Source organism: Prionailurus viverrinus, chromosome B2 (genome assembly GCF_022837055.1).
Source record: "Prionailurus viverrinus isolate Anna chromosome B2, UM_Priviv_1.0, whole genome shotgun sequence".
Taxonomy (NCBI): domain Eukaryota; kingdom Metazoa; phylum Chordata; class Mammalia; order Carnivora; family Felidae; genus Prionailurus; species Prionailurus viverrinus.
In genome coordinates, this window is record NC_062565.1 from 122042276 (window position 1) to 122114364 (window position 72089).

Sequence of the window (72089 nt, forward strand, 5' to 3'; positions counted from 1 at the left end):
AGTGCCAACTTCCCCGTCTAGCCTCCAGGGCTTTCTACAATTCACTCCAAATTTCCCTACTCTTCGGCCATATCCCCATGCAAGCCTTTCTGTTCAGGGTGCCTTCTCTTTACCCTCCCGGTGCAATCTCTCATGTATTGTGTCTATCCTGTCACCAAAGTGATACTCCTGAAAACAAAGACCTCAACTGTACTGTTTTACTTAAAATGATGGCTAATAGGATGAAGTTTAAATTCCATAGTATGACATACATAGACTTTCACAAATTAGTCACTACATGTCTTTCCAGACACTTTCTCTGTCAGTCTCCATTTTCTTCCTCACTTCCCCCCCCCCCCCACACTCCAACCACATAGAAGGTTCTTACCCTTCCCAAACACAGTATGCTCTTTTACATCTTCATGTGTTGTCATATGTTGTGCTCTCTGCCTGGAATATATTTCTCATCTTTTTCCATCTGGTAAAACTCCACTCATCATTCAAAGCCCAGATCAAAGTTCATTTCCTTCATAAACGCTTTCTCCATTCCCCAGACAGAACTAATTTCTTCCTTTCTAGTTGCTTCCAGTGATCTCGTCCACGGATTAATACACTGTAAGGTAACAAAGGTAACAATATGTATCTATGTCTTCTACCAAGGTGGTTTTCTATAACAAACTATTATTGTTAACTATTATCATCATTATATTACTTTTTATGCCCTCAGCCCCTGGTACAGAGCACATTCTCAGTAAAAGTTTGAGGGTGATTTATCTAAAATACCTACTCTGTCTCAGTTCCACTCATTCTTCAGTGCTCATCTCAAATGCCACCTCTTCTAGGACTTGTCATTCCACTTCTGGTGAGAAAGAAGCTTTCCTCATTCAAATCCCAGTAACTTTAATTTGTGCAGTTAAGGCTCTCAATCATATCCTGCCCTGTCTTATCATTGCCCTACTCTCCTCTGTGTGCTCCGCCCCCCACACCCCCAAGCCTGTGAGCTTGCTCACTAAGGGCAGTGTTGCACCATCCTGAGGCTCTGTCCCCCTGACCCCAGTGGTAGAGGCACCACTTGCAGGGGGACAGAGTCACAGTACGACTTGTTAGTACATGTGTAGATACAGTCAGAACAGAACGGTTGTTTCTCTTTCGTGTCAGCTTCAGGATGAATATCCATTGGGGATTCTTAGCTTTAATGAAAATGTTTGAGAAGCCATATGTTTCTCAAGAATTTTAGGTGCCCGCAAAATTTTGTGATGAGCTCCAGAAGTTCTAGAAAAATCTTTTTATTTTAATATTTTCATTTAGGCAAAAAGTTAAAAAATAAGAGACAAAAACATTTTAATATACAAAAATTATTGGTGTTTATGATTATTTTTAATTTTTTTTAAATAAATAGGCTCCACACCCCATTAAGGGCTCAAACTCACAACCCCAAGATCAAGGGTCACATGCTCCACTCACTGGCTCACAGCCAGGTACCCCTATGATTATTTTTTACCAGGTCTCATCACAAGATTCCTTGGTCTAAATGGCATTGTTGATGTCAAGGGACCAATGTTCAGGTACTGATGTCAAGTTTAAAGGTAAATAGAAGCTACCAGTGAATGATTTCAAGGGGGTTAAAAAATTTTATGTCCTTTAAAAACCACCATTAGATCTAAATGCCTCAAGACTGGACGCATTTTATTAATATTTGGCCTTTGTAATCAGCAGTGATTAAGTCTATCTTACATCAAATTGCCATTTGATTTGGTTGATTCAGTGAAAACTATTCAAGCTTCAGAAACACTCAAATCTAGCAACTTCCCAAAACCAATTTTTTCTAAGTTTCTATGGTTCACATACCAGATGCCCAACATGTACCGTATCTGTGTACTTCCTACATTGTAGTCAACTTGATAATCCTTGGAATAAAATGGCAATAAATCAAATACCGACATCATTTGTCATAAATAAGAGGCAAATATTTTTTAAAAAGCAATAAAACATAACAATGTGATTACAAGCCTAGCTGGCATATAGGGAAATCTCAGTGTCTGAGGTGTGATTTCTTTGTTCAAAAAAGGAAGATTAACAAGAGTTAAAAAGTTGAAAAAAACCTGTTAGCACTCAGAAAAAGAACTGAAAAGAATTTGAGAAAAGCATAGCTTTCTCTCTCTGTAATTCATTTAATATTAACTTTTATTACCATGTTCCTCTGAAAAGCATGTCCATACCATGAAGGGCACCAGCTTGCATTTGGGAAATAAAAACATAACCCAAAATGGATTAAAATTAAACTGGTGGACAAAATTTTAAATTTTAAATCAGTATTCTTATTTCTGACCATGTGTTTTGCATCATGACCATGTGTCTTGCTAAAGACAATGATTCACCAATTTTGAATTATTTATAATATTTGACTAAGTAGGCAATATTCAGGAGCTAAACTATGAAGCCAATTTTATGAGAAAACAAGTCACACTTAAATAAGACTTTTTAAGAAAGAACAATGAAAAACACGTAGGTGGATTTAGAAGCTTTCCTGATTTCAATTTATACCTTGAGAGCCTTTCACTTATTATTGGGTACACTTACTATTGAGCCATTAATGGCTCACCAAGTAGAAGGCTTACTTCTGAAAGGTAAGTACAAAAAAGTTAAATAATTTTTTATCTCCTTTCTTGCCTACAGAACCTAAAAAAATTAAAGACTTACATGAAGACATCTCTTGGGAGTGTATGTTCATACATCAGCCTTCATTTTAATCACGAGATTTTTCAAGTTCAAAAATTCACCTCCAAAGAAAGTTTTTTGTTTAGGGGATAGTCAGGGTCACAGTCATTCAACTGTGCAATTCTGGGAACAGAGACATCCCTAGAGATTTTGCTCAGGATCCTGGTGAGCTGGAAGAAGGCAGCCCTAGGCACTCAGGCCCGTGTGGTCAGAACCTCACAGCTGTGGAAGCTGGAGTAGCAGACCATGGCATACTGATAGAGACAGAGCACAAGGTCAGCTCTTTACCACTGCTCACCTAAGTCACAGAATGACCCAGCCAATCAGGATTTCAGCTTCTAGTAAGGGAATTAAGAATACCAGAAGTCCTTGCTTTCTTCAACCAAAATACAATGTTCTTTTAATGGGCAACTTTGAACTGATTTACTCCGTGGGCTACAGGATAGTAGGTGACTTTTAAGTGCCTGACCCATTTTGGCACTTAGTACTCAGCTAAAGATTCATTAGGATGGCTCAAGGATTGAAAAACATCCATCAATGTGGGTTAAGTTTTTAGGGCATCGATGCAGCTGTAGGCAAAAGGATAAGACTAGCTGGTATCCTAACGATTGGATGTTGGCAAAGAGGGGAACCCATCAGTAGCCAGCAGACAACAGCAGGGCTAGCGAAATTTGAGTATTGGAGCAGGTGGGTGGAGGAAAACAATAGCAAGTCTATGTTCTCACAGGCAAGTGGGCAAGGGAGTAGGTCAGAGAAAACTGTGGGCGTGTAGCAAGGCTAAGCTACAGGGCTGAGATTCTGGGGCAGAAGTTGACTACGTGGAGAAGTGATCTGTGTGTGGCTAGGATAAGGAAGAGTGTAGGGGCGGGAAGGAGTAATGGGTACGTGGGGTATTGAAACATACTCTTGGGCATAAGAAGACAGGAGAGGTACAACAGGGAAGTTTAGTCACTAAAAAAGAAGAAGAAGAAAGGCAAAAATCCATTTATTAGACCTGAGACAGGGCTAGCACTTAGAGGAATTCAGAAAGTAAATGAAGTTATTCCCTAAATGATCTGACTTTCCAAGGCTGATGTTTTTTTCCTGCTTTTATATTTAGTCTTTCTTTTTTGTGTTGAAGACATTCCTGGAACATTTGATGTTCCTTGGCCACTAATGAACATTGAAGAACAAGGAATTAAAAAGCTCTATGTGTGCAAGCACATTGCTTATCGACTGATGAGACTCATTATAGAACAATCAGGATAGGATTCACGTATTTACAGTGAGACTCCCCCCAAACATCAGGATATGGCAATCTCTTCTCAGGTGACATTGAGTGTCTTCAAGGAGCAGTCCTCTGTGTTCTGCCTGAGAAGTAAATATCTGGAAGATAAACATAGAGCAGAAAGGGAGGAGGTTCCTATCACTCAACATTCAGATGCTTTCAGTCTCTCTATGATCAGCCCATGTCTTACCCATCATCTTGCTGCCATTGTCTGAAACCACCCACATTCAATGCTGCCTAAGCATTAACCTCATTCCCTAACGTTAATGGGGGTGTACCTTAATCACAGGGTATCCTTAGTACATAAAGAAATCTAAGGGTCCAGTCACTCAACAGCATGACTTCGAACCAATTTTTCTGTTTTAAATCCCCACCCTCTGCAGAACCTGGTGTGCCTACTCAGGTCTCTTAGGGATCCTGTGATGGAGTGCGCTCATGTTACATTAATACTTTACTTTGCAGGCCCTATAAGCTGTAGCTCCCTCTTCTCTTTTAAGTAAGTTACCACTTTGTCCTCTTTCGATCTTACAAAAAGGTGGAGATCTTTAATCTCCTAGTTTTTCTTCTGTTTCCTTTGTCTTTGAGGCTCGGCAGTTTTTTCTCTACTGGCATATTATGGTGTTTCTGAGGAGTCATCTTGAATGAAAATTCCTTCCAAGAACTCTTAACAGCATGAAAAAGTGAGGGGAAGATTTGGTACTTAGAATATCAAGGGTAGTCTTCATATTTACTATGGAATTAAATGAGTGGACACATAGATAAAGTTACTGTAAGAGGTCTTGACAGAAGGGAGGGAGGATGAGTCAATTATTCTGATTATTAATGGAGAACAGGAACAAGCACTCTAGAGCCTAGTTAGTGGCTGGCCTTAACTTAACCCTCCATTGGGTAAGAATCAGGCTGGGCTTGCTAGGCAGAACTGACCCAGAGTTTCCTCAGAAGATTAACTTTATCTGAATTACAAACCCATCTCACTCCTCATTGATACACTCCATTTCTTGCTTTTGGGATCATGTAATCACTCCTTTCCAAAGCAGTTTACCTGTTCTCTGCTAATTACCTATACTTATGGTGAACATTCCTCACAGGCACACAATAAGATGAACTTGATATCTGGTTGACTTCTTGATGAGTGATTCCCAGGTGTTGCTTGTGCCAGCCCTGGACTGGCTATATGTGAGTAACTTGGGAAGTCCATTAAAAATAACGGATCTGTAGATCCCACCCCAAGCCTGGAAGAACTTACTCAATAGGTGAAGCAATTGGGACTTCATGAAGGTAATTTTGAGTTACTACTATAGAATAGTCATTACATTTCTGTGCTTATCCTTATCTATATCTGTCTGTATGTGTTTGTATCTCTCTTGGGCACTTGTAGATAATGAGTATGATGGCATCCAAGGATGCAAAGATGAATAGACAGTCTTAGCCTTTGAAGAATTACTATATATCAGGTTATATAGACTTAACAGAAATAATTTTAATTAAAATCAATATGTAATTGTGAGGCTAATGTAGAAATTTGGAAGAGTCAGAAATAACTTAGAGTTTCAGGGAAAGTCTTGTGAGGAGGTAGTCACCAAGTTGGGCCTTAACGAATAGGTGATATTTGCATGGGCAGGCATGGAAAGCATTTAAGTAGGTTTTTCAGGCATTTTCCTGAAATAAAGTACTCAAAGTAAAAATTGTGTTATTCTACATTCATTTTAATTCTGATACAGTCTGTGCTGACGGGTAAAAATAAATATTCTGAGTTCAATATCTAAGTTTGTTGATAATAACACCCCAAACATTTACAGGTTGCCTGGGTGGCTCAGTCGGTTAAGCGTCCAACTTCAGCTCAGGTCATGATCTTATGGTTTGTGGGTTTGGGCCCCCTGACGGGCTCTTTGCTGTCAGCTCAGAGCCTACTTCGGATCCTGTTTCCCTCTCTCTGCCCCTCTGCCACTTGCTTTCTCATTCTCAAAAATAAGTAAACATTAAAAACACATTTTTAAAAGCCTTAATTATTATCACAGATCTACTATGTATCTATTGTGCATTGAAATCTGTTAACATACATCGGACACATTACAACAATAGCATAAAACTTCCCTATGTTGGACAGGCTGGGAGATTATAAGACATGGAAAGTTTGACTTTAAAAATACCCAGTATTTCTTAGTACATATGTTTGATAATGTTCCGTATTCTTTTTAAAATTTTTTAGTATTTATTTATTTTGGAGAGACAGAGAGATACAGAGCCTGAGTGGGGGAGGGACAGACAGAGAGGGAGACACAGAATCTGAAGCAGCCACCAGGCCCTGAGCTGTGTGCACAGAGCCTGACGCATGTCTCGAACTCACAAGCCATGAGATCATGATCCGAGCCAAAGTCAGACACTTAACCAACTGAGCCACCCAGATGCCCTATTGTTCCATATTCTTTACCTTGATTTATCTCCCTTCGGATTCATATTTAGCCTAAATCTTCTTAGATCGCTATTCGGATAAAGATGAAAACTTTTTTTCAGTTTCTATTTTAGTGCCATTGAGCAGCAAGGCCTCCTCGGGTAATAATGTAAACATTTTGTATTTGCCTGGCCCAGTTCCGTTTTTAGTTAAAAATAATTTTAAGACGTTCTCTTTTCTCTCAAATATTTTATTTCACCTCTTTCATCGCTTTTCCAGCTTAATGCCAGTACAGCGTTGCTATTTCTGGGTAATCTTCACTTTCTTTATTAGATTCAAGAACAATATGCCCTTTATATTAGCCTCAAGCTCTTCTTTCAGTTAAAGTACAAAATTAGGTTGGGGTTTTTCTGGAGTGTTTTCAAAGAAAAATGTTAATGATACCAGTATGATGCAATCTGCATATCATCATTATAACGATTAAAACTGTTAGCAAGCAGCTATTTGTGCTCCGCGGTGTAACGAAGAGATGGAAATTATCGCTCCTCTCTGGGGAATCTGATAGTGAGGAGGATGAACCTGTAAAGGACATAAATTGTGAGCAACAAATGCATAAAGAAACAGATAATATAGTCATTACGGAAGTTAGAATGTAGGCGTTACTGAAGAAAAAGTGCTACAAGATATACTTCATTTCAGAAACCATGTACATGGAGAGAAGGTGGGATCATTATGGGATATACGTGATTATCGTCTTCTTTTTTTTTTTTTTTCAACTTCACTTCAACTACAACATCTTCTCCCTCGCTTCTCTTTTCTTGCACACTTCTCTTTTCCCTTTCTCCAGTCTCTTCTCTACTCAGTGAGAGAACAGTTCCCCAGACTTTTCTGGTCCTAAAAAGGACATTTATTCTTCTCTCAAACTGGTCTTTTCCCAGTAACACTAAGGGAGGAAGAGCCTCTTCCCCTCCTAAGTGCTACCCTTGGTCAGTCCTGGTCTTAGCTGGCCAGGATCTCGGCCTTCGGAAAGCACCACTGATTTGCCATGGAAAGTATGAAAGGTTGGCATCATGGTGCAGTACAAAGAGAACTGGGAGTCAGAAGCAGGAGTCTGTCACAAGCTATTTGTATGGCCCAGATCTCTCACCATCTATTTGTGTAGCTTTGGACTGAGCTGGGCCTGAACACTCTCACCTGTAAAATGTGGAGGTTTGTGGCAGGCTAAATAATGCCCCTCCGATATATGCACATCCTAATCTCTGAAACAGATGACTGTTTCCTTATATGGAAAAAGGGACTTTGCAGATGTGAGTAAGATAGAGAGGTTATCTTGCATTATCTCCGGGCACCCGAGGTAATCCCAACTGTCTTTATAAAAAGGACCCAGCGGGAATCAGTCAGAGGAGAAGGCAAGGTGACAAAGTTTGCAGAGGTTGGGATGATGTCACTTGAAGATGGAGGAAGTGTCCAGAAACCGATGAATACAGGCATCTGCTAGAAGCTGGAAAAGGCAGGGAAACGGGCTTTCCCCTCACATCCCCAGAAGGAACAAGTCCTTGGCACCTTGACGTTAGCCCAGGGAAACCGATTTCGGACTTCCGACCTATAGAACTATAAGCGAATACCTTTGTGTTGTTTTAAGCCACTAAGTTTGTGGCAATTTGTTACAGCAGCAAGAAGGAACTAAAACCAAGTTGTACTAGGTGATTTCTGAGGCTGCTTCTAACCCTAACTGCCACTTCACCCCTATGACCCGGTGCTAAATGGTCCAGACTTTGCAGTCCTTGAGGGCCTTAATGGATCTGGTTCAAGCAACCTTTTTTGACAAGACTGTGAACCAGGTATTGCCTCTTCTGAAGAGCAAGTGCCATTGACGAGTCTGCAGTTTCATCTAAGGTTTTGTTCCAAAAAGAATTCGTAGCCAGAGACGAGCCTTCATCAACCTCCGTAATCTGACCCCGAATTTCCATTCCCCCTTCCTGTCCCACTCCACCCTACCCTCTAGCCCAATCAGTTTCCCCATCGCCTCCCAAACAGTTTCCCCATCGCCTCCCCCTTCCCCCCCCCCCACCGTGTCCCTATGTCTCCATCAGTGTCCACACAAAATGTTCTCTCCCCAAATCTGCCCAAAGCTCCAATCAAGTGTGAAATCTTCTCGAAATCTGTCCCCGACCACCCAGGTCACATGGAATCTTTTCTTCCTCTGTTATCCCCATGCCCAGCCTCTGTCCTACCTCTTTTCAGACTCTTAAAGCCATCTTCCATTTAGTGCTTACACCTCTGTCTCCTCCGTGAGAAGGCACATTGAGGGCAGTGGCTGTGGCTCATTCATTTTGGCATCAGGTGCCAGGGCCAATGCTCACACATATGTTTGATGTTTCTTGACTTAAAACCACAGAGGCCTAAAATCAAGGAACCAATTACCACTTCTTTTCACTAATGTATATCTCAGTACAAAATTCTTCCACGGGAAAAGTTGCAAAGGAACTTATATTTACAAGTATCCCTGTCCTCTCCCCTTATTTTCCACAGTGTTTTCCTTTAGTGTAAACTTCGTAGGATTACCCCTCTTCCAACATACCATAGACAAGTAGGAAAAAATGAAACAAATCTTTCTTGCACAATTTTTTCCGGTGAAAAGATCAAAAGTGAGCTCGCCAGGGAAAGAGTAGTGAGGATTGTCCAAACAGAGTATGTGGCACTTTTTATAATCCCTTCTGATTTACCCTCACCCCATAATTCTTTCTATTCCTTGAAATTTGGGATTAGGTGCATTTTAAGAACTTAAAAACTATTTAGAAGTGTCAGGAGTAATCATAGATAACACCTCTTTACCCCTGTGCCCAAACCAGATCCTAATTAAGTAAGGCTCCTCAGTGCCTGAACAGTAAAGGCAATCTATCCCGCCCGCTTAATACTAAACTGTATCCCACTATGGATTTGATGACGGAGAATCAAGAGGTAAAATTAGTTCACTCCAGAAATACATTCTGGCGGTAGAATGCCTGTCACTTTACTCATTTTCTTACTTAATCATAGTTGGTGCCTCTGCCAGACCTCTCATTTGGATAACTAAGGGAGCTTAACTCTTAAATCCTCAGTTCACCAAAAAAGGAGATAAACAGGCCGTACAAAGTGCCAATTACTGTGATTTTACAGACAGGTAAATAGACCCGAAGGTCAAATCCTCCTAGGATGTCTGTGAAGGAACCACAAAGAGAATGAAGCTAACAGAGGCCCGATCTCATTTGCCCAGTTTTACATATTCAGACGAAACCCCCTGACGTGTTTGAACAGAGGTGTATGAATTAACACATTCCGGATTCAATCGGCAGTGATCCTGGAGGGGATCCCGGATAACAGCTGCTTTGATTTAGCAGCACCACAAATAATTTTATGTTTACAAACAGCAAACGGGTATGAGTTCTTTAAGGAAGAAAAATGTGCAAATTCCCCTGATGGTGAAAGAATATCTATGGTGTGCTACTATCCACAAGTAAATAAACAAACCTCTCAGACTAAACCCAAGTCACCCACACACGCTAACATCTTCAGTCTTGGTCCCTGGGGACACAGAGGCTCGTCTACAGTGTTTTCCAGCTGATTCTCATCTTCAGGACACAGGTCAGGACAACTCAACCTCGAGGCTAAGATCTGGGATGAATGTTCATGCTGCTGCTCCCTGTTCCCATGAAAAGAATTAGAATGGCATTGCAATCGGAATATTTTTTGGAGAAGGCCTAAAGGAAGAGGGTTTTATTCCCCAAAAAGAACTGGTAGGTAAAGCAGGACAGAATAAAGAGTGCCTCGCTCAGGAAATCTGGCCAGTTCAGTGCATTCTGTGTAAAATAAATTATACCTGTTACCTGCCAAGAAAAAATAAGGTAGTAACTAGCTGTATATATAAATCTTCATTAAAGATATATGGATTCTGGATAAGTGAATTATTCTAATGTTCTTGAGTACCTTAAAAGGTAAATTTCAAGGGACTGATCTGCATATTTTGAGAACAGAAAGACCCAGAGCAGAGATAGGAAACTTCCAGACTCAAAATGGTTCTGGGCAGAATTCCATCTGGCCATCGACTGATTTTCTAAAATTAAGAGTTCTTGCTTCTATCCCTAATTATTTGGATGAATCAAATTTGGAGGAAAACAAACACATCACCTAAGACTTCCTAAAACCGGGTGTAGTCAGACATGTAATTTACAACAGGAAGTACATCGCTTAAAGTTTAGCAGAAAGCGCAAACTTCAGTCCGGCCAATGTAAGTTCAAAGTTTGATAATGTCAGCTGGTCTATGTGCCCTAGGGCAAGGAACTTAAACTGCCTGAGTCCCAGTCCCCTCGATCATAAAATGGGAATAATAGTGCTTCTTTGTAATGCTAAATAAGATGAAATAAATCATCAAGTCCACCATCTGTAGACACTGCAAAAGTCGCAGCTATTATTAAAAGTCATAGGGAAAAGCAGCGCAATTTATATAATGGATTTATAAGATATCCTTTAGAATATTTGAAAGTCCTTGTGCTTGGATTTTATTATACTGCCTCACGTACCCCTTGCGGCTGTCAAACCTCCTATCTAGTTGTCTCTAAATAAATATGTGTTAATTTGACTTACTTACATATTTTTTCAAAACAAACAAGCTATGCCAGCTTTCCCCTACAGCTTCCATTTCCCTTGATTTACTTATTAATTTCACTGATGGCTTTAAAAAAATATTTTTAATGTTTTATTTATTTTTGAGAGAGAGAAAGACAGAGACAGAGACAGAGTACAAGTGGGGAAGGGGCAGAGAGAGAGGGAGACACAGAAACCTTCAAGCAAGCTCCAGGCTCTGAGCTGTCAGCACAGAGCCGGACCGGGGGCTCGAACCTGTGAGCCACAAGATCATGACCTGAGCCAAAGTTGGAGGCTTATCCAACTGAGCCCCCCACCCCCACCCGGTGCCCCTCATTGATGGCTTTTGATGTAGTTAGCCACTTAATGGCAGACGGCAAAATAAAAAATCAAAAAGACCTTCTGACCATAGAACAACAAGTGAGTCTCAATAGACTACAAAAGAAGAAGCTAAAGCAAGCAGGCAAAGTTATCTCCAGAAGGCTGGCCATGCTGTGATACTGTGTCAAGAAGGATGTAAGGTAACAGGAGGAAGGCACGGTGAAAGGCTACACTTGCAATGGGAAGTGACGGATGAGGTAGGGTAATTGCAAGCCCACCTCTAAGGAAGTCATAATCAGCGGCAGAGCCAGGACTAGAACCAAGGTCGTCAGATTTGTATAGCTGAGCTGAGCTAACAAGTCACTGTCCACAGTGCGCTAAGCTCTCTACCGTGCTGCCTCCTACTGGGAGCTTTGGCAAGTTCTTTGACCCCGCCTGATCTGTTGCCTTATCTGTGAATGGAGAGGGTTGGACCCGATGAACCACCAGGTCCTTTCCAGTATTAACAGGCCACGCTCTCCGGTTTCTATAGTGCTATTCGGCTCCCCAGATTACAAGGCCTTACATTTATGACAGTGTTTTAGAGCTTACCAAAACCTTTTCCAGTTACTATTCTATTTGACTTTCCCAACAACTTTGTAAGTTACCCATTCCTACCCCATTTTACAGATGAGGGAACTAAATTCCTGAGAGATGGGGCAAGACAGACCGAGTCACAAAAATCGCTAGTGATGCAATTGTGAGAACGCTCAAGCCTCACAAGAAGCTTCCTGAAGAGTTTGTTATTAAAGGTGCAAGTATAGGGGCGCCTGGGTGGCTCAGTCGGTAAAGCGTCCAACTTTGGCTCAGGTCACGATCTCATGGTTCGTGAGTTCAAGCCCTGCATCGGCCTCTGTGCTGACAGCTCAGAGCCTGGAGCCTGCTTCAGATTCTGTGTCTCCTTCTCTCTGCCCCTCCTCTACTCACACTCTGTCTCTCTCTCTCTCTCTCTCTCTCTCAAAAATAAATAAACTTAAAAAAAAATTTTTTTAAGTACAAGTATACAAGATAGAGGGGAGAAGTACGGGTAAGGAAGGTGGGGTGGGGAGAAAATATAGCACAGGTTGAAGTAAATGGCTAAAGGCCAGAAGCTCTTGTGTAAATTGCCAAGGGCAAGCAAAGGCGTTTTTAAAAACAAAGGAGATGAGTCCATTGTTTGGCAGATGGTGTAAAATTAACAGACAAGAAATGATACAATATATCTCTTCTATTTCATTTCTACCTTAGAGAGAGGATTTTCAAACTGGAAAGTGTAGAACACAAAAAGGATTTAGAATCAAAACAGTGGAGGAAATCACAAATGCATTTTAAAATCTGCCCTATTTATCCAAGGTCAAGTTCCTGGGCTCAGATGAACTAACTACCTCAAGCCTTCTGAAAGTGTCCACATTTTTTTTTAATTGAACGAACAATTTTAGTAATTTCTGCATTTATAGAAATAAAAGAAATGTTGGAAACCTAGAGACGGACAAATGTCCCAACTTTTTAAAAAGGCAGCTTCTAGGAAGAACAGATGAATGATTTTGATCTCAGTCTTTAAGTTCTGCCAAATCAGATAGCAAACTCCCAAAACAGAGGATTAGGAAGACAGCAAGCATGTGGTTTTGATGGTGAAATGGAAGGAGGAGGCTGTGATAATAGGATAGGTCTTTGTCACATGATGCACCTTTTATGATCGGCTGTGGCCTCTGTTAGGAAATATGTCACATTCTTAGCAGAAAACGAGGAAGATTTTTTTTAAATGAACGAATGAACAAATCAACAGCTGAGGACCAAGTACAGTTTTCCAGCCTTTTCCGCGTCCCCAAGATGTGCTAGTAATTACCAGAGTATTTTCCCAAAGCCTAGATTTTATTCAGCGGCTCGATCGACCCCTCATTTCTGAATGTTGCCCTTCGGCACTCTGACCCTCAGAAACTTGACTGAATTGTCTTTGTTTTTATTTCTACTTGTTCTGCTTCTGAGAGATTCAATGCGAATTAGAATTCCTAACTGTAGTACTCCAGGATCCTCCTAAAATCTTTGCTGCTGGTTCATACTCTTTGTTGAAACATTTGCGGGAGGAAAGGGCACCAGGGAAACAGTGATGTTGAATACGGAAGCCTCAGGAAGGCTTGGTGGGAGTGAGGCCATCGTTGATTCTGTGATACACACAGCAGAGAAGCGGAAGTGAGTGGGGAGGTCCCCCAAAAGAAAGTAAGTGTATGGGTGAGAAAAGTTTGGAGTTCAGGATCCTCCATTTACAAAGAGCAAGAGGTAGGGGCGCCTGGGTGGCGCAGTCGGTTAAGCGTCCGACTTCAGCCAGGTCACAATCTCCTGGTCCGGGAGTTCGAGCCCCGCGTCGGGCTCTGGGCTGATGGCTCAGAGCCTGGAGCCTGTTTCCGATTCTGTGTCTCCCTCTCTCTCTGCCCCTCCCCCGTTCATGCTCTATCTGTCTCTGTCCCAAAAATAAAATAAAAAACGTTGAAAAAAAAATTTAAAAAAAAACAAAAAAACAAAGAGCAAGAGGTATATTTTATTTCAATATATAGTCGCAACTGTGTGTTTTTTTTTTTTCTCCCAATAGAGAAATTTGGCCAAAAGATCCACAGGGAAACCCATATTTTTGTAGATGAGATTCCGTCTTCATGAAAGATGAAAACCGCTAAGTGTTTGCACAGTTTGCTTGCAAGGCTTCTCTGTATGATGCGGCGGAAATACCCGCATTTATGCACACAAACTGCCTATACTCTGCTTGTGACTATCTACAGATTTCACTTACTTCTAAGCGCCTTGTAGTCATCCAATATCGTAATCCCAAATATTCAAATCTCAGGATGTAATTAGCAATGCTGCTCAGGATACACATAACAAATAAACATGTAGTATTTTTTTTAATGTATTTATTTAAATTCAAGTTAGTTAACATACGGTGTAGTACTGCTTTCAGGAGCAGAATCCAGTGACTCATCACTTATAAACGTGTGATTTAAGGAAAAGAAGCTATCGAAGATCTGGAAGAACGTTTGTTTTGGACAAAAGACCAATTGATTCCAATTCAACGACGATTTCTCCAGCACCTGTGTTCAAGATGCTTCCAGCCTCTGAAAAACCTTCAAAGAAGAAAAGGACAGACGCTGTGCCTTAGAAGAAATGAAAATAGACTAAAGCAGGTAAAGCTATGACTTCTATCACCACCGATGACAGGTGCACCTATGGAGTGACTCCTGGTGCTAGACATACAACATTCTTTTTAATTCTCATGGCATCCGTGCAAAACAGGTACCATTATCCCCAGTTTAAAGATGAGGAAACTGAGGTTCGGTGGAGGAAGTAATATATGTGAGCCACCCCAATCCAAGTGACATGTCCCAAATGAGATCCCGCCTGTCTGCCTTCAGAGTCTACACTTTCTTTTATATACCCTGTGTCTGCCCAGTAACTACAAAACAGACTAAACCATGAACGCGTGACCCAAGTAGAAACAAAGACGTAAAAAGGGTAGGAGGAGAAAGAGACCCACCGGTTGACCAGGAAAGCCCTGGTGAAGAATGAGACATTTGAAAGAGGCTGAAAAAGTAGAATGTCAGCAAGGGGAGATGGGTGAGTGTGATAAAAACCTCTAAACCACGGCCTCAAATGCACTTTAGGCCATCAATAAAATTCTTCCATCTAACTTTAGCTGGATAAAAATTAGTATTCCTCAAGCTGATGAGGTGTTATCCTAGAAGACTTTGTAAAGCTTTTGCATCTTAACTGACAACCATATAAATAAAATGAACTAGAACTGTAAGGAAGGTTTTAAGTTCCTAACTGATGCCTTATAATTTAAGAATTGTTTGGACACTGACATTAGTAACCAAAAAAAAAAAAAAAAAAAAGGAGGAATGTCAGTAACTGGAGAATTTAATTCAGCTTTTTTTTTTTTTTTTTTTTTTTTTTTAAGGCCATGCTATCTGTGAACAGATGAGAATAAGGACCTTTCTAGGGCTCAATCTTTGAATAGGCCTATTACAAAGGCTTTCAAGCAAAGGGAAAAAAAAACACTAGTCTGTAATTTTTTTTTCTTATTTTACTGCATTCTGTGCAATCAAGAAATAAAATATAATTTATGTATTTTAGTTATGAACAATTACATACATAGATGCTTATCCAAACAAACCCAAAACCTGAACTGGGGGCAATGTGTAGCAATTAGGCTTGTTTTTCAAGATCTCTCAAGGTTATGTACATACATAGTCATGAACACACGTGCAAGCAGATTTTGAATCCTCCTCTTGGTCTTTAGAGCTACAGAAGATTGAAGTTTAGGGCTCTACATCTACTGCCAGTGTCTTTTTAGAATCAACACAAGACCAAAGTCATCAGTTATTCTAAAGTGAAACATATAGAATGCAGAGACTGCTCTAGATTGAAAGAATAATATTCACAACTATACCTGGAAGAGAGAAGGAGGGCATGGGCTTTGGAAGATAGGAAAAGTGAAGATTGAGACCAGCTGGTAGAAGGGAATGTGTACTTGCCAATACTGAATACTGAGATTCACACAAGAATACAGAGTTTAGAAGAGCTGCCAGACCACAAGATGCCAACCTAAGGTGAGGTGGAACTCCTGTGGTCTCCTGAAGCCTCCCATCATTGGGACAGGTTTGTAGTGCCATTGCTATGGTTCAAATGTCTGCGGGCCCCCACCCCCAAATTCACATGTTGAAATCCTATGCCTTGTGTGATGGTATTAGGAGGTGGGGCCTTTGAGAGGCGGTTAGGTCATGAGGGTAGGGATTGGATGGGATGAGATTATGGGATTATGAATGGGATTATGGTTCTTGCCAAAGAGACTCCACCGAGCTCCCCGGCCCCTTCCACCGTGGAAGAACACAGTGAGAACCTGGCAGTCCGCAATCCAAAAGAGAGCCTTCAGCAGAGCTTGCGCGTGCTGGCAACCTGATCTTCGGAGAGGAAATTAGTAGATGACAATTCAGTTTGAAGCCTGTCACTTCGGGGTTTGAGACACTCGAGGATATTTAGGGGGAACTGCCCAGCAAACAGTTAAAAATGAAACAGGAGTTTAGGGAAAAGTTCCAGAAAATTATAAAATCAAAAGAACAAGTGTTTGCTGCTACAACGGTCATTAACAACAATAATTAAAAAGTGGGTAGGACATAGCTGGGCCTGATTTGTAGGAAGAATAACTGGCAACGGCATGAAAGAAAGAATGGGAGAGAATCGAGAGCAGGGAATGCTAGGTGATTACAGAGGTGAAGTCAGGTAGCCAAATTTGAGATTCATTTTAAGGCAAAATTTCTAGGATTTAGCAATGAAAAAAGTTAGGCTAGAAAAATGAGAAAAAAAAGGGAAGTGTGAGGATGTTCCTAAGATTTGTCCCTGAGAGGACCAGGTGGGTAGACACTATTAACCAGCTCGGCATATATCGGGTTTTCTTTTATTCCTTTCTCTTCCCTTTATACTTAGATGTGACATTCCTCCCTGGGCTCTGACATGTTTCAAAGATATTGGGCCTAAATATAATCTTGCTGGAAAGAAGAGAATAAATCCCTTGCCTTTTTAAATACCTACAATTCCTAGTCCACAAATACCTTGCTTGTAGTAGTTGAAAAGGGAGTTTCATAAATTGCATCCTGGGACATAAAGTAACAATTTACTACCAGCTAACGGTCCTGTTGTTGAACTCTGTCGCTCATGATCCCATCGGTCTTCACGTCATCTCTTCCAGTCTTCACTTTCTTGAGTGGAAGATAATACAGATTTATTCATTTGGCCCCAACATAGCCCAGCCATCTCCATTTCACCACTCTTAACATTTCAGAGGTTGAAAATTTAAAGACATTTTGTCATTTTCCAGATTCCTTTCCAGATCTCGTCCCTCCCGGTGCTTAGCTTCCACTGATCAGACCTAACCGTGCAAAATTTGAAAGGCAGAGAGGAGCCTCACCACATCGCGGCCATTCGCCACCTCTGCTATTTCTAGTAGCATCCTTGCAGTGGTGGCATTTGGGCTTGGTGTCTTTTCTGCAGCAATTGTTATAGACATCTTTCTAATGGGTTCAATTGTGTCCCCCAAACATGTTGAAATCCTAACCCCCAGTACCTGTGAACATGACCTTATTTGGAGATATAGGATCCTGATAGATAGTCAAGTTAATATGAGGTCATTAAGGTGGGTCTAATCGAATATGATTATAAGACTGGGAAGTTTGGACACAGAGACAGATGCACATTCAAGGAGAAGAGTATGGAACATGAAAGTAGAGATCAGAACACCGCATCTACCAGCCAAGGAAATCCAAAGATTGCTGGCAAACCACTAGAAGTTAGGGGAGAGACATGAAATCAGATTCTCTCTCCCAACCCTCAGAAGGAATCAACCCCAATGACACCTTGCTCTCAGACTTCTAGCCTCCAGAACTGTGAGACAACACATTTCTCTTGTTTAAGCCACCCAGTTCTTGATACTTTGTTAGAGCAGCTCTGGAAAAACAGTACGGGTGCCAATGTCTGGTCCCTTTATTTGTAGGTGTTTAGAGGCAGGGGGTGGGGAGAGGACAACACCCATTTTGACAACGTCCGTGACAGCATAGTGGAGTATTCCTTGAGCTGGCAGTTATAATTTCAGGGTGTCTGTTTGTTTGGTTGGTTGGTTGATCGTTTTTTACGTCTTAGCTTCCTTATCCTCTTAAAGGCAGAAGCTAACTAAGGAGGCCAATTCAGTGGTGGCTCCTGAAAATTAAATCTAGGATGTACTTCTGCTCTTCCCATTCCTTGAAGAAGTCTTTTTCTCTTAAACAAGGTCCAGTAAATTCTGTTAAGCACAATGTGTGTCTTGTATCCTGATTAAAGGACACAATGATGCTCAAAAATGCAATGATGGTGCTAGCCTCTGGAATGTAAATAGAGGTTCTAGTATTTTCTTTGAACTCTGTAGTATGTGGCTCCATAACACATATAGAAAGATCAAAGCAGAGGGATATTTCTATCTATTCCCTGTGGAGATTTGGGTATTTGTTGAGCAAACTCTGGCTTTACTACAGCAGTAAACTAGTTGTTTTTTCCATACCTAGTAAAATGGGAGAAAGCAGATAGGAAAAATGGTAGGTGGGTAGATAAGGATAGAATTTGTAAGTATGGGCAGAGACATTGCAAACTTTTTTGGCAGAATAAAATTTTGGGCAGTCTTATGATTTGGAGAAGTTCCTTTCAAGACTCTATATATAACATAAAAACTCAGAGGGAAACCAGTCACCAAAACTCAGGCCCAAGTCCTGTAGGATGTGTAGTCAGCTCTTTATGAACAACGTGAATGATGTTTACAAGGCTGAAACTCATAACAATATTGTTAATAGTCACAATAGTTGAGAATTTGTTTTTAAAAAGTCTTAATGCTTGCTGGATACTTCAAATGGATAAATCAAATCTCAGAGAGGTCAAGTGAGTTACTCAAAGTCAAGCAAATAGTGGCTTCAAAGTCAAGCAAATAGTGGCTTAATTATTTGAAGGACAAGTAACTAACACTTACGTAAGAAATAATTCTTTTTCTTGGTGTCCCCAGAAAACATGTTTAAGGAGCCAGTTGTATATTGAACTCTGAGAGCTAGGCACAGAGGAATCTGGGTGAAGTCCTGCTCATCTCTTGCTGGAGCACTGATTCCTATGAGCCGATGAACAAAGACCATGCTATGGAGAGCTCAGTTGAGCTTTCAAGGACTCCCTCAGAGTCATCTCTGCCATGAGCCTTCTAGGCTCCCAGTACATGTGTCTGCCTCTGGACTCCCGGAGCCCTTCACTTATTTCTCAGATGGGATATTTGTCTCTTATTTGTTTTAGAAACTCTTATGTAGTACTTAGCTAGCACCAACACTAATCCACAGGTGTTGCTCAGAACAATCCTATGTGGTAAGACTATTGTTATCCTCATTTTATAGCTGAGGACCGAAGATACAGACAGTAGGTAACTCTGCTAAGAGGGAGCAGGTTTCAAACTGAGACAGTCTAGGCCGACAATCTATACTCTTGACCCTTAGCCTACACCGCTTTCACCATGGTAAGGCTGTAGGCATCCATGCCCAATCTTCCCCTCTACCCTGCAAGCTTCTTGAGAGCAGAGTTCATTCTGATTCATGTCTGTATTCCATATAACATTAAAAGTAGTGCCTTGGGCAGACTTAGAAATCAACTCATTAACTCAATAAATGAATGAACAAATATTTGAAGAAGGCATAAGGGATCGAACAGGGAGAACACATCGGTGATAAACACATGGTGGTGGCAGGGCTGAAGAAGCACTGTCCTCTCTCTTTGGTCACCTCATCCACAAGAACTCCCTGCATGAGACACCTCTGAGGCTGTTCTGCTAAAATCTGTTAACAGGGAGAAGTTGTAGGGAAAACAGCCAATTGTAGGATGTGAGCTCTCTCTTGGTAAACCTGAAGCAGAATTGTGCCTCGACTGCTCTCTTTCTTCCCTTCCTGTTGTCTTTGTTCCCAACATGGGTGGCCTCCATCTGAAGTGCCCTCGGTTTTTCCCGATGTTTGGAGAGGTCACCGCTCGGCCTCCAGGAAGAGAACACTCTGACCAAAGCAGTGGGACAATTATGTTAAGGATCTCCAGGCACATGCTATAAAATGTATTCCACTTAGACGTATGATTCAGCCACTCAAATGTTCCCTGTAGTTTAGATTTGTACCTTTGATTTACCCTTCCCTCATAAGCATCATAAAAATCGCCTTATTGCATGACTCACTTTCTTTCATTTACTCACATTTCAGTGATGATAATCAACCTTGGCTAATAGTTCTCTTTGCTAGGCTGACTGAGGGATTCTTAAAAGCAACAAGCTCACATAACAGGGTCAAAGATGGAGACACAGAATGTAATTTGGCTTACATGTTCTAGTACGGACATCTAACGCTTTCTTATTTGTTCAAGCTCTCTCTAGGCAGGCTCCCCATCCAAAGCAGGGGCTCTGGAGCCCAAGTCCTCAATTTTAATCAGTCAGCCTGAAGGCAAAGCTGCAGCTCAATATCCAGCAGTTGGAATAGAACGGGAAAAAAAAGGAATGGAAGTATTTTCTTGCTACCGTTGTATTTTATTTTTTAAAAAAATAGTCTTTATGACTGTTGGGCTTAAAATTGCATGTCTTGCTCCTCGAAAAGTGAAACATAAAATCATTATATGAGCGAGCAATTTTACTCTTGGGTATATACCCAAAAGAAGTAAGAACAGGTATTGAAACAAATACATGTACATGCATGTTCATGGCATTATTCACAGTAGCCAAAATATTTTTTTTAATTTTTTTTTCAACGTTTATTTATTTTTTGGGGGACAGAGAGAGACAGAGCATGAACGGGGGAGGGGCAGAGAGAGAGGGAGACACAGAATCGGAAACAGGCTCCAGGCTCTGAGCCATCAGCCCAGAGCCCGACGCGGGGCTCGAACTCACGGACCGCGAGATTGTGACCTGGCTGAAGTAGGACGCTTAACCGACTGCGCCACCCAGGAGCCCCCAAAATATTTTTTTTTAACTGCTATCAATGGTTAAATGGATAAGTCAATTGTGGCATAGCCATAGAGTGGAATATTATTCGGCCATAAAGAGAAATAAACACTGATACGTGCTACAGCACAATGAACCTTGAAAACATCAGGCTAAGTGAGAGAAGCCAGACACAAAAGTCCACATATCGCATGTTCCATTCGTATGAAATACCCAGAATAGGTAAATGAAGAGAGACAGAAAACATATTAATGGTAGCCTGGGGTCAAGGGGAAAGAAAGAAAACTAGGGGAGTGACTGCTTATTGGGCACCGGTTTCCTTTTGGAGTAATAAAAATGTTTCAGAATAGATAAAGATGATGTTGCACAGCATTATGAATGTACTAAATGCCACGGAAGTGTTCACTTTAAAATGGTTAATTTTAGAGGCGTCTGGGTGGCTCAGTCGGTTAAGCACCTGAGTCTCAACTTAGGCTCAGGTCATGATCTCCAGGTTGTTAAGATGAAGCCTGTGTTGGGCTCTGAGCTGACAGTGCCTGCTTGGGATTCTCTTTCCCCCTTTTTCTCTGCCCCTGCCTTTCGCTTGCTCTCTCCCTCAAAACAAATAAAATAAAACTTAAAAAATAAATAAATAAGATGGTTAATTTTATGTCATGGGAATCTCACCTAAAAAAAAAAAAATCATGTCCTCCCACGGAGATGTTATTAATACGAAAAGTAAAATTGTAAACTTGCCGTTCTTTTGCAAACCAGTTTAGTACACGTCTATCATTCGAGGGTGATGTTCAAAGTGTTTCACAGCCAGCAAGCACACATGTGCCCAATGAGAAATGACATCTCCCATTAATAATTAAGGCAAGCCAGCTCGATGTCAGTCCTGCCAGTCTCCAGATAGGAAACCGCCAAAGAATCATTTTCTAACATGTGTCCCACATTGCGGGTCACCAGGCATGATCTCACTGAATCCTCACCAACAACGCAGACACATTTATAAAGGGAAACATTTCAATTTTGCAGAAGGAACCATAGTTCAGGGTGACTAATTTTCCCAATGTCACACAAACATTAAATGGCCGAATTAGGACTCCTACGTAGTCATTCTTCTTTCAAATCAAGATCTTTCGACTGCACAAAAGTCAGCTTTCTCGGGATAACTTGTACCAAAACAGCTCAACTGCTACCGATTTTTGGAGAAGATATTGGCCCTCTACAGGGTCTACCAGATTTTCTGAGTTATTGAAAGAAGAGGGTCAAAAATACCAAAGGGGGGCGCCTGGGTGGCTCAGTCGGTTGAGCCTCCGACTTCAGCCAGGTCAGGATCTCGCGGTCCGGGAGTTCGAGCCCCGCGTCGGGCTCTGGGCTGATGGCTCAGAGCCTGGAGCCTGTTTCCGATTCTGTGTCTCCCTCTCTCTCTGCTCCTCCCCTGTTCATGCTCTGTCTCGCTCTGTCTCAAAAATAAATAAACGTTAAAAAAATTCAAACAAACAAACAAAAAACACCAAAGGAAAAAACGTACTAGGATTCCCGGAATAAGCTCAGTGGCATAATTGTATCAATAAAACCCAGTATTTGACAATTTGCTACTTTTGCAGAAACGGGTACCCCGGAAGTAAATGTAGCAAAATACGACACCACTTTTAAGATTCTTAATCATTTCTGGACAAAGGGCCCTGCTTTTTCCATTTGCACCAGGCACTGCAAATTCTGCAGCCAGACTTGCCAGGATCCAACTAATTTTAATCCTTATCTGACCTACTTAGTAGAGTTATTATGAAGATCAAATGGGGGTAATACTCTACAATTCTTTACAGTGTGCAAAGTACTTTCACAGAAAAGTCATTATTCTTCAGTTAACAGATTCATAATTATGCAGAGTCCCAGGCCAGGGGCTGCTTGCGGAACGTGGTGTTCTTTTTGCCGGTGAAGAAACTCCCCAGAGAGCGTGGGAGGCCTGTAGAAACAGAAGTGCCACACAGGCCAGTGAGGGCAGAGCCTACCTGACTCAGGTCTCCTGACCCTCGAGGAAGGGTTCTTCCCGCAGCCCCCACTGCTCCCTTTCACCCTTTGGTAATCAAAGCCAACGATGCCTCTCCAGAGAGGCCTGGCTGGCACGCTAAACTAGAGAGAGATACCCCACTCTCTTCCGCCTGACTCTCTGCCGTGTCACCCTGGCAATGCCCTTCAGAGCATTGTCACGATCTGTAATGGCTTCTTTTTCGTTTTTTCCTTAACTCTACAACCGCAGGGACTTCTCTCTGTGTTTTCATCGGTGTGTATTTCCCTCACCGTGCTTGGCACATGGAAGGCGCTCCATTAAGTCATTTCTTGAACAAATAAAGAAATGAATGACTAAATGAATGAATGTTCTTTTCCAGTAGACTGGAGCAGGTTGCGTTCAGCACTGGCTCTAAAGCACCCTGATGCTCTCTGGTCACGTGGTCCACGGGTGGCTTCTGTTGGAATGCATTGGTTTACAAATGTTTAACTAGCAACTTACTTATCTACCTACTCTGAAAATGAGATCCTAAACGATAATAAAAAAAAAAATGGCTTTGGAATTTGTACTAAGCCCACTGGGCACATGGTACAGAATGTTCTCAGAAGCTGCAGGAATCATGAGTAATGAGACGGCCACCGCCCAGACTTTACAGCCTTGCCTGCCTGGTGTTCTCCCTCACCCACAAACCTTTCGCCTCCTGACCTGAATCCGGATCCTCTCCTCTCCCATGAGAGATAACAGATGAAATCCCAAGGAATTACCTTTATCCTGAATCTGGGCTACCACCCGCGTTCATCATTTCCACACAGCTCCGTACTTCGAGCACCGCTATTTTATGGAAAGAATGTAATTAACACCGTACACGACAAACTCTGCTACCCGCAGAGGCCCTGACCAAAGCGGCATTATTCCATTCAGCCTGTTAATGCTAGATTGCTCCAGATGGCAAAGCTGAATCAACGGACCCTGGCAGGAAGGTTGGCTTTATTTCACAGCAGGTGGGAATGTGCAATTGCAGCACAAACAGAAAATTTCTTTAGCCTTCCCTGAATTATGTTTGCTTGCCATGCCTAATAAAATCAGGATCTATTAGGCTATTTGTTCCATACGCTAAAGTTGTCTTGACTAACAAATTTCCACATAGCATCACCCATATAAACCAGTGACATTCACACACACACACACACACACACACACACACACAGACACCATCTCAATACATGCTCGCTGTAAAGAACTCAAATAATATGAAAATATATAGAATAAGACATATATGTCTAAGGTCTTTTATTGTCTCCCCCATCCCACTCCCTTCTCCTAGAGGTATCTTGTTAACATTTAAAAAAATAAAATTTTTAATGGTTTTATTTATTTTTTGAGACAGAGCATGAGCAGGGGAGGAGCAGAGAGAGAGGGAGACATGGAATCCAAAGCAGGCTCCAGGCTCTGAGCTGTCAGCACAGAGCCCGACGCGAGGCTCGAACTCACGAACCGTGAGATCATAGCCTGAGCCGAAGTCGGACGCTCAACCGACTGAGCCACCCAGGCGCCCTCTTGTTAACATTTTTGAAGATATTTCTCTCAACATTTTAGAGCATATTGTTCTGACACCTTGTATACCTAAAAACACTTATTTAAAAGCAACTATAAAAGCATTTAGAAAAACCTTCATTGATTTTAAAATGCATATATTTTCAGGGTACCAGGGTTGCTTAGTTGGTTAAGCATCCAACTTGTGGTTTACGGCTCAGATCATGGTCTCACGGTCTGAGCTCCGTGCTATCAGTGTGGAGCCTGCTTGGGATTCTCTCTCTCTCCCTCTCTCTCTGCCCTCCCCCACTCCTGCTCTCACTCTCCAAATAAATAAATAAACATAAAAAATGCAGATGCTTTCACATATTGACAGTTTTTTTTATATTGGGTGGTCTTAACACTTCTCAGATTTAGTGAAACACCCAATTTTTCACTTTGTAATTACATGGCTCATATTTGATGTGTTGTTTTGAAACTCACTTTTCAAGAGGACCTGTAAGTTTTTTGCACTGTATTTATCAATTTCCTTGCATCTATCCGCGAACCGTCTGATATTTTAAAGCTGTAACATATACGGTTACGGCTGTCACATCTCCAAATTGCTGCGGACTTTATTTCTGACCCCTCACACAGAGCCATAGGCCTCAATGTCCAAGTCCTTTGTAAGAGATTTCTGTGGATGAGATAAAGAATTTGAATCATACTCTTGGGAGCACTCTCGTAACCTATAGCTAATATACAAACAAAATACAAATATTTTTCCTAATAGGCGTGTCACTTAACTAACACACTAGTTTAGCTCACATTTTCTTTAAGGCTGTGCCATCGGGAAAGATTCACCTTGTCCTTACACACATACTCACTATGAGATTTGTAGGCTGTGTAATGTCTCGTCATTTTCCCTCCATAGGAAATGGGGAAGGGAAGCATTTCCCAGCTCCATTCATGCTTTTGCCCGTAGCATCTGTCCCAGCCCTTCCATTCCACTCCCTCCCACCCACCCACCCCCCAGTTCCTGAGCAGCCCCAAAGTCTCAGGAGCTGGCCCAGGAATTAAGCAGGGCCGGAGTGAACTCAAGAAGACAATAGCCATGTAGAGTAAGAGGGTGGAGAGAGGGAGGACTCTGACCCAGACTCAGATTGGCTTCAGTTCAGAAAGACACTTGGAGAAGCAGTTCAGCTCTGGACCTCACCAGGAGCAGGTCCGACGGGTTCAGGTGAGGTCAGGACTCCTTGGTGTTCCCTCAGTGCAGTGTGGAACTAAGTTACTTCCCAGATGCCCGTGGACTCTGGGGCCTGCCCTGCATCTAGAGCAGACCTCTTAGGGATGGATAAGCTTAGACCTATTCTACCTCTGACACAGAGGACGAGTCGTGTGAACCCTAAGTGGTGCCCAGAATGTGGATCTCAGTAGCTAAAAACCCATCCCTGGGAATAAACAGCATCTGACCCTTTGAAGGCAGCAGGGTATTTAGAACGGCCACGGTAGAACTATTCCAAGGGTCCAAAGGACAAAAGGGAGCTTGTATTTTGAACCCATGAGATTAGTCAGCATCTGCACATTTACCTTTCTGGGAAGGAGACGCTGCAGTCAGTGGCTTGTGACCCAGTGGTCTGACCTGCATCTGCCACATAGCTGATCAGAACCCATGGATCTGCCACAAATATCCTAGCTGCCTTCTGCCTCCAAACGGTCCCCAACTTGGCTCACCTCTCACCATCTCCTCTGGACCCCCAAATCCAAGTTGTTGTCACCTGTCACCTAGGTTATTGCAAGTGTCCCATTCCTTTCTTTGATTTTGCTGTTATTCTCCACCAATCACTCTCTATACAGAAGCAGAGTGATCTTTGAAATCAACCATTTCTTAGATCACCTCCACTCTAACCACTTAAAAGACCTGCGGTTTTCTACTCCCTCAAAATAAAATCCAAACTCCTTGGCCTGGATGGCAGGTCCCTATGCATCTACCCTTCCAGCATCTTCTTTACACCACTGTCTCTTACCCATCATATTCTAGACACACTAACCTTGAACATGCCGGGTTCTTTCTGACGCAGAGCTTTGGCTGTTATGTCTCCCTGGAAAACATTCACTCCTATTCTGGGCATAATCTGTCCATCTCAGCTCCTGAAATGTCACCTGCTCGGCATAGCTGTCCCTGCTCACCTGTCTGAAGCCTCCTCTCCCGTTACTCTGTCACATCATCCTGTTTATGTCCTCTTTTAGGAACTTTCATTATACTCTGCAATTATCCTGCATTTACTTGGTAACTTTCTGTTTGCCTATATGAAAATGTAAACTTCTGGGAATGGGGAATGTTGTTGGTTTCTCCTTTGGGTCCTCTTTTTGTAATCTAGAACATTTCCTGAACAACGGAGCCGATACATTTTTCTGGAATGAATGAGCGGGCATTATCTGTATGTTTGGAATTAACTGGGAAGTGCTGCATACCATGAAAATTCGCCCGCTCAGACCTGCCTGTGCCAGGATGTGGGAAAAAGCTGAGTGCAAACAGAATAAAGCAGCTGTTCATAACCCAGGTGTCTATCAGCGTCACAGATCTGCAAAGCCCCACTCTGACCTGCTAAGTCAGTCATTCTCTAGGGGCGGAGTCTGAACATCCGTGGTTAGGAAGTTCCTTGAGTGATTCTGATGCATTTTTGTATCAACATGTTCCGAAAGAGCCTTTCCTTCCCTCCAGAGTCACTCTTGCTCACCTGGGTGATAATACATGTGATAATACATCGGGGTACCCTGGCAGGTGATAGTGGAACTCTCAGAAGTGATGTTCTGCCATAGCCCAGGTTTCCAGAGAAATGTATTAGCCACCTTAGATCAAAGAGCTTGAGCTTTTAAGGGGGTGTATGTGAATAGTGTGTGTGTGTGTGTGTGTGTGTGTGTGTGTGTGTGTGTTTAAAATAGCTCTCTTTATGAAAGCAAAATATCGTATGGGCAACTGGGTGGCTCAGTTGGTTAAGTGTCTGACTTTTGGTTCCAATTCAGGTCATGATCCCATGGTTCGTGGGTTCAAGCCCCATGTCGGGCTCCCAACTGTCAGCATGGAGACTGCTTAGATTCTCTCTGTCTCTCTACCCCTCCCCTGCTCATGTTCTCTCTCTCAAAATAAATAAGCTTTTTAAAAACGTATTGTGAAAAGTTTGGAAAATGTGGGGGAAACATAAAGAAAAACTTAAAAACCACCCATGAATCTTCTGCCCAGACAGAAATCATCATGTTACTATTTTGGTACCCCCCACTCAAAAAAAAAAAGGCACCCTAGCCACTAATACATATTTAGTGCTTACTATCTGCTGGGCATTTCTCTTTATGTTTCACATGTATGTATTTCTTTAACCTTCCCAACGAACCAATGAGGTTGTTTCATCACCCATTTTACAGATGAGAAAACTGAAGCACAGGGAGGTTAAGAAATTTGCCCGAAATCATACAATTCCAGGATTTTTAGTTAGCAATCTCCCTCCAGAGCTCGTGTTCTTAACTACTACACAATAAAGCTCTGTGTGGTTGCATATATTTATATCTGTACAAATAAATACGCACATTTATGTATTTAATAGGGCAGAAAAATGATTTCAAGACTAACAACTTTTCTTCATTCTTCTATTAAGGAAGCAAGCAAGCTCATTTTTGGTTCAGCTACCAGATCTATGACAAATAAATGCAATATTTTAGATTCACTTTTTTCCAGTTAACGTAGCCTGTTGTAAGAAGTCTTGTCTGCTTATTTGTTAAACCGTGAATAGGTGTGGAACTCTCCCAAACGAGTTTTCTGTGGCTATAGAGAAGACATGCCCTTGACCTGCTAACTAATTTAGCCTTAGGTTAGTTAGCTAGGCCATGATTTTTTTTTTTCTAATCTATGGCTAAATTCTGCTTGTCAGCGTGCCCATTGCTTTCTTTCCTCATACTGTCCAAGCCTGATTTTGGTACCAAGGTTCTGACAGATCGATAAAATGAGTTGACGAATACTCGGTCTTTTTCTATTCTCTGAAGGAGTTTAAATTTGGAATTCCCAGTCCAGGCTTCCCTTCTATCTGAAAGTAAATCATTCCTATGGAGCCTTTTGTAAGTTGAGATGGAGGAAAGTAAAGAAGCGATGACCATTAATTTACATGGAACTTTTTTTTTTTGGAGCATCCTCAGACCCAAAAAATAAACTCTCTTAGGCTTCTCTGATAGCCTAGGACACATCTTACTCAAGACGGCACAAAATAAATCGAGGCAGAGCACAGATGCTCACAGACGACAGTTGGAGGCTCTGATGGCTTGGTGCTGAGATGCTGAGAGTAGTTTCCCGGGGAAGCAGCTTGACAGGGACCCTCTCAGTGCTGGGCACGCACGGCCTCAAAACAAATGCTGAATACTATTTTTGCTTTCACTTTTTTTTTTCACAAAAAGCAAAAATCCTCTTCAGATTTCTTTCTGTTAGTGGCAACAAGTACTAATGTAAGTCTTTCATAAAAATTAAATGGCATAGGGGCGCCTGGGTGGCGCAGTCGGTTAAGCGTCCAACTTCAGCCAGGTCACGATCTCGCGGTCCGTGAGTTCGAGCCCCGAGTCGGGCTCTGGGCTGATGGCTCAGAGCCTGGAGCCTGTTTCCGATTCTGTGTCTCCCTCTCTCTCTGCCCTTCCCCCGTTCATGCTCTGTCTCTCTCTGTCCCAAAAATAAATAAACGTTGAAAAAAAAAATTAAAAAAAAAAAATTAAATGGTATAAAGGGAACTTGGAAAAGTGGGAGATACTTATACCTTGAACTCATCTATAAAATCATCCTGTCCAATAAAAAAGGTCCCATGAGTCTTTGATTCACAGAAAGTGATTACTGTTATGATTATGATTATGATTATGATTATTCAATTCCTTCAATGGTTACAGCACAAATTAGGTTTTGTCTTATTTTTTTTAGTCAGTTCTGATCACTTTTGTTTTCCTAGAAACATATCTATTTTTCGTAAGTTTTAAAATTTATCGGCATAAAGTGGTTTTCTTGTAAGGCTACATGTGTAGTAACAATCTCTTTTTAAATTGTTAATATTGTCTATTTGTGATTTCTCTATTTTTTCTTGATAAATCCTAACACAAGTTGTCATTTTTACTTACTCTTTTAAAAACAAATTTTCTTGGGGCACCTGGGTGGCTCAGTGGGTTAAGCGTCTGACTTCGGCTCAGGTCATGATCTCACGGTCCGTGAGTTCGAGCCCCGAGTCAGGCTCTGTGCTGACTGCTCAGGGCCTGGAGCCTGTTTCGGATTCTGTGTCTCCCTCTCTCTCTGACCCTCCCTCTGTCTCTCTCTGTCTCAAAAATAAATAAACGTTAAATAAATAAATAAAAACTTTTCTTGACTTTTTCCTATGTATCTTTGATTTTTATTTCATCAATTTCCATCCCTTCAATTTTCTGTGGGTTATTTAATGAGTCCGTTTTTCCCCATGACTTCTTGAATTGGATCCTTAGCTCATGTTTTAGACATTCTTCTTTTTTAATATAAGCATTTAAATCTACAGATTTCTTTCTCATCAAGGTCTTAGCTACATCCCACAGGTTTTGAAAACCGGTATTTCTGTTATTATTCATTTCTTAGAATTTCCTAATTTCTATTAATTCTTCTATGACTGATTTACAAGTATGTTTTTAACTTCCTGAATTTATAGAGGATTCTTAGTGATCTAACTTCATTAAGTGCATTAGAGTAAGAAAATGTGATAGGTATGTTACCAAGTTTTCCAAAAAAATTGAGATCTTCTTTAAGGCCAAATAATCAATCAATTTCCAGCAATGTCCCATGTGTGTTTTAAAAATATAAGTTTTATGCCAATAACCCCACAAAAGTCAGCTTCTGTATCTCCTGTAGATATTTTTCCTGGCCTTCAAGGAATCCCCACAGGTTTTGTTTGTTTGTTTTACCAGTAAAGTTGCATTAAAAGAACATTTTTTAAACATAGTTTATCCAAAAATTTTACATATGCTGGGCTAGGAAGGAATCTTGCACTTGGAAGTGGAAATTTTTTATAAATTTAAGATGAGTAATTTTCTCTCTCATTCTAGCAACTTGACCTCAACTGTAGCACAGATTATACCATATTATGATTTGATATTCAGAAGTCTGCCCCCCCCTTGTTTAATATTAAATACTTTGGGAGAATGCCTGTGTCATACTCATTTTTTAAGCCATCTCTTTCCTGGAACATCGTATTTTATTCATAGACTTGACTTAAATCGATGAAATTCATTAACAGTAACCCTGTTAAATGAGTGAGTTCAAGTACAGAGAACTTCTTAGCCATCTTTGCACCCCCAAGCCCAGTGTGGTACCTGGCACGGCCGAAGCTGACTGATCAACCCCAGGAAAATCACTTCTGAAAATCTGCATAGAGGAATTTTATATTACAAATACAAAGGAACGCATGTGAGTCAGCTTTGAACATTTAATTCTGTGGTTTGTCCGTGAACCCAGTAGAAACTTTGAATTTGTTTTCTGGAAGAATTTTCATTGCGTTTGACTATTTAACTCTTGCTGCCTCCCCAAGGACTTTCACTTGAAATGTATTAAATAATTCATTTCTGTGTTTCTAGAAATAATTCTTATAGAAACTGACACATAGACTCAAACTTCGGATACTCAGCAGCCCATGTAGCAATTTAGAATTCATAGATTTTTTTTTTTTTTGCCTGTGACTCACACCAGGCATGTCAGGATCCGGGACAACTCAATTCTCGGTGCAGGGCTTCTCAGAACATGTCCAGTGAGATCTCACTGGAGTCACGGAATGTGGCTACTGCTCTTTCCTGCAGAAATGATTTAGTTCCCCTGAATGAGCTCCCAAAAAGAGACACTTGATTTCTCTTTCAGCCTCTTCTGTCTAAAAGCCTAATATAATTGATCGCACGCTCCTCAGGACTGAAATCCAAAAACAATCGATATTTTTTTTTTTTGTTGTTCAACACGTACTGAACTCTTACTGGATGTATGGTCCTGTGTATCCTCAGTCAGCCGTTGGACTGTCATCTGTCACTTTACCTTCTTTCATCAATAATATAAGAATGGTGAAGAACAAGAATGATCTAAGTCAGAGATGAAGATTCGTAAGTCCACGACCAGGAGAAAACATAAGGGGTATTTTCTGCAGTAAAATGTTTTATACTTTTAAAGTTTATTAAACAATTATAAGGGGCAAAAGCCTATCAAACCCAATAATTCAAGCCATAAAATAGAATATTCGTGACTATTATTAAAAAAAGGATTCAATGAACGAATGAAATGTTAGTGTTTAATAATTCGCCTTGCACTCTTCAATATAGTTGAAATGGAATTATGTAGGAAGATTCAATCAGTAAGTATTTTTCAAGTACCAGCCCTCCACTTGGTTTCAGGCAAGAATTTAAAAACTAGTTTCTGCAAGGGCACCTGGGTGGCTCAGTCGGTTAAATGTTCTCCTCTTGATACTGGCTCGGGTCGTGATCTCACTGTTGTGAGATCGAGCCCTGGGTCAGGCTCTGCCTGCTTGGGATTCTCTCTCCTTCACTCTCTGCCTCTCCTCTGCTCGTGCTCTCTCTCTCTCTCTCAAAATAAATAAATCAATAAACATGAAAAAGAAGTTATAACATTTTTTTCTAAAAATAAAATAAGATAAAAATTAGTGTTTGCAAAGATCAAACATTTCTTATTTAAGGCAATGGAGATGAAATGACTTACACCAAGACGTAGAAAGAGACAAAGAGAGGGAGAGTGGAGGACAGAACCGTAAGCCTGTATCTAATCAGAAAGCTACATTTATCTTATGTTCACAAAACTATGTAAAATGAACATCCCCAAACTAATAACCTCAAGAATAGAAGGGGAAAAACAGCGCATTAGTTTTATATTAGATAAATGGATTTGGATTAATTTGTTTTCTCAGCAGCCATTCACACAAGTATTATTGAATTAATTTCCCAACAACTTTTATTCCACTCAATGACACAGACATGCGTTTCTTCCTATGATTTCAGTGCCAAGCCAGCTGAAAAGGACTTTGGATCGTACCTCTTCGTATCAGCCTTGATCTTTCTTTTAATCCTATTTGCAGGCTGACGTCGCATGATGAGAATAGCATGAGATATACGGGTTTGGTTTCCACATCCTCACAGAAATTGCAACTCTGGCAGTTTAGGGGAGGGGGATTCCACCTCCTTTGATTTCCCATGACTTTAACATGATAGGGTAAAACTATTTTAGGGTTTCTTTTCTAATCACAATTGCACGTTAAACTGGATTTCCAAATATATTCATCAAAAACAGGGAAACAAAAAATTTACCTGCCAAAAGCAGTTTGCCATGTCCTCCGGCCCCAGCCGTCTGCAGGCGTTTTCCATCACCTGTAAATTGGCAAGTGCTCACGTCTACTCTGCGTGGGTATAGGGGCGTGTGACAGATTCAAGTGTTTGCAATTGAAGGGGCAAACCTCTCCCACCCACTAACAACCTTTACTCCACGAAGGATCACCCCAGGGCATAAGAGAGCACCACTGCTGGGCAGTGAAAGGTTGTTTTTTTTATTTTTTTTAATGTTTACTTATTTTTGAGAGACAGAACGTGAGTGGGTGAGGGGCAGAGAGCGAGGGAGACACGGAATCCGAAGCGGGGTCCAGGCTCCGAGCTGTCAGCGCAGAGCCGGATGCGGGGCTCGATCTCACGAGCTGTGAGATCATGACCTGAGCCAAAGTCGGTCGCTCAACGGACTGAGCCACCCAGGCGCCCCTGGGAAGCGGCAGCTTCCATGAAACTGGCTCTTCATGGTCTCCTGAGCTCATCTGAGTAGATTTCTTACTTTATTCCAAAAAGGATTGTATCGCCGTAGGCTATCCATAGCAAACAATGACGCTGCAGTAGCAATCATCATCACCACCATCATCATCATCGTTATTCTAGATTTAGAAGAGTCAAAGCACACACCGGAAATTGAAGATGCATCCTCAAAGAACTTCCCTCCCTTTTGGCTGCACCTGTTATTCTTTGTTATGCAAAATGTTATTGGTGCACCTAGGCTCTTGTCAAAATATTTATCCCAGGCAATGAAAACATGCTTGGAATGTAATAGTCCGTGAGTTCCCGATTACCTAATGACAGTTATTCTGGAGTGATAAAATACACAACCTCCACCGCTGGACTACTCAGATAGAATGCTGGAGTGTTCTCTCCTAAATGAAAAAAAATAGTGGAGCTGTGAGCACAAAGCCCTTAAAAACAGCAAGTCCTAATTGCCAGACTCTCAGGGCCAGAAACACATATGTTTTCATAGCGGCCTTAAATAAAATGCCTTAACTTTGTGGTGGTTTTAAAATATCTTACAATACATTTATTTGGATGAAACCCACATAACGTGGGTAATGTTTCTTTCTTATGTCTATTGTCTTTAAAATATATTTATTTATAGTTACTACAGTGGTATAAAAGAGAAAACATGTAATGCCTACCTTCCCACATTCCATTTCCATGGGTATTTACCCATCCCTACCCGTGTGCACATATCACGCCTAGGTAGATACACACACACACACACACACACACACACATATTTGTATACATATACTATCACACGGTATATGCATAGATCAAGTTACTTTTACCAACATGGAATTATGATTTTCATATCATTGTGGGATTATTCCCACTTTCTACACCATAGACATTTTTTTTCTAAGTCAATTCCTCCAGCTCCTTCAATTTTTAAATACTGTATAAGAGTTTATCAAATGAATACACCATTGTTTAACTATTTTCTTTAAGTTGTTTCCAGTTTTTCCTAATACAAACACTGCTTCCATGAACCAGCTCATTCATCATGATGAATATGCTTAGCTTAGGAGTACTCACATTCTTTGACTCTCCCCGTCTTAGCAAATGTAAATTTCTTCAAGATCCTTGCTTGCGTGTTACTGTTACTGATGCAAGGTGCAGGAAGCCGCTTTGTGAACTGCCACTGATTGAGTTATACTACGAATCAAATTCGGTCACCATTAGAAATCCTACCTACTCAGCTCTTCCTCATCCCCTACATGAACACAGGGAGTCTATATTCTGTACAGTAAGTGTGTCCTTCTCAAAGTTCTCACTTGTTGCCACTATATCATAAAATATTTTCTCTTGGAAGGGAAATCAAAACATAAGCTTTAAAAATCATACAAATGAGAGAATTGCTCCATGCATTTGCTCATCAGACCTGGATTCAGAGTGTGGGGGTAAGATCAAGAAAGTAAGAACTGACCCAACTAAGGTCCCTGAGTTGTGGGTTGGTTGCAAATTTCCAGCCATCTAATGAATTTAGTCTAACAACTGTATTGCTCCTCTTAGAGAGGTAGTCAGAAATCAAATAAACAGCGTAAGCGTAGAAAGAAATTAACATTGTTGGTAACGACGAGTAACATTCGTCACACCTCTTCTCCACCCACTGTTCCTGGTTCTCAAAGAGAGAAGTAAATCCCTAAAGGTCAGGAGGAACTTGATAAAAGTGTTTTCCATTTCTAATTCTATGTTGCACGATGCCTTAAAGGATTTTGTGAGTTTATTCCCAGCAAGGACCATGGAACTTTTACAAGCAGAGGAACTGAGACCATAGTCCAATGTGATGGACCAGCTGTCCTGTAACCATTCATCTCAAGCTCCTAAGTCTGCACTCAATACCCCATCACTGCCACTTGCCCTGCCATCAACAAGGTCACCATGGTAATGCACCCTTTCACAGCCACTGGACAAACCCAGGGCGGTCCCTTCCAGTCCTCAGAAGGTGTTAGTTTTCATTTAGCAAGCTGGATTTTACCTCACGAAATGAGAGATATCCTACACACCCTTCAGGACTTTTTTTTTCCTATGGTCTCTTCTCCTGAGAAGATCTGAAAGATTTTGCCGAAATGATATCCCGCTAATACAACTTTGACAGCTACTTCTCCTGGAAAGGAAGGAACGGCTCAGAGAATCAGTGTAAGTTTTCTTTATACTTGACAACGTTTCAAATCCCAATGATGATCTCAAAATGTGGCTACTGTTAACCGTACTGGTCATGCCCGGGTATGGCAGGCAAAGGGAACACTGGAGTCCGGAAGGGAGTTGAGGTTTTGCTAATGAACTGTCAACGGCAGTGAGAGCCAGGTCAGCTCAGGCTGTGGGCACTGCTCTGGGGGCCGGAGGGGCCTCTGCGGGGCTCCCACCCCTGCCTGACAGCACGCAGACCTGCTGGGATTTTGAGATTTGGAAGTTCAGGAACGGCAGTACCTGGGTAGATCCTGAGAGTGGAAGGAAAGCAGCTAGGAGTGGGTTCCTTGCACAGTCCTCGTCTCCCCCCGACCCTTCCTACCCATCCCCTTCACTGCTGCCCACCCCCAACCCCACCCCATTCGCTTAGTGGGTAGAACAGCAAAATGAACCCGCCACTGTATAGGCTTATAGCCTCGAGTGGATTTTTGCAGGAAATGTCTAATCCCAACTGACTTCATCTTGCATTCCTGATCCAATCAATGCTTGCTTTTCAAAGAGAGGCGGGAGAGTGTTCTTTTGTTTGAATGACTATGTACTTTAGGGTTGTGACCTGTTATGATATCCTGGGATATAATTGGTCGAAGGTAGCGGTTGTGATATGTATACAATTTTAGTAATTAACTCATGAACGTTAAGATCATGAAAGACCGAGAGACAACATTTTGCCTGTCCTTGCTTCTTGGGTGAAGTGTGCTTCCAGACACGGAGGCCACCAGGACAATGTGAGGACTCGACAAGCCACAGAGGAAAGAAAAGTGTTCCACGTCTTCTCTCCTTACCATCTCCCGCCTCTCCATCCCACAATCCCTGCTTTTATCCAGGCACTCAGGCTGTCTATCACATGGCCCCAACCCACCGCCAGCCTAATTACGCTAACCACTTAGAGTTCTCTAACACTCCAGCCTCTTTTCCCGCCTCCACCCTAATGCCACCGTCATCACTCTGAGAAGATTTGGTCCTTCCTGTCCCCTGGCTCCACCCCAGGTGGAATGAGCCTCCCCTCTGTGTCCCAGTTGTACTCTGTGCCCCCTTCTGCCATGTACCTGTAATGTGCATCTCCTCTCCTCACATGCAGAGCCCAGGACCGGTCCACTCTGCTGGCCCAGTCTGCAGCCCTGGGCCAGGAGCCTGGTGCGCTGACTGCGTGAGTGCTGAACTGCTGACCGACTGAAGAGTGTGTCTGTGCTTCCGGCCAGTGCCAGGTGGAGCCCCAGATTCAAGCAAGGCATCTTCCTTTCCCGGTGTTCTCCTAGTCAAGGTGGCTCTTTTGTTACTTCTGCTGCCATGGGGCTCACAGTGGTGGCTGTCGCCGATGTCCCAACATGCTGTGCCCACAGCCCTGCCCACGGTGTATTGGTTTTAAGCTCCCCAGGAGATGCTGATGTAAAGCATCAGTTTTACCTGTTTCATCAGTGACTTCAGGAGGTTACTATCGGGCACCAAGGATTCTGGATGACTCAGAACATTGCCCATGTGAGGAATTCAAATGCAACGGCACTCCACAGTGAGTTCTGAGCTGAATCCAGAGAAAGTTTGGCACAGAAGCTTGCCTGCCCTGGACTCCATTCAAAGGAGATAGCTAGTATGCTTTCCAGGTGGGCTTTGTTCTTATACAGTTTACACACATATTCTGATGCCCCCGCAGAATATGTGCAGAAGCAAAAGTCTCTCCACACAACAAAGTCCTCGTTGACACTCTCTTAAAGATAGTGGTATCATTTCCCAGCCATCGCTTTTTAAAGACAGTTCGGTATAAGATTTGTTTTGTTTTGTTTTGCTTGGTTTTGTTTACCACGTAGCCTCTGGTCCAGCCATTGCATCAACTATATTTTATGGACCAGTTCCCCATGGCTTCACTCAACACAACAATAAAAGATTTAGCGTTGTAATATTAACACTTGGCTGAATTTCTCCTCTCGTCTTTCTACCTCTCCATTCCCACCATCGCCTCCATCCATACCTTCAGCCTCTGCAGTAATGTTCTGGGATCCTGGCTGCTACAGGCTCCACCTACCAAGGTGGTACCAAACGTGTCTGGGGGATGAGCCTCACCATGGGTTGAGAAGAGAGACCAAACGCCTCTATGATGGACCTTCAGCCTCTGCAGTAATGTTCTGGGATCCTGGCTGCTACAGGTTCCACCTACCAAGGTGGTACCAAACGTGTCTGGGGGATGAGCCTCACCATGGGTTGAGAAGAGAGACCAAACGCCTCTATGATGGACCTTCAGCCCCCTCAGCAAACAGGCTTTTGCAGCAATGCTCTTGCATTGACACTGTGATGACAAAAATGTTTCAGAACACAAAGGGATTCCCACTGTGGTACTGGTCTCAGTCTCCTAAACACAGTCCTTCATAGAGAAACCAAATGACATTGACTCCAAATGCCTGAAATGCTGGATTCAGGTGATATGATAATAACTGAGCATTTACTCTTGACACGGGCTGAGAGGGGGAAACACAAAACCTGGTCCCACTTTCAAGGGATTACCGTTAAGTAAGCTAAAAAGAAACACACACACACACACACACACACACACACACACACAATATTTCCAGGGGCACTTGGGTGGCTCAGTCGGTGAAGCATCTGACTCTCGATTTTGGCTCAGGTCATGATCTTACGGTTCCTGATATAGAGCTCCATGTTTGGGCTCTGTGCTGACAGCACAGAGCCTGCTTGGGATTTTTCTCTCTGTCTCTCTCTCTGTCTCTCCCCACTCATGCTCTTTCTCGCAGAATAAATAAATAAACATTTAAAAAAATAAGAGCCTTGGAGGCTTTGAAAAAAAGTATTTCTAATCTGACTATGATAATAAGTATAACACAGGCTTAGCAAAGACTAGGAAAAGAATGACAGATTTCGACTGGAAGGAAAATAAATTGATATATTACTTATATTTCTACCCAAATATAATTTCTTTAAAGATCTTTTAAGGTAAATTATTTCTCTTGTCTTTATACATTTCTCTCCTTTCCTAACACACTCACAAATATACACTGAATTACAATCATGGATTTCCTTTGAAATGGCACCATTACGAACTTGCCATCTGAGGGATGGTTGAGGTTGGGGATTCAAACAGTTTTTAAAAAAATTTAAAAAGAACTTCAGCTTTGGGCATCTACCGATACAGCACAGCAATCTGTTCAGAGAGGGAAACTTTACCACTGTTCCCTGCCATCCCCAAAAAACATGCCTTCCAAAGGTACAGATAAGGATGTGCGTTACCCTGTAAGTGAAATACATTAAAAATAAATGTAGCTGTGGAATCACCTCTTGCAAGTTTGGCAAGCTACCCATATATTGTTTATAAAGTATTGGAAATTTAAGACATATGTAGTTTCATGCAATGAGACAACATATCTAAATGTCCACATATAACCAACTTTCTTTTGGACACTATTTAGGAATAGGTGAAGTGATTATGTTATACAGATGTATTCCCATAGCAAAGAGTCAAATTCCCTATCTCTAACATTCAAATGACCAGCATAGCACGGCACCAAAGTACAAAGAAAGGCATATTGGTCTAACTTTGTTGGAACTCTTAAAGCTATCATGTTAACTAATAATCAAAAAATATATAAAGATGAGCTTTTCTATAACAGGACAAGGATACAAACAAAGAATGTAAACCGCAGATGAGATATGCTGCCTGGGATGAGGACAGTATGGAGAGCCAAAATACTCAACACTGTTCATTAGATCTTAATCAGAATATCTGAGTAAACTGGGCGGTTCTCTTGCTCTGGCTGGGCTATATTCTCATAAAACCACTTTGTATCCATTAATAGAAGAGTATGAGTGTGTGTGTGTGTGTGTGTGTGTGTGTGTGTGTGTGTAATGTCAAGGATTTGACAAAAAACATTCCTGCCAAATGGAAATGGGCCCTGGGGCTGACCATTCAGTATCCAGAGAGTCTGGGTAATGACTTCTTACCCCATGTCCTTCCTGTAGTTATCATTTTTTTTGTATCCTTCTGTTTATTAGAATTTATATTGTAAAGTCTACTGCATTGTCTAAAAAGAAATTTGAAAGCTAGCTATTGATTTTTCCCATGGGCAGAGATGATTAAGAGTGGCTTAGTTATTTTGCTACTTCGATAAAATTATAAATGTCTCTTGAAGCCTTTGGAAGGCTGAATTAATTTTGTTACTCATTATATATTTTGTGCATTTGACATATTTCATTTTAAAAGACCCAATAGGTAGAAATCACATCTCTTGAAAAACAGTTGCTCCTTACAACAAAACCATACATAGACTGCAGTTTAATACATCAGGATTTCTGAGATCTTGTCCTTGTAATGCGTATTTGCCCATTGATCCTTCCTAGGGCTGGGTAAGCCCAGCAGGGTCTCTAACTCTGGCACCAACTCCACTGTAGGGGTGACTAGATGGCATTAGGAAATGATTATGCCTTTAGGGACAAGACCTGCTTCCTAGCTGTCCATCTGACTTCTCTTAAAATAGACCTACATTTGCATTTTTAGCCTTTTTATTTACTCATTCATTCATTCATTCATTTATTCATTCATTCATTCACTGAGAGATGAAAAGAAGAAAAGAAGAAGAAGAAGAAGAAGAAGAAGAAGAAGAAGGAGAGGGGGTGGGGGGGATGGGGGAGGAGAAGGGTGGTGATGAGAGGCTATTTGAAAAGTCCAGTTTGAAGGGCAAAGGGAATCATTGGGGGATGTTTTTGCTTACCAAAGTAAACATGGATGAGAAGGGGAAAAAAAGAAGACCTTAATCCATAGGCCTCTTAGAAGCTTTCAAAATATATTTGGAACAACCAACTGGTTGAGGGGAGAAAAAAACTTGGGAATTTAATCATTAACCTGCCCTGTTGGAGCCAGCATATTTGCTTTATACTGATTTATGGTGCAGTAAAACTATACCCTTGATATGACATGCTCGCTTGATAGCAAACTGGGGCCTTTTGAATAACCAGAATGAATGTTGTATTAGCAAACACTGATAGAGCATCAAAGACCATTTCAGTATTTAAGTGAGTATAGAAGTGTAAAACTGACAGAGTTTTAGTTTTTGTGAAAGCCTGGTAGAAACAAGCACGATTTGATGCTAACGTTTTAAAAAGAAAAGTAATCTCTGACTATACTTTTTTCCTAAAGGCAAGTACGGCCTACTTTATGACATGGGGTCCAGAAATGCCATGTTACTAGAATTGGGGCCCTTTTCTAATGCACTTAGAAAGCACAGGGGTTCCATCAAGGTATCTAAATAACCAGCTCAGGCTCTCTGGATGAATGAACTCCACACACACTGGCCAGTAGGTCTCCTCTAAGTCTACTGGTGAGTGGTGGCCATTAGGAAGCCATGTTGAGTGAGACTCAGGAAACACACAAAAGAAGTGGAGAAGCCTGTTATGATGACAGCCAATGGCAGGGGCTGAGGCCATGGTGGGATCGTGTTGGGAGTCGTGGCTGGAGTCGTGGCTCTCATTCTGTATATTTGTGTTCCCTGGTCTAGTCTCATCCCTAATCTTTCATACACAATTCCTTAGTCACGTGATTTAAAAGAAATCTAATTCACTAAATACCCTTAAGGATTCTCTCTCTCTCTCTCTCTCTCTCTCTCTCTCTCTCTGCTATTAGATACACATGTGTACTGGGAGGGCGGGAGGCAATGATTATGATAAAAAAGTCAGTGTCCCATTTAACACTGAATACTCATAAATAGTTTCTCAGATAACAATTAATTCTGGATACTTATGCACACTTTCTTGAAAAACTTGATGATCAAAAATTTAAAAACTCTTAGCACCAAATATTATTCCTCCTATCTTTCATGATTTTTTTTTCTGGGCTATAGTTATATGTTTACTGGCACCAAAGTGTCTCCACTCAGTGGAATACTGGGAAACCTTTAATAGACACATATATAGAGATGAGTCATGGGGACCCCTGACCTCAAGAAGCTCACCACCAAATTCAAGGTAGAGACAACCTCCTGCCTCTCTCCTCTCTGCGGGCATTCTTAGCTTCACCTGCCATCCATGCCAAAGGGCCATCTGAAATGCTCTGCCCAACGTTTGGAGCTTCCTTCTGTACCAGGTTCATTCTTACCCATCCTTCAAAGCTCAGCTCACATGTTAGTCTCTCAAGAAAGCCTTTCTGAAGTGACCTTGGCCTGCTCCCCTGCTCCTATACTTAGCCTTTGGTGCATTTGTCATCATTTTAATTAATAATGAATTGTCTAATGGTTGTTCCCTTTCTGTTTTCCTTGCAGAAACATAAGCCCCATGAAAGCAGCACCCATTTGGATCCTTTTAAACTCTGCCTGAGCACCTAGCAGAGGATAATACACAGAGTAGATATCCAATGGCTATTTTGTGGTACAACTGTCTAGCCAAGGGACGGTCAGAACTTGAACTAGAGCCGTGGGAGGCAGGAAGGGAGGGGAAGATGCTGGAAATAACTCTAAGATGCACACTGGTACAGAGGTCATATATTCGATGGAAGAAGAAGGGAAGGAGAAGTGAAGAATGACGCACGGATTTACTGTCTCTCTTACCACTTGGTTTGCAATCATGAAAAAGGAGCCCCTGACATCCCTCTCTGCTGTTTCATTTAAAACATATCTCACAGAAATTTACTTATTGCTTTTTGATGTTTCACATGGATATTTGAGAGTTATATGCAGTCACATATTAAAAGGTGAGTCTTTTGACCGAAACGCCCTATCTTTGCTTTGGTCCAGACTCAAATATTTGGTGACCTGACAACCTCTCGTTTGCGACTGGCGATAGCGAAGCAATTCACCTTAATCATGGTGTACAGTGTGGAGGGACTTAAAGCCATGCTCTCTGGGAAGTGCTCCCTCTCCCTCTCCCCTTACCACTCTTGCCCATCCTTTCTTTCCTCCTTCAATGAGCCCCCTCTGCTTCCCTCTGCCTAGGAGCGAGCTGAACTGTGAGGCTGTGAGTTTGTCTGAAATGTGGAAAGGGGTCAGTTCCGTTGTTCTCTCCTTCCCTGAGTTTTGCACAGAGGACTTGTACTTTCTCCTTCCCTTCCCTCAATCTCGGGGCCCTCTCAACCAGGAATGAATACAAAGTGGGATCATGTAAAGTCTACCATAGTTTATTATGTTGCTGTGCAGGGAAAGACCTAATAAAAGTTGAGGCTGGCAGGGAATGCATCACACTGCATTTTCAACTATCTCCAATATTTCTTCCCAGTCCGTACATTTTCACCTACTACTCTAGTATTTGTGTGCATGTGTGTATACACATGCATACATAGGTGTGTGTGTGTGTGTGTGTGTGTGTGTGTCCTTCTTTGTCTCTTATAGGCATTTCGATCAGAAACTTAAATCCCAAGTAAAATTGTCTCTCTTTGGAGGAGCGACTTGTCACGGAGTGGATGATTTGTCCAAGTTGCTGCAGTCTGACCCATCATCTTGGAAGGAACTTCAGTAAACATTTATGTAACTAGAGAAATACAGCAATTATGAGGCATATTTCCTTAAGTGGAAGAAATCGGACTTGCCTTTCAGAGCATTAGATATAAACACAGTTTAAGTGGAAAGAATGTGCGTCTTTGACCCAATTGATAAAGAAACCCTGGAATGCTCCTAAATCCCTGGGTGACTTTGTTCCGGAGACACAGAAATCACATTGAATTGTCCAAGCTTATCCACTCAAGTCTGTCACCTGAGAGCCTCTTGGTGCAGATTCTTACCCTACTTAGTTCCTTCTGCTGCTGCCACTCTTTCTAACTCCCCCTCGAATGCCTCCTCGTGTTGTCTCTTTTCCAAACATTCAGCGATTCTTACTGCAACATGCCCGTGCCCCGAAAGGCTACTACCGATCAGCACTGGAACACAGAGTCTAGGACATGTGAAACGTCACCTTGGTCATACAGAGCTCTACACAATGTCCACGTTGAGGAAGTACCACAGTGGTGACTTGGATTGACAATTACAGACAAAGAGGCTTAAGGAGCAAAGCTGTACAACTCGGTATGTGGGTCTAGAGGCAGACCCGTTACGGTAGCTCTACTTAGATTATTCAGGGATTGAGGGTCAAGGTCCGTGTTACTTAACAATATATCCCTTGGGCACAAAATACTAGTGGTTCGCTTCCCTTACACAGTAAGCGTATGCTCGGCACGAACTGGCATAGGACACTGCTGATTCTGAACGCAACCGATCAACGATGGAGAATGCTGTGCCTAAAAACACACCGCCACCCACCCCTGCTGTTCTATTACACGATACACCCTGACTTTGGAGGAAAATGTCACCTCAAAAGTCCCCCGACTTTGACTTTACTCCACTGATGCACCACGTTCCAGTGATCCTGTTTGTGGCAGGTCAACCCTTCTGGAAAGTTCTGTTCTCCCTGATCTTTGGCCAACAGCAAGGAGTTCAGACTTTTGAGACTGTGACCGTAACTCATGTAAAATCAAAGGAGTATTCCAGATGCCTCCACACGTCAAGAAGGCCACTGTAGAGAAATGCGAGGCAAATTATCAAAACTAATGGGTGTGACAGCCTATTTCTTTATCCACGTGAATCCTCAGACGGCCCTCGTGTGACTTTTCTTTTCCTTCAAGACTGCTTTTACAGTATGTTGTCTTGTCTCGCTAGGATAAGGGTATTCCACATAAGTTTGCCTCACGGCCCTTCTCTCCATGTCTTCAGAAGGAGCCCCCAATGAGATTTAAGAGGTAAGTAGCTCGTGGAGAAGGTCATAAGGTGGGAGCCTATTTGGGGCATGGCAAGCTTGGGGTGGTTTTGCCTGTACCTTTCTTTCATTACCATCTCATCAGCTATGCTGTCCTCCCTCTGAGAATAAACAGAAGAAGGATGTAACCAAAGAAAATAAAATTCTCTATGGGTTCATTACACGTGGACGTATACGCATGTATCCACATATATACAGCATCGGGAAATGTGTGTTTGATATTTTGGCAAAAATCAGCCCAAGGCCCAGTCAAAGGGATAGTAAAGGGCAGTCACTTCTAAATGATAGTCTCTTTGTGACACAGAATAAGCACCAGATGTTGTAGTTATCCAACCGTCATATGGAGAATGAGGCTTTGTGCTGCTTCTCTATCAGGAAAGGAAAATATTAACTCATCCGTCTGTCCTCCATTGTCCACTTGCCACTCTGAACATATTCAGTAAAGGTGGTCGCAATTTTCAATACAGTTGATAGCCAAAAAATAGTGGCAAGGTGATTTGCTTGCATTGAAATCCAACCTTTAAAAGCTAACTAGGTCTCACCAAGACCAAAGCAAGACCTCGCAATGCTACATCCCAACACTCAGCTAGTGACACATCAGGCCGAGACGGGGATTCACGGAGCAACCCTAGCAAACCACTCAGAGGGAAGAAGGAAATATTGAATATACCCCAGATTCCTGCATCACATGTTGTAATGCAACTTCTCTATTTCTGGAGTTCTCTACAAAAGACCAATCATACCAGTGATCTCCATTTTCCTCTTTCTTTCTTTTTGTTTTAACTTTCTTTAACACTTTTATTTGTTTTTGAGAGCTAGAGTGTGAGCCGGTGGGGTTGGGCGGGGGGGAGCGGGGGCAGAGAGAGAGGGAGACACAGAATCTGAAGCAGGCTGCACACTCCAAGCTGTCAGTACAGAGCCTGACGTGGGGCTCGCACTTCCAAACCGCAATATCATGACCTGAGCCAAAGTTGGGTGCTTAACCGACTGAGCCACCCAGGCACCCCACTTTCCTCTTTCTTAAGAGAAATTGCTTTCTCTCAGAACCTTAGAACCTCAGCATGGGCAGGGACCTTAAAAGCCATCTAGTCCTACACTTTATCCAGTGCACAGACTGCCTCTTCATCACATCCAAGAAGTCGTGCTGGCTCTTACTCTTAGGACTCTAGCAACAAGCCACTCACCTGCATCACATCACCCATTCCGTTTTTGAACAGGTCAAATTGATGGAAAGTTTTAGGTCTTGTATGATCTTGGTTAAGACTTTAGCAGCCTTAAGCATCAGAAAGATTACAGTGCTCCCTGCCATTCAGGTAATTTGTAATTCAGAAATTTAAAAAACACTGAATTGTAAAGGAAGGGAACAAATTTTAGTTCAAAGTTGTCTTATCATGAAAAATGTTATGGTTTCTTTTAAATCTCAAATGCCAAATTTTTTTTAAAACGCCATTCTTCAATTTCCTTTTGTCCTTGATGCCCTATGTTCCAGTGTCCTGTGCTCATGCCTAATTTGCTAGCGGGGAATCCATCATGGCACCCTAAGCCTTCCCTTCTTCAAATTAAACATTCTTCCCTTCACTACTGCTCAGAGATAATGGCTCACAGAATTTTCACTTCTCTCTTCTAGTTATCTTCCAATTTGACACAGTCCCTTTTTCTGCTCTCAATATACACGGCTCAGCTGACCACCCTTGTTCTGGCCATGGTACTTCAAGAAAGGCCCTCCCCAACTCTGGCCGATCACACTGTAGCAGTAATTCATTGACTGCGTAGTTAATAAAAATCCCTGACTTGTAATTTTTCAAGTATTCACCCTTATGTTCTATGGTTACTTTTTTGCAAATTTAAGAAGCAGCGCCCTCTCTGGATGGACACAGCCCCTCCTCAAGCCCTCAGCCAAAGATGCCTGTGTACAGGATAAGACCTGCCTAACCCTATCCTTTGGCCTTGCAATCTGCCCACCCTCCTGTGTTTGTGTTGCTAATTTTCTGGAACTGAGGGCAGCCTTTGTGTATCTCCCGTTTAATTTTTATCTTGCTGGCTTTGGCCCATTGTTCTATGCTCTCAAGCTATTTTGGGTTCCAATACATTTGCCCTCCCACTGGGTTGCAGAGTCAAGGAGAGACCAGGAGTTGCTTCTCTGCCAGCCCCAGGGGCCCTACCAAAAGGAAGTGAGGTCTGTCAGGGGATTTCTTATTCATCTCATTCAGACTTAAATGATCGCCTCTTCCCTTTCTATGGACTCATGATGGCAATCTTCTCCAAAGTTTTGTCAGTAGTCCCATCAATTTTTCCATTTTGTAGTCTGTGGGGGTCTGAACATCTTTCCCTTTCTGAAAACTGGGACATTTTCCCATCCCATCCAGTCTCAGAACACATCTCCTGTGCTGCACAGTTCCTTAACCATCACTGACTGATTTTCAATTGAAATTGCACACAGCCAAGGGCAGAGGTCTCCTGACATTTCTTTTGAAGTAAGTTAACTGGGGATTTTCACAAATAAATGGAAAAATAGCTATGAAACATGGTTTGTTTTTTTTTTAACTGAACTTCAGAAGTTCTTTGCCTCACCTTTTTCAGGAAGGGCAAACTGTTATCTCTTAGCTTAATGCAGCATTTTTTTTTTTAATGGAACAATAAAATTCCATCAACTACAAAAAGTGATTTTTAAAAATATATATGTAATTTTTTGTTCCTTTCCATTTTGCCATATGATTTTTTTTCTCCTTGGGAACCTCAAACTATTAAGGAAGGTAAATAGTATCCTATTCTGTACCTGAATTAGAACTTCAGTACAGAAATCTTATTTGTGATTTTATATAATTGTATAGTTATAATTACATAATTCTATTATGAATGAATTGTTTTTTAATCTGCAAGTTAACTGTTACCAGGAAGGATATTATCTACTAAGCTCTTTAGATCAATGCTATATCACTAGATGAGAAATCTAGTTTCTACTTAGCGTTGCTTATGACGGGCATAGAAAAAAATGTGGTAGAGATACATTTTGTTCTTTATAGGAGCTCTTTCAGGTTTTTAAAAGTATTGTCTATAGAAAGAAATCATTCCAACCAGAAAACTTTTATTTTCCACACTTAGATTGCCAAAAGCCATATCATCTTCTCAGTTCTCCGGTTACCCAACTTGCCTAAATAAGAAATCGCAGGCATCTGCCAACACCTTATATAGTCAAAGATCTCTTGGCTAATCCCATTCCCACAGAGACTGCCCATTTAGTGACAGCAAAAAGCCAAAGGAAGAGATGCACAGTTCAAACAAGGAAGAACCTTTCTTCTCCAAAGTCGATCTGGGGGAGCACTCAAGTCTAAACTAAGATTGAAAAAAATAATAATAAAAAATAAAAAATAAAAAATAAATAAACTAAGATTGAAGAAGGAAAATGGAGTATGGGGACTAGGATAGCTGGAAAAGACTCACGAATTGGGACAGAATTAAATAAAAGAGAAGCTGCTTTTGTAAACTCGTCAGTCCAAGGAAGGTGTAACTACCGTTACTATTATCAATAATACTGACAGCCAACATGTGTTGAGTACTTAGCCTGCCCCAGGCACTAAGCTAAATTCATTACATTTTACAAGTATGATCCTAATAAATTCTCACCATGACGTTACCGGGAGAGCACAAATAGATGCCCATTCTTCAGATGAGACAGCCGAAGCACTAAGTGGTTAGGTAACTTGTTTAAGATCACCTGGCTAGTAAGGGACAGAGTCAGACTTCAGAATTCAAACTTGTCCTGACCCTGTGCTTTCTACCACTTTCTACTCTTTACAGAATTCAGAAATAAAAAGTTTTTCTTTTTTGACGATAGAATTCAGGTAGAGAGAATGGAATTAACTGTGAACCCCCATTACTAATAAGGCAGAGCCCGTCTTTATTAGCTGTGGCTCTTTCTAATAAATGTCATAAGCACGGGGAGATGAACCGCACTTCCCCTTCCACCCCCCAAAACAAAAGCCAGAACCGACGCCAGCTCCATCCAGTTCCGCAGTCTCCAGTAGCCCTGCCCCACGCTCCACCGATGTGAGATAAATGTTATCCTGCATCGTGTGTTCATGAATCGTTCGGTTCCTTTTAAAGTATTATGGCATCTATATGTACTCCTTACGGAGCATATATTTTTGGTTCAGTTGTTTTTCACGTCTCTGTAGTTCCCTATCTTTGACTCATGTCCAACATTCATCACGTGAATATTCATTATCCTGCAGTCTTATTGGTGGGTGCTTGGGCTTGCATCCAGTTTTTTTTTTTTTTTTGCTATGATAAACAATGCAGTTACACATTTTTAAATACATGCCTCGTGTATATTGATATGTAAGTTTCTCTCGAGCGTCTACGTCCCCCAGGAGTAGAACTGCTGAGGAACGTGCTATGCAACTATAAGAGATAATGTCAAACTATTTTCTAAAGAGATAGCCCCGATGCGCGCTCCCACTGAAAGCACAGAGGGTTTGTTGATCCTTGTCATTTCCATTACTTGACAATATCAGACTCTAAAGTTTTTGCCAATCACCTGAGTACAAAATAGTATTTGTTGCGGTTTGAACTTGCCTTCCCTTGACCACTAATGATGCTGAACATCTCTTCATGTGTATACTGGCTAAATATTTTTCTTTCTCTGTAAGACCCTGACCCAAGGGCTAAATCTTTGCTGGAGAAATTACCTTCACGTTAGCTTTGGTTTGGGAAACTTTTGAGTTAATTCCAGATCAATAGAAATGGGATAAAAACCCCATTTTATCATCTAATCACTGCTTAAAGATTTACTTATTGCCTTTAAGTTTTTCTACTGTCTTTTTGCAAAAACTCATCAACCAAGGTATTTATAGTTATATATTTATGTCTACAATCAAACTCACAGGACATTTTTACACAGTTAAATTACATTGCCAAGAATCCTTAGTTTGTAGTACCAAATTTTCCAAAAGCACATGAATTTCTAGACACCACACTAGTGGACTTATGACTAGTGTTTTAGAGGACACACTACTAAACGTCCCACAGATCAAAGGCATGGTACCCAATTCAAACGCCAGCCTGCAAAGGCTCACAAGTAGACAAGAGCTTTTGCCTTTATAAGGATGTCGTGAACAGTCTTTCATGTGACAGGAAATCATCATCCAAATGCTATTTTAAAGTCTGGGGACATTTGATTGCACCCTAATCACTATTCTTTGTGGTTCCAGGGACTAGTGTCCACGACTATTGTCCAAAGGGTAACGGAAACAGATCTGGTAGCAGGAAGCCAGAGCTCACTCGTAGGCACCTGTTGCAACTTGAATCACAAGTGGTACTTCCAAGATAACGTGTATGGATGGCAATGAGTGAGCAACGCGGGTGGCCACTGGCCTGTCTCACTAACATACAAGGGGAATCACAACTCTGCCTGCTGCCCCCAGTGCCTCAGGTGGCTCTGAAAGCAGACGAAGAAATGGAAAGAAAAATGACATACATAGTAAGAATCAGGACATGCCTAAATGGGAAAATGGGAATAAGGAAAGAGTGGCTTCTAGCACATAGCCAGACTTTTTTATTTTCCCACAGGTGCCTATCAAACTCTTCTTACTACGGCAATGCCTAGTGGGGAGCATTTGTAACAGAGAGAAACATGTAGATGAAGTTTACCATTTTGAAACGCCCTGAACAGAAAAATTAGACTTGAATTCTTGAATTTAGAGAAAACATACAAAGTTAATGTAATTCAGCTTTTCCTCAATGGTCTTGGGTAATAATATGGTTCAATCATGGTTACTTTCTCCCATCCAATAAAGGCTCAGACCTGTTAATGATCAGCTGGCTATCTGGGAAGTCCCCTGGTAGACATAATCAGGTCTGGTTGGAAAATTGGTACGTTACTGAACGCAGATACACTTCCTTCTTTTCTACTCTTAGCCAGGGCCCCATTTACCTGGAATCACAGGGCACCTTTACCACCTCTACTGAGTACCTTGGATTCATCAGGATCTGCTGTTCTTTTGGCTGCATACTGTCTGATTCAATAGACACTGTTCTCAATTCCACTGGATCTTAAGGGACTGATATTAACTTCTGCTTTGAAGTGGAAAAAAACACCTCTCTTTAAATGTAAAAATCAGGGGCGCCTGGGTGGCGCAGTCGGTTAAGCGTCCGACTTCAGCCAGGTCACGATCTCGCGGTTCGTGAGTTCGAGCCCCGCGTCGGGCTCTGGGCTGATGGCTCAGAGCCTGGAGCCTGTTTCCAATTCTGTGTCTCCCTCTCTCTTTGCCCCCCCGCCCTGTTCATGCTCTGTCTCTCTCTGTCCTAAAAATAAATAAACGTTGAAAAAAAAATTAAATGTAAAAATCAAATCTTTAGAAATCTTAGTAGGAAATATAAGTCAATAGTTTTATTGTCAGAAAGGATATAAAACACACAACACGCTAACTTCCTAAGGCAAAAAAAAAGACATATATTTGACCTAATTAAAATTAAGGAATTGAAATTAAGAAATTTATGAATCGCGACCTTAAATAGAATGGAAAAGACAAATTAAAAACTGAAAGAAGCTACTTGAAACATACACAACCAGCAAAGGATTAGTGTCAAGAATATATAAAAGGAGCAAAAGTAGACAAAAGATGTGAGCAATCGCTTCACAGAAGAGGAATCACTAATGGCCAATAAATACATGAATGGACGTTCAACCTCAGTTCAGGGAAATAAAAATTCAATGCTACAATTAAATATTGTTTTATACCTATTTGATTGGCAAGAATTAAAGAGTCCGATAGCACCTCAGGTTGAAGAAGATATATCTACAAAGCATTTCTTTTTTTTTTTTAATTTTTTTCAATGTTTTTTATTTATTTTTGGGACAGAGAGAGACAGAGCATGAACGGGGGAGGGGCAGAGAGAGAGGGAGACACAGAATCGGAAACAGGCTCCAGGCTCCGAGCCATCAGCCCAGAGCCCGACGCGGGGCTCGAACTCCCGGACTGCGAGATCGTGACCTGGCTGAAGTCGGACGCTCAACCGACTGCGCCACCCAGGCGCCCCTACAAAGCATTTCTTAAATATTACTGGTGGGAACGTAAATCAGTAAAAACTATTTGGAGAATGTTTTTGACATAAGCTCCTAAAGTTAAACATTCTCATACCCTGCGACCCAGCAATTTCATTCCTAAGCATATACTCAGGAGAAATTCTAAACATGTTTGCCAGGAGATATATACAAGAGTGTTCATGGTTTGCAATAACACAAATCTGGAAATCGCCCAAATGCCTATCAATGAGAGGGTAGAAGAACAACCTGTGATTTGGTCAGTCACAGGATGGGATATTAAACAAAAGTCAATGAACATATAACAATAGAAATGAACCTGAAAGATGATCTAAGCCTGCTACCCTTTCATATAAAGTAAGCCAAAAAAATTAAAAATTATGCTATTCAGAAATATGTAGCGATTAGCTGAAAGAATATAAAAAAAAGGGCTAGCGACAGATGGGTGAATACAGAGTGTAGGGTGTGGCTATCTCACAAAGGAAGAAGCAAAGAATAAGATGGTGGGGGACCAGTGGCTAGATGAAAGTTATGAGGGAGTAGGTTCATGGGTGACTGCTGCACTATAAAAATAATCGATTAATTAATTACATTACATTAAATAAGTGCCTTACATAGACAACAATGTGTATGTGTCGTGATTCAAGGATTCTGTTTGATCCAATTCTAGGGAAGAAAAAAAAAAGCTTCTTTTTTTATTACACATTGTTAGTTACGCAACAGAGCAGCGCCCAGAGTCTTCTAAAAGAGAACTTGCAATCATTTCCTTGAGATCTTCTCAGCTTCAGCCCCATGGGAATAGTTGACCCAGTGGAGCTAGAATGAAATATCTCTCTGATCAATAATTAACACACACTCGGGACGGGAGCCTAGCTTGCTGTGTTGGGCGGCAATTTCTGTTGGATGAGTTCTCCATCAGGGGACTTCTGCCCTTGACTATCACATAAATGGACACAACCCCTGGACAGGCGTGTTTAGAAGCTATGAATGCCAGAGTCCACCTAGTTCACCTCATTACAATGCACTGTGAGCGACAGAAGAACCAGGGTAACAGAGAACCAGCTCTACAGAATAAAAGACCCATTATAGATGAGTCATTCTCCAGTCACTGGCCATGTTTCATTTTTCACATGGTTCATTTTTTTAAATTTTTAAATATTTATTTATTTTTGAGAGAGAGAGAGAGCACAAGCAGGAGAGGGACAGAGAGAGAGAGAGAGAGAGAGAGAGAGACAGAATCAGAAGCAGGCTCCAGGCTCTGAGCTGTCAGCACAGAACCCAACATGGGGCTCCAACCCATGAACTGTGACGTCATGACCTGAGCCCAAGTCGGACGCTCAACCCACTGAGCTACCCAGGCCCTCCTCACATAGTTCATTTTTAATCCACCCTTTTATTGACCTTCTAAACTACTGAGATAAATATATTGTTTAGGAAAAAGGCTTGAACAGAAAGGGCCCAGCCAGCTTTACGGACACTGGATTGGTGTCCTGACTGGAAAGAACAGATAAGCCCTGTTTGTCACAGGATAGCGATACCCTTCCCTGGGAAAGCTTATCGCCCTTAGCCCCCAAAAATGTGTTTCCATGTGCTCTTAATCAAACAAAGCAAACAAAAAGGAAGTATTTACTGTGAGATTTATTTCTGCCTATGAAAATAAAAATTTTAAATATTCAGAATAGTATAAATTTAAAATATTATAAATATCCATGATCCCTCAACAGGGAAGAAAAGAAACACACACACAGTTACCTTCTGGTTTCTTTCATTCCTATTATTTTTATTTTTCTTAATGTATACCCACACACATTCTTTTTCTTGCTTTTCTGTGCTTTCTACCCCCTCCAATGTTCAGATCATGCTGTTTTGCATCCTGCTTTTTCTTTAACTTAAGAATATATTATAAGCATTCCATTTTGTTAGGATTCTTAGGAACACAACTTCTAAGGATCTGTATAGGGCATGACATGGATCTATTGAATTTTTAATTTTTTTTAATTATTATTATTTATTTTTGAGAAAGAGAGAGCATGAGCAGGGGAGGTACAGAGAGAGAGGGGGGGGGACAGAGGATCCCAAGTAGGCTCTGTGGTGATAGCAGTGAGGGCTCTGGAACTCATGAACCCTGAGATCATGACCTGAGATCATGATCATGAGCATCAAGTCAGATGTTCAACCAACTGAGTCACCCAGGCACCCCAGATCTACCGAATTTAATTATTTTCCTGTTGTTGGACATGTGTTATTTTCCCAAAATTACATTGCAAGACACAATGCCACGTGAAAATACTTGCGTCGAAATCATCATATACATCTCTTATTATTTCCTTTGAGTAAATTCGTAGAGAATTTCTGGATCAAAGGGCAAATTGTTAAGGCTTTTAAAATACTTATTCCAAACTGCTCTCCAGAAAGCAATATTTATTTATGTCCCTACTAGCTGTGAGTGAAGTGCCTCACAACATCGAACACCATCATTTTTCAATTTCTGAAAATTTTTTAGGAGAAAAATGTTATCATCAATTTCATTTGCATTTCTTTGGTGATTAAAGGACTGAATTTGTGATGTTTAGGGGCCATGTGTCAGTTTTATATAATATATAATGATGGTAACATAGTCTGCTGCCAATATTAAATGATTTTTTGCTATTAAAAGTCAATTACTTTTTTTTTAATTTTTTAATGTTTATTCATTTTTTGAGGGAGAAAGAGAGAGAGAGAGAGAGAGAGGGAGGGAGGGAGAGAGAGACTGAGTGCAAGCAGAGGAGGGGCAGAGAGAGAGGGAGACACAGAATCTGAAGCAGGCTCCAGGCTCTGAGCTGTCAGCACAGAGCCCAGGGCAGGACCCGAACTCACAAACTGTGAGATCATGACCTGAGCTGAAGTCAGTCACTTAACCGACTGAGCCCCCCAGAAGCCCCAACAATTAAAATTTTTTATAGACATACAAAGGTTCAAAAGGTTCTTTATGTTCTCAAATGTAACAATCTTTCCTTGTGGTTTCTTCTTCTTCTTCTTCTTCCCCTTCTTCTTCTTTTTTTTTTTTTTTTCCTTAGAAAGCTTATTTCCTTAATGAGATCAAATGAATAAGAACCCATATTTTCTTCCAGCTGCTTAATAGTTTTATTTTAGGACATAGCTATTTTATCTATCTTGATCTATCTTATGTATATTACATGAGAATCTAGTGGGATTTTTATTCAAGTAATTAACCAATTGTCCTGACATCATTTTTTTGAATATTCTCTTTCAAAGTGATTTGGGATGTTATCTTTATATATACTAGATGAACTTTTATGATATGATCTGTTTCCAGACTACTTTGATTCACTGGGCAGTCTATACTTCCTATCAGCACCACACTGATTTACATATTATAGCTCTAGAATACAACTTAACATGTAGACAGTTCCTCCTTACCTCTCACAACTATCTTCCTTTTTCAAAAACTTTAATTCTATTTTTCTCCACTTGTTTTCTTCCAGATAAGACCTCTTCTCCATTTTTTTTTTAATTTTAGAGACTGAGCGAGAACAAGTGGGGGAGAGGGGCAGAGGGAGAGAGAGAATCCCAAGCAGGCTCCACGCTTAGCATGGAACCCAACATGGGACTGAACCCTACGACCCTGGGATCATGACCTGAACTGAAATCAAGAGTCAGATGCTCACCCAACTGAGCCACCCAGGTGCCTTGGATTCTCTATTTTAAATTAGTGAATATGAGCTGCAAATAACAGGCCAAAAATGTAGGGGACCTGGGTGGCTCAGTTGGTTGAGCATCCAACTTCGGCTCAGGTCATGATCTCATGGTTCGTGGGTTCGAGCCCCTCTTCAGGCTCTGTGCTGACAGCTCAGAGCCTGGAGCCTGCTTTGGATTCTGTGTCTCCCATTCTCTCTCTGCCCCTCCCCTGCTCTTGCTCTCTGTCTGTCTCTCTCAGAAATAAATAAACATTAAAATTTTTTAGAAAGTTTCTCTTAAAAAAAGAGGCTAAAAATGCAGATTAAGAATAAAAGTTATATTCATGCCATATTTTCAAGGTGAGTTCATTTCATTTAGAGACCTTTTCCTCTTTTCTTTGAATATACACTCGATTAATTATCAATTATTGATACATACTAGAATTAGCTGTTCATTACCTATGTTAATGGAGTAGAATAATGTATTTTAACAAAAATATTACCAAATTCTCATTTTAGTTAATTTCTTTGACTTTATTCTCCTTAAACTGTTCACCAGTGCTATCAGAAAAAAGCCAGAGAAAGCTTCAGATTTGCTGTTTTGTTTTTCTTTTGTTTGTTTTTTGACCTTCTTTTGCAGAGGAGACAACAAATCCCCATTTATCCAGAGACCCCACAGACCAAATAGTCCTCGCACTGAAAGACAATGCCCAAAAAGTCAAGGGCAGAAACTTTAAGGCTCTCTATCAAATATTTACTTTACTTTCTTTAGAATTACACAAATACAAAATATGAGAGTAAACTCGAGCACTTCAACTGCAAAGTCACGGTTGTGGTAAAATACGAAATTACATAATAAGCAGCATCAAGACACTCCCTCTGCTGGGGAAGGGATCCCTTCTGCAACACTCCATGGTCAATGGACATTTTCTTTTGCATAAACATCTAGTGACAGGAAGCTTTCTGACCAACACCCAGATGTTGGAGTGAACACCTAAAAATAGAAATTAGAAAGTTCAACAAAGTGACCCTCATTGATGCTCTGTGACCCAAAATAACCCTCAGAATAATGGTTAATGAGTTCAACGACATTGCGATATGGGGGGTTCCGAGGTAGAACCTTGAGGATGAGAAGAAATGCAATCACCACCCTCAATACTAGCAAATATTTCAGCAGCACAGACCACAAGTAAGGCTGTGCACAAGATATGGAACTGAAGGAGCCCAAGACAGAGGCCTTGCCCTTGAGAAACTAAGGATCTCATTAAGTGGTCAAGGCACACACACAGTAGTAACACAGGGTCACGTGGAATCAATGCCAAGCAAGTATTAGAAGAAATACATCTTTACTCCATGTTTCGTGAACAAATTCAGTTGTGGTTCCAACTTGCTCCCGGCCCTTCTTTTCCTTTTGGATTTCCTTTTGAATTTCTTTAGCTTTGCTGAATTATGTGCGTCTTATCCAGTCTCTTTACTTCTTTAGAGACAAGGTGAAGGTCTGGCTAAAGGAATCCAGAGGACTCGTTACAAGCTGAGATACAAACAACTCATCCGGCAGATTCTATAAAATCCCCACTCTGGCTCAAGGGCAAGACTTAAGGCTCTAGTCTACTGTTAGGCTCTCTTAAAACCATCCTTCACCAACATCACCCCCCTTAGCAGCATCATATTCACTTGCTGAATACGAAGCCCATCGCTCAAAATTCGGTTCTGAAGGACTACCTTAAGACTAAAACAGAGTTCTCTCCACAAAAAAACAAAGCAGCCATCCCAAAACCTTTGAAATCTAACCGATGAACATTTTTGGTTAGCATAGCATAATTAATGGTCACCCAGAGATGCCGAACCACTATCTCGTACCCCCGAAACGACCGCACTGTTGTGCGCCAGTTGTGTGCGAGTTAAAACAAAAATTTTTTTTCAGCAGATACAATCAAACCACACAGATGGAAATGTTGCAATACAGCTTTTCAAGGCTTTCTTGGGTCGAATCTGCTTTCGATTCCCTATTTTCCATTTTCTGCAAAGATTTGTACTTCTATGATGTGTCTGACATTCACTCTGTCCACAAATCAGTTTCAAATGGAAGACCTTACTCCCTACCTAGTCCCCAGCCTACTAAAATAGTGCTGTCTGCTCAGGCATCTCTCTGCAGGAAACAGGCCTTCCTACGCAGGAAGCACAGGAAAGAGGCCTGGAGACAGCAAGCCCGGCGGCTTTTTTGCCAGAAAGGACAAAATGGCTCTTCTGGCAACTCCTGACTCAGGAAATCGCTGAATTAACTAGTCAGTCTGCAGAGTAATGTAGCATGTCAGCTGCTTCCTGGCAACAGATATTTGGAAGCATTTATATTTTATTTCAACTCTGTCATCATCAGGGTTACAACGCCTTCTCTCTGAGGACCTCAAGGTCAGAGATCGTCCTGTAGTTTCTACAGAGCCTCTTCTTTTCATTCTTCCTCCCCTTTCTAGGCCCCAGCAGAATGGCCTTCCCTTTGATTTCTGTCTAGATCAAGCAAGCCTTTGTCTTCAGAGCTAAATATAAGTTGTCGGGGGGGGGGGGGGCGGCGGGTAGAGGCCCACGCAGGTGGTGTCTCTGGAAAATACACTTGTGAGCACACAAGAGAGTAAAGATGCCATTGCATGCGGAAGAGGTGTCACCGCATGGCTCTCTCTCCGAGGGAGGGAACTGGACGAGAGGGCAGTAACGTGGGTCCTCACTTTGTCTTGCACTTTCTGTGTAATTCTGTACCAACCAATTCCCCCCCGTCCCTCCACTTCTCCATTTCCGAGGTAAACATAACCAACACCAGTCGTCTTCATTTGCAGACATTAGAGACAACTAATGCCGTAAAGCCGCAAAGAAGCGGCATGACACAAACAGATGTAGCCCTCACCTGACCACAGCACCTGGCACATGGGGAACCCTAGCAAACACAGGTGGTGGGTAATAAGAATCTGCACGTGGATAGAGCGGTTTCTTACAGCTGGTGAACACACGTGCCCACAAAGTTGGAGAAGCAAAGCGTGTAAAATATAAGCAGCAGGACCGTGTAATTCTTATGCACGTATCCGTTTGTAGATCTTTACCACTCGGGATAATAGTGGCTAAATCCAGATGAGGGAAGGCATGGAGAAGGTAATGATTCTCACCTGGAGTAGAGGTCGCTTTGCTTCTCCCCGGGCAGGGACTTCCATGGCTTCGGCATCAGGGCCCAGAAAAATGTGTCTCCATGTCCTGAATGGCAGAAAAGAGATCTCCACCCCATACTCGTGAAGCACTGGGTTTGGAGTCCCCCAGAGTCGTCATCACCTCTCAGCTTCCAGAAAACAGCCAAGCGGAGACACGGTGGAGCCTTCCAAATACATGATTGCCCTTGGCGCTCGTAGCAATTCTGTGAGGTCCGTGGGATGATCCCATTTTATACCTAAGTCCTCGACACACGACAACAATGTGTCCCCGGCTCATCAAGGCCCGGAGAGGTGGAGCAGGGATTTTCAATCTGTTCCTCTGATCCCAAAGGCCGTTCTCTTTCCATCAGATCATACGATCTTCTTCCCTGGACTGTTTCTAGTATTCTCCAACATACCTGAGCTTCCTAATTTGTAAAATGGAGATAATACTACCTAACTCTGTGACACTGCTACAAAGATCAAAGAGATTGCGTAGGTGAGAGTACTGTGCCGAACCGTAGATTGTTTTTCTAATAGTAATTCCGTACAACAGCCTTTATGCCTCTTTCATACCCCCAGGCCCCTTATGCCAAACAACGGGGAAAGTTTGTGCTGGGTCAGGAAGACAGATCTTGTTGGGCCCATGACTGAAATTTCACTTCGCATTTCACTAACTTTAAGAAATGTATACATTTTAACCGAATTCAACTAGATTTTGTGGTATTTCATCTCAGCAGCTCTTACAGATGGCCCATGCTAGGTTAATCATTCATTTACCTTCCGTTTATGGCTTCAGAGTTCTCATTAAAATACCCAAATGTACTTAATGATATTCTTTAAGAAAAATCTAGCATGGAAATCAGATTATGGCGAGTCATGATTCCAAATGCATGTGCAAATATCAAAACAGGAGAGCTTGATGAAATGGAGGGAATTGCGTTTACCCTGATTTTCTTTTAATTTTCTGTAGTCATTACCTCCCCGGTAGGAGGGAGCAGTAACACACATCACCAGACTTGCACTGACCTTCAGGAAACAGGAATAAAACATAAATGAAGGCTGCTTATATATTCTTATAAACAATTTGTTATTCAGATTCACTAAAGGGGGTATTCATTACGCAAACCATCCTAAAAAGCTTTCTGTTAAGAAATAAATTCCAGAGTTTAGCATTTCAAAACTACATAATTTGAATACATTTTTGAACCATCCAATGGAAAATAAGATTGATTCCACATGTGCAAAGCTTGTAAATAGCTCAGTAATTCCTTCACTGTTTCCAGACACAAACTAATGGCCTCCTTTTCTTTCAGGGTCAGGGGGAGCGAGTGGGGGAGCAAGGACTATAATGAAAAAATGTAATTCACTCAGGATTTCGGGACAGTATTAGGGATTATGTAAATCTCTTCTTCACAGGATATAGTTGCTGTGAAGAGGAAAGTCCCCCACAATTTCAGGGATGAGCACACAGCCATGAAACAAGCTAATCTTTTTTCTTGCTAAAAAAAAATCTTGGAATTAGATTGCGTGCGTTTATAATACTGATAGAAAATGATAGTTTCAGTGGAGGGCACCGAATAAATAGATGAACAGGATTAGCCTTACGTAAAAAATACTTCCATATTCGGGAGTGATTCGTCTTGTCTCATTTTAAAACTCTTTCGTTTGGAGAAATGCCAGGTCATGAGACACAGGGTCAGAGCACCTGGATCTGGTCCAGATTTTGTGGCCTCTAAATCGTCTTATGCCTTTGAGTCTGTGAAGACTAAGTGAGTAATATCTAATATGCTAAGCACAGGACTGTGCCAGGGTGTGAGATATACACGGTAAAAATTCATTCTCGGTTTTGCCGCTGTTATTATTTAGATAACGGCCGTTAAATAATGAGACCTTCCCGTTTCAACGCCAATGCCATGTCACTCAAAGGTCATCAAAATGGAACTAATTATCCTGCCTCCTCGGATATGAACCCACGGATATCTTTAACATCTTTTCCATTTACTCCCTAGCATCTGAGCTCATGGATTATCATAAATCAGTTTAATTTCCTTTATTAAGAGAGACCAGCAGACCGCCCCAGCGTGGAAACAATTCCCACAGTCTCCTGGGGGTGCGTGGATGGTGTCTCGGTACTGATTTCCTCTGTCACTTTAAAATTTTTTTTTAACGTTTATTTATTTTTGAGACAGAGAGAGACAGAGCACGAATGGGGGAGGGTCAGAGAGAGAGAGACACAGAATCCGAAACAGGCTCCAGGCTCTGAGCTGTCAGCACAGAGCCTGACATGGGACTTGAACTCATGGACCGCGAGATCATGACCTGAGCCGAAGTCAGCTGCTTAACCGACTGAGCCACCCAGGCGCCCCTCCTCTGTCACTTTAAAGGAGGTTCTTAGTAACTGCAAACCAGTGAGCATCCAGCCGGGCTGCTGGCACTCACTGAGCCCCTGAAGTACTCCTGGCGGAGCCTGCTTTCCAGAAACTTCCGTGAGTGAGCTTCGCCTCACCTGAGCACCTTGCGTAGAGAGTCCAAGAAGTCAAACTTATAAAACCGTGAAGATGAATGGAAACGTGTACTGAAGGACCCCAGATATCCGCTCTGCCCTCGGGGTCCATGCTTACGAAATGACGATGAAATATTATTCACCAATCATCACAAATATAAACGAAAATCTTTCTGAAATTATTTTAATTAGATTTGGTGTGTTTGTGTGTTTGTTTGTTTGCATCTTGAGATGGAAACAGAGAGATTTCTGTTCAAAGAAATTTTTGTGCCCTTTCAAAAGTCACAGGAATTATAAGGTAAACTGACAGGAAGGCAAACTGGCCGAGTTGCAGGGGATGCCTCAGTCTTACTCCTTAGAACAGGTACTTAGCACACAACCTCACTGACACTGAGCCAGGCGTCATTTCAGGAAAATATCTTCAAAACCCAGAGATTGTTGGGGGGGCCTGGGTGACTCAGTCAGTTGAGCGTCGATTCGTGGTTTTTGGTTCACGTCATGATCTCACAGTTGGTGAGTTCGAGGCCTGCATTGGGCTCCACGCTGACAGTGTGGAGCCTGCTTGGGGCTTCTCTCTCCCTCTCTTTCTCTCTGCCCCTCCCTGGCTTGTGCGCTCTTTCTCTCTCTCTCTCTCTCTCTCTCTCTCTCAAAAATCAATATATTAACTTTTTTAAAAATTGGAAAAGAAAGGAGATTGTTTCAGCAAGTGTCCTTGCTCAGTCAAAATGCATTTCATACTATTCAACTCTCTCTGAAAGGCCAAGAATCTAAGCACCTGGTTTATAAAAACGTGCTTACTCTGTGCCAGGTACTGTTCCGGATGCTTTATTAGATTAAATGATTTCATTCTCATGGTTCTATGAGTGTCATTACTGTCCCATTTTACAGATGGGGATTAGGTACAGAGATGTTAAGTAACTTGCCCAGGGTCACACAGAGCTAGTACATGACGGAGTCACTATTTAAACCCAAGAGCTCTGGGGGCGCCTGGGTGGCTCAGTCAGTTGGGCGTCCGACTTTGGCTCAGGTCATGATCTCACGGTCCGTAGGTTCAAGCCCCGTGTCGGGCTCTGTGCTGAGAGTTCAGAGCCTGGAGCCTCAGATTCTGTGTCTCCCTCTCTCTCTGCCCCTCTCCCATTCATGCTCTGTCTCTCTCTGTCTCAAAAATAAATAAATGTTAAAAAAAAAAAAATTTAAACCCAAGAGCTCTGGCTCCAGATTCATCACTCTTAACCACTCAATTATATTATCTGTTTTCCCCCCTAAAATGAAAGTTAATGCCTTTGAAATTTGGGACATCCCATAGCATACTCCCACTAAAATAAAATTCTTAATATCTCCCTTTAGAATGTAATGAGAGGTAATAATGTACCCCAGTAACCCAACTTATTAACATAATGAGTTACGAGTCCAAGAACTTTCTATGTACACATCACATCGGTCAATCCACAAATGTTATTTTTCAGTAAATATATATAGACAGATGTATCTATCTCTCTATGGTATTTTTGCCAGATAACACTGCTCCATCTATGTTTTTCTCTGCAACAAATATAATCCATTTCTCTGGGGTAATCACTGGTGTCAGTTACACAGGAACACCTTTAAGGGCCTTTCATGCCGGTCTTCACAAAGGGGGTGGAGTTATAGGAGGTCACATTTACACCCCAGTCACTTTCTCCTTTAGAGTTTTAGTGTTGAAAGTCAGTTGTTTGAAACATACTGCTATGTATACACGAGGAAGTCATAATGTGTCTGCAGAAACCCTGAGTACGACAGCTGAATGGATGTCAAACCAATGATTAATTTCCAATCCACAATGGAAGACATTTAACGATGAGCAGTTATCATCAAATGTTGGAAATAAGCTGACTGACTGTTTTTCGGCGCCCAAGACCCCCAGTCACTTCAGAGGTTAGGGCTTCCCTTTCAGTTGCTGTAAACACAGTTTCCCCCAAGACTGTTTATATGTCTGCTTGTCAATCCAGCGCCAGTCGCCGGCACTCCCGTTCTTTACTGCTGCTGCTCCCTCATCCTGTTTACAGGGCAGGGAGGATGACCAAGGAGGCAGAATTATTTTAACTCACCACAGCCTTGGAGAAACCAGCCAGTTCCGCTTTGTTTTAAGATGGTTCATTCTACGCTTGGACCTTTAGTTTAATCTTACTTTCCCAAGAGCCCGTCAGATAAAGCTCGTTGGCCTAAGCCAACGAGTTATCACTCTTTTAAGACAAATTATCCCGAGCCTGAATATCTATGGTTACAAACCTTTTTTGACCTCCTCAAAGGACAGTTTAGACTATCAACTCAGGGTAAAGGATCCTTCCTGTTAATAATGAGTCTTGTTAGAATCCCCTTGGGAATTTTCTGTCGTTGTTGCTGTTGTCTTTTGGGTAGCTAGCGAGCTGGTTAGCTGCTTGGACCCCGCACTGATCAATTAAACCAGGATCTCTTTTTACGAACTCCCTTTTGATACTGAGGAATGGCCAGGATTATGAACCACTACTCAAAAGTCAGTATCCGTTACAAACAAGTAACCACGCAAATGTTATACATGTGAGTAGGTCAAATGGATCCATGCCAATCTTCCCCCATATCTTCCAAACAGTTTTAGGTGACATGACGTGGCTGCCCTGGTTGAATACAGAAAGCAGCCCTCAGGTGTGGACAGCCGTGTTGTATAATAGGATTCATTTCCTCCCTTCCACAGAACCTAGTCTCTTTAAAAAGTGAGATAAGCCAGGGGCGCCTGGGTGACTCAGTCGGTTGAGCGACCGGCTTCAGCTCAGGTCATGATCTCACGATTTGTGAGTTCGAGCCCCACATCGGGCGCTATGCTGACAGCTCAGAGCCTGGAGCCTACTTCGGATTCTGTGTCTGCCCCTCCCTCACTCATGCTCTGTCTCTCTCTGCATCAGAAATAAATAAGCATTAAAAAAAAATGTTTTTTAAGTGGGATCAACGAACTAAGGGCCAGTTTCCAGCACCCCATTAGCATAAAGAAGAAATCAGGTTCTGATCCTTACCATGAGATTCCAGTTAAAGGAAAGAATTAGGACACTCCCTTCAAGTTCAACCCCTCTCCATACATCAAAAGGCGGTCTTGAAAAGAAATTACACAATGTCTTCAGTGTAAATAAGAAAGGGAAGATCAGAGATTCAAGCTCAGAAGTCCTCTCTCTTGGGACGCCTTCCCAGGGCATCAAATAGGAATCTTTGATAAAAATATAATGCTGCTGAAAATCAATTCAATTTAATTCGATGCTGAGAAAGAGCAGTGTAGTCCCTGACAGGGGAGCTCACCTGAAGCTCACAGCTGGGCCCTGGCATTCTCCTGCTGGGTGGAAACGATTTCACAGAACAGTGACATTAGGCAAGGCCATTCTGCGACCGTGGCGCATCAGGACAGAAACAAGACCACTCCAGAACAATGTCTAGTCACAAAAACACAAACAAAAATTACCCAGTCCGCCCCCCCCCCTCAAACTAATATGAATTACTGCTGCTGCTTTACCAAATTGCAGTTTTAGCCTCAGGCTAGTCTTCCTTCCTTCTAGATAAGATGTGGGAAAATATCCAATCATAGAATCATCCCCACTTCCTGACAGTATTCAATCCAGAGTAAAGCCTACTTCCTTAAACCCTCCCCCAAATCACCTCACACCAGCCCAGATCCTATAATTTATCACTTCTAACCCATCTCAGTCCCCCATGGTGTGTATTCTCCCATGGTGTGTGAGTCGTAAACTCACTCATGGGTGAGTCTTGCCCCCCTACAGGTGGATGCTTGGCGGTCTCTGCCAGGGGAGGACTGACAATGTTTTCGTTAAGCATCTAGCATATGTCACGTCAAGAACAAAACAAATATTTGAAGTGTTCAAAGGGATTGGGAAGACATCTAAGAAATGGAGCAAAATCACACGGCCAAGGCCATGCAGGTGCACTGGTGAAGAGGTTCCAGACCGTTCTTGAAAACTGTCAACAAGGGTGCCTGGGTGCTTCAGTCAGTTAAGTGTCCGACTTCCACTCAGGTCACCATCTCACAGTTCATGAGTTCAAGCCCCACCTTGAGCTCTGTGCTGACAGCTTAGAGCCTGGATCCTTCTTTGGATTCTTTCTCCCTTTCTCTCTGCCCCTCCCCCAGTGCTCTGTTTCCCTCTCTCTTCCTCTCTCTCTCTCTCTCTTTCTCTCAAAAATAAAATAAACATTAAAAAAAATAAAAATTTGGGGCACCTGGGTGGCTCAGTCGGTTAAGCGGCTGACTTCGGCTCAGGTCATGATCTCTCAGCCCATGAGTTCAAGCCCCGCATCAGGCTCTGTGCTGACAGCTCGGAGCCTGGAGCCTGTTTCGGATTCTGTGTCTCCTTCTCTCTGACCCTCCCCCATGCATGCCCTGTCTCTCCCTGTCTCAAAAATAAATAAATGTTAAAAAAGAAAGAAAGAAAGAAAGAAAACTGTCAACAAGATGAGATACAAGCTGTGCTTTGAGAGAGGAACAGAATTGGAGGACAGGCGACTGGGAATGAGACTGCCCTCACAGCACTTCATGACTTGGGCACCTAAAGCCTTCATGCCTCTCTTCCTTCCACAGTTTCCTCCATCACTATTTTACTTCATCTCCTTCTCAAAGATAAATGAGCTTAGAAGAAGAAAGGCACTCGATATCTAACTTTTCCCATTTCCGTCTGTGTTTTGAATAGAGAAACAATGTCCAGTCCATTGTTTAACCAAGTCCTGGAAACACTGTACAGGAATAAAATAACGCCACTGTTCTAAGACTGTACTGGATTCATGACACACAGAATTAAAAAAAAATAATAATACATTAAAAGGTCACTGCTGACGTCATCTGGGAAGATGCATATTCATTCGAATAGGAGACTCTTGTCGGTGATTCAGGCCAATAGAATAACCCTGCTACTAACTGCAGTCCTTCCTCTTTCTCCGCGTTCCCCAAGTGTCTTCCATTTCAGAGATTCACTGGTTTAGACGATCAAACAGTGCATCCTTGTGCTTCCCAAACAAATCACATCTGCATATTTTATATTTTCGGACACCACTTTATTCTTTCTGCAGTTCGGGGGCGGGGGGTTTATAAACAAAATTTAAGCCGTAGAAATGTCTCTCTCTCTCTTTTTTTTCTTTCAAATGAAATGTCATGGCAGCTGTGATGTAAAACAGAATAAGGAGAGAGTGCTCTGGGTGAAGAGGGGAGGAGGGATGTCTCCCCAGAGCCACTCTCCCCACGCTGCCTCCGTACCCTTAAGGATCTAAGAGAAATTTCTGAAGACTTCGAAGGACACGGTGCTACGTCACCTGCATAGCTATGGCTGCTGCCTGTCGGTGACTAAAATCTGGGAACTGGCCGAAATGCAGACGGGAGAGAGGAGCTGAGATCCTCGGGATGTGGAGAGAACACGCGTGGCAGAAGCTTGGTCATATGTGAGCACTCGGCTCTCCGCAAAGCTCCTTCTGTACCCCCTACTTGCGTGTCCTCAGATGCTCCCTCTCTGCTGCTTTCAACCATCTCTCAAAAGGCATCAGCCATTCTCTCCTCTCCTGACCCTGCTCATCACTTAAGTCTGTCCACCGGAGCCTCCTTTCGTGCTGCAGCCCTACGTGGTCACCGCCACCCTTCCTGAGGGACACCACCCGAGCAGAATCACCCCTTCAGCCAGGCTCTACAACCTCCTCAGCCAGGGGCCACCTGCCTGCCCACTCTTTCTTACATTACTCTTGTTAATATGGGCCCAAATCATACTGCTTCTGCCTGCCATGTCTTCCAGAACCTTGAATGAAACAAGTCTTCAAGTTCTCACTTCACGTTCAAGTACCTTATCATCTGGATACAACTCTAACAGGAATCTGTTTGGGTCTAGGAAACAAACTTAAGTAGCAGGTGTCCTGCTCTAAGGTCCCCTTTTCTCCCGCCTCTACTCTATTTGGTGCTGCTTGCTCCCTAGGTGACCATACCCAGGCTCATGGTTTCAGACATCATGCATACACCGAAGATTTCTAAATTTATACCTCTAGACTCAACCACGTTCCAAAATTTATTTTCACACATCCAACTGCCAATATGGTATCCACACTTGAATGTCAAATTGGTGTCTCAAACTGATACGCCCATATTCCGCTCTTGTCCCCGATGTTCCTCGTTTCAATAAATGACACCACCCTAACACCCTGATGGAAATTAAGGCCCATGACCCTGAGTAGAGAAACCATAGGACGAAAGCCGCCACCATTTCGTATGATTTGTTTTGGCAATATATCAAGCTGATTTCAGCTCAAGTTTTCCGGTAAAACCTAAGGTGACAGAGCAACCTACAGTAAAGAAGTGTATGAAACCCCTCCTGAAATAAGAATGAAAGAGATTTGATTACAATTAATCTCCCTTTTGTGTATATGTGTGTGAGAATCTCCAAGGTGCTACGAAGGGAATCATAATATGGAATAATAAATAATACACTTCAAGGTGCGTGTTTTTAAAAAACCAAGTGTCTCTTCCCTTTCTAACAATACTTCTTCCACTAGGTCTCAAAAGCAAATATAGAATGTACTTCAAAGTGGTTGGTCCACCAAAGCCCAAAAGAACATCGATCGCGTTCTAAAATGTAGGTGTTTCCCGTGGCACCAGTTCAGGACTGGCCAGTTGGGCCACAGCAGCAATAACAGTTAATAACATGTATTATCTCTACCCCCATGTTACAGAGGAACAAACTGAGGCCTGAACACATTTGATGTCTTTCACAAACCTGAACAGCCAGTAAGTGACGAAGCCTGCCTCGAACGGAGGCCTGGTGAGCCCAGTGACGTGGCCCCGGGGGCCACTCTGCCACACCGTGGGCCGCTCGGCTCATTCTCTCTTTGGTTCCCTTTTGGTTTAAGTTGCTTTTACTTGTACTTATTCAATCAGCTCTTCTTCGCTGAAAGAATTCCATGCTTTTGTTTAGAGTGGCAATGTGCCCAGAAATACTTGCAACTAGTAGTAGCCACGTGACTCAATTTTAGCCAATAAAATGTAACAGAAAGTCTACCGGTGGAGCGTCCAGGAAATAAAACCCTACTTCTTCAGCTGGCGTGTGTCCTTTGTCCTTCGCCCTTCTCCCTTCAGCTCTTACTTCTCAACCTCTTTGGGAAAATTACTAATTTTGAGAAAATTACTAATTCTCCTGAATCGCTTTATTATATTTTTAATTCCCTTCCAGAAATTTGGTCAGTTGCAAGAAATTGGCACGTCACGAAGAAATAAACCCAAGATGGATCCCGTGTACGTGTGCACTTCAAGTTATTTGTTCCATTTCCTTAAAAAGATGGGGAATAATAACATCTTAATAATATACACAGATTGAAAGCCATGCCAAGCTGAGACATTTTCTCTGTCATTTCTTATGGAAATTTCTATATGAAGACAGGAAGAACACAGAACTGATATCTCCTTACTCATGAAGCAGGGGGCATTTCTGGGGATACGTTTGTGACTCAGTGGTGGTCTCATTTACATTTCCATCTGAGGATATCTTGCGGCATTAGATAAAACCACCTGGGTTTCGGCCAAGTGGGTGGGTGAGGAAATAGTTGAATTACATCAAATTGTTAGTTGTTGGTTTTGTGTGTGTGTGTGTGTGTGTGTGTTTTTATTTCACTGAATTCAACCATCTATGGATTTTACTTCTCTAAATCCGTTCCTGTACATAGTCACAGCCATATTTAGGAATCAAATCCATTTTTCATTTCGAGGCTCTTGATTCCTGATTCATCCCAGTCCACAGACCCTGGCAGGCATCCACTCACACACACAGGCCATGCTGCAAATGTTGCTTAGTAAATTAGATGTTTGGAGTGCCAAACACATTTTCCCCCATATAAATCGTGCTACAGATGGTGGCTAGTTTATCCAGTCCAGATAGCAAATGTCTGTGCTCACACAATACAGGTGAATAATGATATTAAGAGCCTGATAGATGCTGGCTGGCTTTCTAGCCCTGTTTCCACCATACAGGGTAGGCTGTTAGAGGAGACGGGTGTGAAGGTTGTGCTCACCCCCTAGGCCAGTGCTCTGGGGCACCAGCAGAAGCTTTGTTGGTGGAGCCAGCATTCTCCTCTGGGTTTTCTTTCTTTCTTTCTTTCTTTCTTTTTTTTTTTAATTTTTTCTAACATTTATTCATTTTTGAGAGACAGAGGGAGACAGAGCGTGAGTGGGGGATGGGGGGAGAGAGAGAGGGAGACGCAGAATCCGAAGCGGGCCCCAGGCTCTGAGCTGTCAGCACAGAGCCCGACGCGGGCCCAGTCCCACCGACTGCGAGATCAGGACCCGAGCTGAAGTCGGACCCTTAACTAACTGAGTCACCCAGGCGCCCCTCCCCTGGAGTCTCTAGAGGAGAAGCAGTAGTAGCTTGGCCAGAGGGGTAGCAGCTCCCACGGGGCCGCAGGAAGAGGGCTCTGGTGGCAGAGAGGCTTCGGCGTGTGGCTGTTCATCACGCTAATTGTAGGGTCGAGGCCACCTCGAAGCAAACCAGGAATCAATCTGTCACTGAGGAGGAGGGGGTGCTAGATAGTCACAGGCAACCGGCCGTCTCCGACCCCACACATGTAACTTCAGCCAATTACAAACAGATTAACTCAGCTCTAGATGTTATTCAGAGGGCAACTGGAATCCTGAAAAAGAAAATTTCAAATAAACTTTCGCTCCTGGAAGCATATATAGCTCTGAGAAGAAAGAAACGCCAACATCTGGAGAACTTCCGGGCAACATAGGGGTTTCCTTTTCGTGGCAGTCAGAAGGCAGACCAGGATGTGGGTATTTTTTGCTATGTCTTGCTTTAGGAGAGCCCCCCCCCCCCCCCCCCCGCCGCCCCGCTTCCACTCCCGACTGACTTGTTTAGGATTCAACTTGCCTTCCACTCGGGTTTCAAACTATTAAAAACAAACAACAAAAGAGTGGGGCTATGCCAAACTTGCAAGTGCTTTCGGATGGAGAATCCTTGACGCTCTCTCGTTCTCTCAAAAAGCCGCAGGCAGAGCAGGTCTAACAGCTGCCCTTGACGGAGTTTTTCTCCCTCTTTTTGGGTGGGAGGGAGGGCAGAATTGACTTCTGATAAAATAGAAGCAGTTAATTTCGAATTTTCCCAGGGGATTCTCTAGAGCTGATGCTTCTCTATCAGTCTCTTCTACCACTGGAGGGAGAAAGGGGAGTCAGGCAGAGCAGGTTTCCGGCTTGGGTGCTGGGGCAGATAGAGGCGTAAATGAAAAGGAGTTCAATATTAGACATGTTTAGCTCATGGTGCCTAAGGGATACGCAAGTAGTTGAGCAAATCAAAATGAATGCCTGGCACTCAAAAGAGACATCGAGTTACTTTGAAAGTCAGAAGGATATAAAAGTTATAGTCTGGCACAGAAGAGGTTGTCAGGGAAAAGAAAAAGAGAGGGGACAGAACCTAAGGGGACACCATCGTTTAGAGGAGCGCTTCTCAACCTTGGATGTGCACATGGGTCCCCTAGGGGGTCTTGTCAAGATGCAGACTCTGGCTCGGCCCGGCTGGGATGTGCCCGGAATGCTGCATTTCCAGTAAGAGCTCCCTGCTGTCGCTGACGCTGCTCGTCCTCCGATCTCACTTAGAGATGTAAGGATTTTGAGGATTGCAAACACAGAACCTATAGGGAAATGGAATTAGAGATGCAGAAAACGAAGTGGATTGGGGGGAACCCCACAGATGGGGGCAGTGGAAGAAGAAGAACGAGAGGGTTTCCGTGAGGATGCAGTCACCTGCTACAAAGAGGTCAAGACTAAAGAGAACCTTGTATCTGACAACTGAGAGGCCATGTGACCACCTTTGTAAAGCAGCTTAAAAGTGTGAAGGCAGGGGCGCCTGGATGGTTCAGTCGGTTAAGCGGCCGACTCTTGGTTTCAGCTCGGGTCATAATCTCACGGCTTCGTGAGCTCGAGCCCCACGTCGAGCTCTGCCCTGGCAGCACGGAGCCCGCTTGGGATTCTCTCTCCCTCTCTCTCTCTGCCTCTCCTCCACTTGTGCTGTCTCTGTCTCTCTCAAAATAAATAAATAAACTTAAAAAAAAAAAAAGTGGGAAGGCAGCCTTCAGGGGGCTGAAGAATTAAGGAAGTGAATTATGTGCCTTTGAGAAGCAAAAGTACCAGCAGCGCCCCAGCAGCATCCTGGAGGTTCCGGAAGAAGGACAAGCAAGTGATCTCCTGTGGGCCAAGTTCCAAGAGGAGCTTTGCAACTGTCACTATCAAAGGGCCTTTGTACCTTGAGCATGAAGGTTTAAAAGCAGCACAGCAGAGCGTCTGTGGGTAATGTGTGCTTCCCAGGTTTCTGGGCAAGACTGAAACCAAAAGAATTACCAAAAAAAAATCCTATGCAGGTAGAGCGTGTAGACCGTGCTCAAAAAATGCTAACTAATCCATGTGAAAAATGGAGGAAACGCATAATAAGGACACACTAGTTGCATTATTATCATTGTGGAGCTACAACGTCCAAAAACCTCCTAATTAAAAGAAAGAAGGAACCTAGCCGTGTTCGTCTTCATTTTTTAAATATTTAACAAATACTCTGGGCATAGAGGACAAATCACAAAAAGACCCTGAGGCCTTTACTTGCTCACCAGCTACTGGATACAAAGCACCGGGAAACTTTTCCTTTGCTTTCCCAAATAGATACAGGACTCATATGATACTAAGCATATTCTGTGATGATACGTGTGGGCTCATGATTTCAGATACTAATATTTCCTCTCCATGTCTAGTCATTGCCATGAAAATAAAGTTACAAAGATTCTATTTGTAAGAGAATAAATGTTCTCCCCTGATAAATGCAGATAACTCACGGTATCATTTGCTCTTGGAATCCTTCCCTATCTCATCCATTCATTAAAATTTAATGCATTTCTGATTTTTTTCTCATTCAGAAGCCATATATGGAAATCAATTAACGAACGAAGCAAATCTGCAAAATTGTTTTCAAATGCCTACGAAAAACCCTTTGGCATCATTTTATCGACACCAGAACGTTTTCTTTCCCAACACAATGACACAGCTGTCTCTTTCTGAATGGCATCGGGAGGTAAATTATTTAAACAATTTTCTTAATAATTGGAAAATGGTATTTGTGGATTCACTGATTTAATCCCAGACAATTTAATGTTGGCCACTACATGTCTCTCTCTGCTTTGTTCTGTTAAAGCCAAAAGTCTAAAGAGAAATGTGTTCCTGAGAGTCTAAGTGCTGTCAAGAAATTGAGTCTAACTGGCTGTACGTGCCTTCTGCAGAGAAGCGGAAGGAGCACCCAGTCCCTCCATGTGACAGGCCATTAACATGTCTCCCAGCCATAGACGGGTCGTCATTCATGAACTACCGTCAAATACGTGAAAAGGTCAAAACTCAGTCTCTGCTTTCATAAGGCTCTGACCTAAATTTCGGCCTGGGAAACTGCATAGGGAGTATTTTACTCCTCACTTTCTGTAACTTAAAGAAAACCATTACCAGTGAAAACTGAAAGAAGAGAAAAGCAGGACAAGGCAAAGCAGGGAAAGAGGGGGTCCATCTTACCACCCCCTTTCTCAAATCAAGTAT